The sequence below is a fragment of the Amblyomma mixtum genome, chromosome 10 (assembly GCF_055824585.1).
Source record: "Amblyomma mixtum isolate Tamu chromosome 10, ASM5582458v1, whole genome shotgun sequence".
Classification (NCBI taxonomy): domain Eukaryota; kingdom Metazoa; phylum Arthropoda; class Arachnida; order Ixodida; family Ixodidae; genus Amblyomma; species Amblyomma mixtum.
This window is the reverse complement of record NC_143021.1, coordinates 3,410,774-3,482,862: the sequence shown is the minus strand read 5'-3', so window position 1 is coordinate 3,482,862 and position 72,089 is coordinate 3,410,774. Positions and strand designations below refer to the sequence as shown.

At 46.3% G+C, this 72,089-nt stretch overlaps 1 protein-coding gene and 1 long non-coding RNA gene across 4 annotated transcripts; both read right to left on the bottom strand.

Annotated features, from left to right (window-relative positions):
• Nucleotides 1-32,791: 32,791 nt before the first annotated feature.
• On the bottom strand, nucleotides 32,792-49,609 carry LOC149325000 (uncharacterized). 2 transcript variants are annotated; one of them, XM_089562337.1, is made up of 4 exons: nucleotides 49,426-49,609; nucleotides 46,123-46,216; nucleotides 45,504-45,579; nucleotides 32,792-34,281 (listed from the first exon to the last, which is right to left on the bottom strand). In XM_089562337.1, the coding sequence occupies exons 1-4, from the start codon at nucleotides 49,439-49,441 to the stop codon at nucleotides 33,937-33,939; spliced, it is 531 nt and encodes a 176-aa protein (XP_089418463.1). In that variant the 5' UTR covers nucleotides 49,442-49,609; the 3' UTR covers nucleotides 32,792-33,936. The 2 variants fall into 2 exon arrangements, with proteins under 2 accessions (XP_089418463.1, XP_089418465.1); XM_089562339.1 differs by lacking the exon at nucleotides 32,792-34,281 and adding an exon at nucleotides 34,862-36,446.
• Nucleotides 49,610-53,121: 3,512 nt separating this feature from the next.
• Nucleotides 53,122-57,165, bottom strand: LOC149324999 (uncharacterized). Of its 2 annotated transcripts, XR_016286254.1 has the most exons (4): nucleotides 56,855-57,165; nucleotides 56,461-56,529; nucleotides 55,882-55,946; nucleotides 53,122-53,257 (listed from the first exon to the last, which is right to left on the bottom strand). It is a non-coding gene; the product is annotated as an uncharacterized LOC149324999 (long non-coding RNA). The 2 variants fall into 2 exon arrangements; XR_016286253.1 differs by lacking the exon at nucleotides 56,855-57,165 and having other exon boundaries at nucleotides 56,461-56,557.
• Nucleotides 57,166-72,089: the final 14,924 nt, after the last annotated feature.

The window sequence follows — 72,089 nt, the reverse complement described above, 5'->3', positions numbered from 1 at the left end:
ACCTGTCGTTTAATGCTCTTTCTTTCTCCGTCCTCATGACCGGCATACTTACTGGTTAGTTTTCTAGTTCTTTTCCGCCACTGTGAGTCAACGTTCTTTCTGTATAAATATTTAAATACCTTAGCTGCCCATCTGTTATCGTCCAATTTCCTCAGGCGTTCTTCATATAGTATTTTGCTCTTAGCTTCCCGTGCTTCGAAAGATGCCCAGCCCATATCCTCTTGTACTGCCTTGTTTGTGGTTTTGCCGTGGGCACCTAGTGCTAATCTTCCAACAGCTCTCTGATTTACTTCTAATCTCGACTGAATCTCGACTGACTGAGCAGACGGGCAGCAGAAGAGCCATCACGCAGGAGCTATACTCGCCGCCGGGGCCGCCCTTCTTTTTGCTAGCCCGTGGTGCTCTTGGCCCTTGTATCATGTAAAAGCCTTTGTACATACTGTACATAAAAGTCATTTGACTCACCGTCGCCTCGACCGTTTCCTGGCTCGGACACCCAGTCCCTACAGTGGTGGCAGCGGTGGGACGCCCAGTCCCAACAGTGGATGGCAGCTGCGGGATCGACCGGCGTCAGCTATCTCGGCGCGGTGAGTGCCTGATGTTTTCCCCTCAATTCGCCAGACTGTTCTAGCACACGAGATTGTAGTTTAGAGTAGGGCTGTGTGTTGCACTGGAGAGAGCTTTGCTGTTTCGAGCCAAGTTGGAGCGCTTTGAAACGAAAGCTGGTGCAGAGGGAGTAAACGAGGCGTTGTTGAAAAGAATTATTTGCGCGTGTCATACTAGTAGCGCTATAGTAGTGAACGGAAGGGAATTCTATGAAAAGGGCAAACTGCAAGAGGCTATTGTGCGCGATGGAGAACTTCAAAGTGAAGGAACTCATCGAAATTTGTGAAGAGTTGGGCATTAATTTGGGCCCCGCAAAACGAAAGCATGCGATTCTTAAGATCATGCGGAAGGAGAATGTAACGGCTGAGGAAGCCAATAAGGCCTGGGATGAGATAAAAGAACGGAGGCAGCTTCAGATAAAACGGCGTGCTTGGAAACTGAGGGGCCTGGAGCTTGAAGGGCATGGAGCTTGAAGGGCATGAGATGAGTTTCGAGAGAAATGAAACATTATCTGTTCTTAATGAGACTAATAGTAGGCAGCCGAGAGACAGGCCACGGGCCTTCGTGATCGCCGAGGATATGGCGAAATATCTGGCAGATTTCGAGCGCGTCTGCGAGAGAAAGCGCGTTGAGCGGAATGGGTGGCACAGAAGTTGGTAGCCCTGCTTTCCAGCGAAGCGTATGACGTTGTCAAGCGCCTGTTGGACGACGGCTTGGCGGACTACGATGAGCTGAAAAGCTTTTTACTGATGAGATATAACGTGTCACCGCTGGACCTTCGCCAAAGGTACCTGCGAGAGAATAGCACCCCATCGTTTTACGATTTTCCCTACCAGTTTAAAGCCGACATTTTAGAGTGGCTCGAAAATGCGGAAGGATCGGAAGATCGTGGCACAGAGGTAGAGTGCGTCGCTGTGGAGCAGCACTGCCAGTGCGGCACAGAGGAAGGTAGTCCGTACGTGGCAGATGTAACTGCTGCTGTAACAGTGGGAGGTTCCCCGCATTCGTCAGCTGAGAAAACCTCTCTACCTTCGGATAAGGTATCCACAGCATCGGACGATGCAATTACCGAGGTCTCGCCCATTGAGATTGGAGCGGAAGTGTCGGAAATTGGATCTCCTAGCGAGTCAAAAGCAGGAGAAGTTGCTGAGCAGGGCAGAGATGTGTCCGTCTGGACCTTAATGAAAGCGCCAGTGCCAACGCTAGCGAAGTAAACGAGGATGACACACCGCGTTTTGCATCACATTCAACAGAAATGCAGAAACCTGAGAATTCCGATCAACGGATGCGGGTGCATATAGAGTTTGCGGACGCTGAGTTGTGCGCTAGTGTTTGCAGCGAGCGATGCGAAACGAGTCCCGTGCTTTCGCACTGCTCTGAGCTTTGTGACATTCCAGAAAGCAGATGCAGTAGCGAGAACACCGCGACTGAGTGCAGAGCCGACCCTCATCCGCTATCAGCTGAAACGCGCCAGGAGCACGACGCGAGCTGCGTGTCAACACTAATGTCAGGAGAAAACACTGGTTCGTCCGCGCCTGTAGAAGCTAAGGGGCTGGACGACAGTGGAGTACAGAACCTCCCAGACGACATGGGAGCTGTAGACGTCGTTCCATCCAAGAAAGATGAGCACGAATGTGCACTCGTAGAGGCTGACGAGGAAGAATGCAGTTTGGAGGACGCGAGTAAAGGCGCTATAGACAGGCTTGATGTAGGTAGCGCAGGTGAATCGGTTAACAATCAGAGTGGTATTGTCAGAGAGCAGGAACCTAGGCTACGGAAGCAGCTTGTGCTTTCGAAGAACCAGCTAGCGAAACAGTATTGCCACCGAAAAATGAAAGGGAACCATAAGAGAGAAAGTTGCAACCGGAAGGAAAGGAACCGCCAGTTCAGGAAAGTGAGTTCTCATCACAAGGTGATAGACAAACAGGAGAAACAGTGCTGCCGTCGAAAGGAGAGGAACGGCAAGCACAACAGAGAGCTGTCACCGAAAGACGATGAAAGGCAGGCATAAGAAACAGTGGCGCCGCCGAAAAGAGAGAAAGGGCAAGCGCGCGAGAAGTAGTTGCCGCCGTAGGAAGCATCAGCTTCACCGGCACATTGACAGCAGCAGCGTCAGTAACGTTGTTAGCCCTGAAGCTAGCGTCAGAATCGGAGCTAGAGAAATGTTCCAGGCGTCGCTATCGCGCCAAGGGAAAAACATAAGTGTGCCGAGGCAGATTGGTCTGGGCAGTAGGATAAACTAAAAAAAGAAAGCATAGAAGCATTCACACTAGAAAGAGTATCAAGGGATGAAACCGAGATACAAGAGAGCGCTGCTCAAGAAACTCAGAATAAAGGGCAGGGGTGAATCTTGCCGCGAGCACAGAGAGAGCAAGACGCGCGAAGACACGTGCTCTCATGCGGGCTCTCGCTTTCCGCTGCAGTCACGGGAGAAACCGCGCTCCCACAGAAAGCGGCACGCGCGCGCAAGGAAAACGCGTGTACGGCTCGAAAAGTGCAAGATTTTACAGGGCCGTAGTGGCAGACGCAAGAAGAAGCCGCCTAAGCGCTCGACCAAGCTGAGGTGTCGCGATGGAAAGCCGCGATTCGAGATGACGCCACTTAGTAGGCGTAAAATCAAAATGCCGTGTAGATGGGAACCTTACATTCAGCGGAGAGGCAAAAAGGTGCGCGAGAAAGTCAAGACTCGTGGAAGGCCTGACTTGCCACCACGAACAGAGAGAAAGAAACAACGGTCCAACCGGAAGCGTTGCGCACTCGAAATTGAACACCGCGACTGGCGTGCGAAGCGCAAAGAAAGGGATAAGTCAGTAGGAGAAAGCAAATCGTTCTCGTACTGTACCGCCCGTAGAAACTGGAAAGACAAGTACAGAGAGAAAGAAAAGCGCGTCTACCGCGAAAGAGGCAGAGACATTAGCTACCACGGTAGTAGAGAGAGAGAGAAAAGCGCAGCTATAGCGAAAGATTCAAAGTCATCAGCTTCCGCGGTAGCGGGTGACGTTTAACAGAGTTAAACGCTGGCGTAGACGCACTAAGCCGTGTGTTCTAAGCAAGGCTGCCTTCGCCTCCTCGTGACTTACATTTTGTCGCTTCGCGAACAGCTATTAAGGTCGCTCGTAAATTGGGGCAAAATTGATGTCCTCATTTGTGGCCTCAGCTGATTTTCCTGGCCGAGTGATCTCAAGAGAGCGAATTTATTTTCAATTCATTTCATTCCGAGTGTTTCCTGTGTTTGACACTTTGTTTCAGTTAATTACTTGCAAGTTCTTGTATCCCGCATGTATCTCTTGTTGAAGAGGGAACAAAAAGGGAGACAGAAATGTAGCTAGCAGAGTTTTGTGACTTTGAAGTCTGGTGTATTGACGGGTGACAGAGGGCACTTGCTCGTGCTGGGTGTTGCCTGTTGTCGGTCGGTTGTTGGCAACATGCAGAACGATCAACGACCGATGCTGAGAAGCAAGCTCTTCCAAAGGACCGAGCGAAGCTGATCCAGTTACCTGGGCGACAAAGCTGCGGAGCAGTGATCCTGTCCTGACGAGCGGGACCTGTTCACGGAAAGGAGCCTGGAGCTACCTGCGGCTGAACATCGGACGAGAACTTGGAGGAGCCTGGCGTACGAGCGCGCCCCGCATCCGAGCCACGCGGAAGTAGCTCGTCTTCGTGGCGCATTGTCTGGCGGCGGTGGTGCTGTAGTGCCGGCGCCCACATTTCGCTGGCTGGCCTCTCTGGAAACCAGCGCTGCGCGCCCGCCGTCGCTCAAAGCAGGCCCAGACTCTCTCGGACATGTCGCGGCTTGCAGCGTGCATCATCCGCCTCGCCGGCGCCGACGCGGACCCTTCCTCCTCCCCTCCTCACCGTCGGTGCGAACTCCTACGACGCTTCGCCGGCCGACGCCTCTCGACCATTGGTCTAATTTCAACGGTGGCCAGTGCCATGACCTGATTGGAGGATTTAAACGGCTGGCTGCCGAAACGGACACCGGCGGCTTTAAAAACGGAGCCGCGCTGAGCCCGAGCAGCAGACGGGCAGCAGGAGAGCCATCATGCCGGAGCTACGCTCGCCGCCGGGGCCGCCCTTCTTTGTGCTAGCCTGTGGTGCTCTTGGCCCTTGTATCATGTAAAAGCCCTTGAACATATTGTACATAAAAGTCATTTGACTCACCGTCGCCTCGACCGTTTCCTGGCTCGGACACCCAGTCCCAACAGTGGTGGCAGCGGTGGGATGCCTAGTCCCAACAGCCCTAACGACACGTTGACGTCCTTAGCGCGACGCCATTCCAGTGCACCACAGCACTGGACGAGCCAAATCAATGCCCAGTGTCACGCACTTTTAAGCAAACTTTGCGCGCAAGTGCACGACATTCTAGAATTCTGGAAGGGGGCTCAGAACGCGCTATCATGGCTTTCGTGCCTGGCTAAAAAAATTCTGTGCATTCCGTCCACGAGCACACCGAGCGAACGAGTGTTCTCGGTGGCTGGTCTCGTAGTTCGATCTCGAAGAGCCAATTTGCATCCACTCACCGTAGATAAACTCTTTTTATTCACGATAGCTATAGTCTTTGCAAATCTTGCCTCTAAGTCTAAACTAAATTCTGTCCTATCATTGTTTTGCTCATAGTTTGTTCGTTTGCGATGTGTTTTCATTTCATTTCATTTTATTATCTTAAAGACCCTCGAGGGGTATTACATAAGAGGTGGGCACATATATTTTGGTGAGCAAGTGTTAACACAACGAAACATGACTGGTAACATTATTGGCAAAGTTGGATGAGCACATGATGGATGCGATGTCGTTGAGTAGGTCGTTGCAGTCTGCTGCAGAACGGGAAAAAAATGATGGCCAGATGTTTAGGGGAATCCCCCAAGGTGGAGTAGATTTCTAATAGGGAAGTAATTACTCCTATATTACGAAAAAAAAAATGATGCGGCAAAGGTGGTAGTACGGGCACGAGGTCTGGACTTGAAAAGGATGACGAGTGCGATGAGATATGCGGGCTGGAGGGACGATGTACGGCACGCGGTCTAGTGAACTATGAAGAATTTATGGAAGAAGCAAAGGCTGATAGTGCGGCGACAAAGTGATAACGGCAATAAGTCGGAATCAGCTTTCAACGCTGATACATTGATGTAAGAATATGATGAATGGATGAATCAGGCTGCTCTGTTTTGGACTGATTCGAGTGCATTTATAAAGTAAGCTTGGTGCGGGTCCCAAATGGGTGAGGCATATTCTAATTTTAGTCTGACAAGACATTTGTATGCTAATAACTTTACATGTTTAGGGTCTTGGCAGAGATGTCTTAAAAATCCAAGTGTTTCATTAGCCGATAAAATGATGTTCGTAACGTGTGTGCTCCAGGACAAGTCGCTACACAAGGTAATGCCCAAGTACCTGTATGATAGAACCGGGTGTACAGGGACGTTAGCTATTACGTATGGGAAATGAAGCGGGTTGCGGCGACGCGTGAAGGACAAGATTTTACATTTATGAGGGTTAAGTTCCATTAACCAATTGGCACACCATTCCTGAATGCGGTTAAGGTCGTCTTGAAGAGATTTTTGGTCAGAGGCGTTAATAACTTGGCGATAATTTACACAAATATCGGCGAACATCCGAATGTTACTACATACATCCGTTGGTAAATCATTAATATAAATTAAAAACAGAAGCGGACCGAGGACAGATATTGCGGGACACCTGACGTTACTGGAATAGGATTAGAGTTGTGGATGTTAACGGTGATGCACTGTGAGCGGTTAGTCAAGAATTCTTCTATCCATTTAAAGATATTAGAGGGAGGTTCAAATATGAAACTTTCAGTAGTAAGCGTTTGTGGGGAACCTTCTTAAACGCTTTCGCATAGTCTAGAAAAATAGCATCGGTCTGTATGTTACAGTCAAGATTAGCATGCAAATCATGGACAAAAATGGCCAGCTGTGTTTCGCATGACAAACCTTTCGGAAAACCATGTTGCGCAGGATGAAAAGTTGATATCCGGAAGTAAGACTTATGTATTTGACCGCACCGCTAATCATGTATAGTTGAACACAAACCCTAGCAACCACTTCAACAGAAACACACTGCGAAGCAGACTTACCGTTCCCCATTATCATTCTTATTCACTAACATCCGTAGTGTGATCCCAAAACGCGATGCTTTATGTAACCTTGTTGAATCATGTTCTGCTAACGCAATTCTGTTAACCGAAACTTGGCTTACCTCTGCTGTTTGCGACACTGAGATATTACCCTCCCTTCCCAATTTTGATATATTTCGAGCAGATCGTAGCGAAATGAGGGGTGGGGGGGGGGGGGGGGGTTCTCATCGCCACTGATCTGATCGCTCCTTACGTTGCTCACGTGTGACAATTTCAAGCAAATTGGAAATGGTTTGGCTCTGCTGTAATGCATGTTATCCACGTGTTCTCATTGGTATATGCTATCGCCCCCCAAACCATTATCCTTTATTTAATCCCTTGTTTCATGACGCCCTGAACACGCTAACGACCCTTTATACCAATACTCCAATTTTATTGTTTGGCGACTTCAACTTTCCATCTATCGTCTGGTCTGATCTTGCTTCCACGCTTTCAAAATCTAACCCTGAGTGTGAATTTGTCCACACCTGCCTCACGTTTGGATTAGATCAAATAATCGACCGTCCAACTCGTTTATCAGACCATTCTGCTAATATTCTGGACCTTGTGCTGACATCACAACCTAATAGCTTCTCATCCATCACTTACATTAAAGGGCTCAGCGACCACATGGCCATTCATGCTACATTTTCTTGTGATTTGCGAAACGCGAAAAAGATCAAGAAAACTCTTACCCTCTATAATAAAGGTAACTACGTTGGCTTTAACCGCGATCTTGCTGCTGTCCTTGATAACTTTTCGTCTGGTTTTTCACTACGCTCTCTTGAATCTAACTGGTTACTATTTAAGTCCGAAATGCAACGCCAAATAAATTTACATATCCCGACCATAACCGTAACAGAACGTCCTGGTTCCCCATGGTATAACAAAACACTTAAAAGATTAAATAACAAAAAGAAGCGATTATTTCGTGCAGCTAAAACTACAGGAACGGCTACCGCCTGGGAGAAGTATTACACTGCCGCTGCTAATTACGATACCGAGGTCATCAAAACTAAGAATAACTTCTACTCATCCACCTTGCCTAACATGCTGCATGAAAACCCGAAGCGTTTCTGGAAAACTATTTGCCCCTCCACTTCTAGCATAATTTCTCTGACTGATAATTCTGGTGTTTCCTCTTCCGAATCAGAGGTTCCAAATATTCTAAATGTCGCATTTTGTTCTATATTCACGAACGAACCACTTAATAACCTCCCTAATGCACCCAGTTGTCTTCACACGCCTATGGATAACATTGCATTTGAACCGCGCGGCATCGCCATGGTCATCGATAAACTAAAAAATTCTTCATCCGCCAGTATTGACGGCATCAGTGCCAAAATCCTCAAAAACATCAAAGACCTCTGCAGTATCATATTGTCTCTGATTTTTCAGCAGTCATATTCTTCGTGCTCATTACCACGGGACTGGCGCATTGGGAAGGTCATTCCTGTCTACAAGAAAGGTAACAGATCTTCACCACTTAACTATAGGCCAATCTAATTAACCTGTGTTTGTTGTAAACTTGTGGAACATATAATATATTCTCATACTGCCAAGTTTTTATCATCTCGTAATTTTTTTCAGTCTAACCAACACGGCTTTCCTAAAGACCATTCCTGTGACACGCAACTTGTTCTTTTTCTTCATGATATACACGCATGCCTAGATCGTAACATTCCCACGGATGCAATATTTCTGGATTTCGAAAAAGCATTTGATAAAGTCCCACACGCGCGCCTAATTCTTAAACTTTCACGCCTAAGCCTTCATCCCCTAGTTCTGGTCAAATGTTTAGGGGAATCCCCCAAGGTGGATTGGATTGGAGTTCTGGATTGGATTCGAGCTTTCCTTACTGATCGTTATCAATTTGTTCATGCTAACTCACACTCGTCATCCCTCTCCCCTGTCTTGTCTGGCGTCCCTCAGGGTACCGTTTTAGGCCCTCTTCTCTTCCTTATCTACATAAATGATTTACCCTTTAACATCAGATCTAATGTCCCATTCTTTGCGGATGATTGCGTTATCTACCGCCCAATACATAATTCCTCCGACGCCACCATTCTTCAAGAAGATCTTGCACGCGTCGAAGAATGGTGTAGTACCTGGCTCATGTCCCTAAATAGCAGTAAAACGTCACTTATTTCTTTCAATCGGCGGGGCAACCACCGTGAAAATACTTATACAATTCTCAACAATCCTATTTCGTCCGTTGACTCATACAAGTATCTTGGTATCCATTTAAGTAAAGATTTAACCTGGTCACATCATATTCACCACGTCACCAATTCAGCCAATCAAGTTCTAAGGTATTTGCGCCGTAACCTATCATTAGCTCCCCCTTCCATTAAGCTTCTTGCTTACATAACTTTCATACGTCCTAAACTTGATTACGCATGTGCTGCATATGATCCCCACTATACTAACCTAATCACCACGCTCGAAGCAGTCCAAAACCGCGCCGCCAGATTCATTTGCTCAGACTACTCTCATTATACTAGCGTTACAGCACTAAAATCTAAGCTTAATCTCCCAACACTGGCCTGTCGGCGTAAAATCGCCCGTCTATCGCTGTATCATAAATTTTATCACACTTCCGATCATGAAACTGCCCCGATAACACGCGCTCATCGCTTTTCTCGTAATAGTCACCCGCCGTCTACCCTGAACGGGCCCGCACCGAAACATATAAAAATTACGAGGAACTTTAGCGGCTAAAGTGCTGAAAGGCGAAAGCCTGAGTGCTGCATTCTGCTACGTGATTGTTCACTGCACATTTTGTTGGTGCATTAATTAACTGCCAATTAATGACGCTTAAGCTTCGCCTTTAGAAGTGGAACGCGACAGCGTGTTGTAGCGCTGCCACGGAGTCCAAGGAACGCCACCACCCGTTCGGCGCGATGCGTTGCCCTTTGAACGCAACGCTTTTTGAGGAAAGGAAATGGGGCTGTAATTCTCTGTCATCTCGGTGGACACCTGAGCCGCACCGTACAGGAAGGCAGGAAGTGTCAGTGAAAGAAGAAAGAGGGGCCGTAATGAAGAAAATGAAAATTGTGTTTGAGGAAAGGAAATTACGCATTAACTGTCTCACATATATGAGTAGACACTAGTCGAAAATTGTATTTGAGGAAAGGAAGTTGCGCAGTAACTGTCTCATATTTCGGTGGACACCCGTCAAAATTCGCGCCTGGTGACGTCACGACAATTTGGACCAATCTGAAACGCGGACAAATACGCCTTGCTCGTCGGTAAATTGGTTTTTGAGGAAAGGAAATGTATCTGTCTCTCATATCTCGGTGCACACCTAAACCTCGCCGTAACGGGAAGGGAGGAAGATGGGAGTGAACGAAGACATCGTATTCACTAGACGCACCTTTGTTCATTCCAAACCATCGTGCTGGCATGGCGGAGTGGAAGCGTGCTCGACTCGCACTCCGGAGACCGGGGTTCGATTCCCAAGCTCGGCAAATTTCTTACTTGGTTTTGTTTAAGTAAGCAATTAACTAAACTCCAAATTACTTGGAGCATCACTATACGACCCCTTTAATTGGTTGCATGGTTAGTAGCCACAGTACAATTGGCCCCGATTGAAATTCGCGCACTATTACGTTACGACCGTTTCGACCAACTGAAAAGCGTGACATTCTCTGTCGACAGCTCCTGCTTACAACGATGAGGCATTAAAGGCTTCCGCCTTAAAATGTCATTTTTTGTGTTAAAGTGGAGGCTTGGGCAAATTGGTACATCATATGTAAGTAAAACAGCGCTAGACACGGGACAAAGGAAGAACAACACAGCACAAGGCGCTACTAGCAACTCGATTTTTATTCCGCTGTTATCAAGAAATATAGATCGAAAAGAGCAAGGAAAGTCTTCGAGGCACTAATCATTCATCAGAGAGGACAGAACTGCATCAGCAAGCCGTCCATTAAGCTACTTGACAAAGAAATTCGCTATCTAACTTTGTGACTTGTGCATGCACCTGCAATGACTACACTTTATGTATCTGAGTGTCTGTACTGTTTATCTTTATGTTTTTGTCTTACTTTCCGGATGTGTTTCGCTTACGGCGGAATAAAAATCGAGTTGCTAGTAGCGCCTTGTGCTGTGTTGTTCTTCCTTTGTCCCGTGTCTAGCGCTGTTTTACTTACATGTCATTTTTTCTTCGAACAGCCAATGACTGGAACGACCTTCCATTCAAAGTGGCGACCATCATCAATCCTGTTCCATTCAAAACCGCCATTGAAGACCATCTGTGTTCATATTAACTCTTTTGTTTGCCCACCCCTCATGTAGTGTCCCCTGTGTACCCTTGAGGAAACAATAAATAAATAAATAAAAATAAATAAATAAATAAATAAAAAGTTGTGACAGTCGGGGAAGCTCATGACATTGGAGTAGCTGACGTGTTCCATGAGCTTGCAGGGCAAACTGGTAAGGGAAATGGGCGGTGAATTTTTTTTACCTGATTTGAAGACTGGAACGACCTTACCATTTGTCCTCTCGCGTGGAAGTTGACCTGATAACAGTGACTGTGAAAAAAGTAACCATAAAAATTGCGCACAAATATCCTTGGTATTTTTCAAAAGCTTTGAGTTAATATTGCCACATTCCTGGACATTCTCGTGGCGCCGTCTCCTGGCCGAACTGTCTTAACCGCCATCCTGGCTAGCCTTAGCCATGGTGGCGGGCGGGGCTTCTTCGTCGTCTCTTCTTCGGGTTGCGCTCGGGAGTTCGCTGCTACCTGGCGCTGTTCAGTAAAACGTGACCTGGCTGTCCCGACTGTATAGCCGTGACATATTTGGTGGAGCCGGCTGGGTAACGTCCCATGTACACTGACTCTGAAGACACCTTTGAAGCCAGCCCTCAGTGCGTGGACACAACCCCCGTCCACAAAGCGAGCCGCCGCCTGCGAGGCCTACAGCCAGAGTTCAGCGGCCTGACAAAACCGGCAAGAGATATGACATCAACCACAGCTAGCCAGACCACTCAACATTTTGGAGCTGACACTCCCTTCATACTTCACGCGCCCAGGTCACCGCCGACGTTCCACGGTGACAGGTTCGAGGATGTTGAAGACTGGTTGGCCAGTTTCGACCGTGTGGCAGCCTTCAACCAGTGGGACGGTGAGCGCAAGTTGAGGAACGTTTACTTCGCGCTAGAGGACTCGGCAAAGATCTGGTTCGAGAACCACGAGTCCTCTTTTGCATCTTCGAAAAACGTAGCGCGAAACACAAGACACAGGTAAGGTGAAGACAGGACACGAGCGCCCAAGCGCCCAAGGCTTGTGCAGTTCCTCTTTTGCCACCTGGGAGGTTTTTCGTCGCGAGCTGCTGGCGACATTCGGCACCAGTGAACGAAAAGAGAAGGCGGAAGTCGCTCTGCACTCGAGATCGCAGCAGCCTAATGAGAGCGTCACCATGTTCGTTGAGGACATGATGCGCCTCTTCAGTCGAGCCGACCCTGCTATGGCCGAGGCAAAGAAAGTGCGGCACCTGATGCGGGGCGTTAAGGAGCAGCTGTTTGCTGGACTTGTCCGCGACCCTCCAAGGACAGTGGCCGATTTTACGGAGGAGGCAGTGAGCATGGAACGCTCCTTGCAGGAACGCGGCGCAGAGTACGGCCGGCAGGCTAGTATGGCAGCCGCTCAAACCTGCACGCCTACGACGCTGCCTCCTGAGGATCTTCGAGACCTTGTAAGGAGCATCGTTCGCGAAGAACTCGCGAAACTCCGCTTCGAAGCTCCACAGGCCAGCGTCGCCGCCCTGTCGGACGTGGTACGGGATGAAATCCGTCGAGTGGTGCAGCCAGCACCAGTTGTTCCGGAGCCGCAACCCTACATCATGACCTACAGCGAGGCACTTCGATGGCCTGCGGCAGTGGCACAAGCTTTTTCACCTGTGCCGGCTGTGCAGTACCCACGTCCAACTGTGCCCACCACCGTGCCGCAGGAATTCCGGCCCGCCATGCGTAAAGCGGACATGTGGCGAACGCTGAGGAACCGGCCACTCTGCTACCACTGCGGTGAGCCCGGCCACATCCTGCGCCACTGCCCCTACCGTCGGATGGGTTTAAGGGGTTTCGCTTCAGACGCTCCTCGACCACGCTACGGCGAGTGACCCCAGGAGATTGAACAATACCTGACGTCCAACGTGCAGGCTCAGACCGTGCCGCGACGCCAGTCTCGATCCCCATCGCCCAGGAGACTCTCTTCTCCCAGCCGCCCGTCGACCTCTGGCGAATTCAGAGGCAGGTCCCCACGGCGGGAAAACTGAAGACGGCGTCCTCTGGGGGTAGGGCCGCCGCAGCTAGAAAGAAACAAGAGCCTCCACTCGACGATCTGCAGCGACGACGAGACCAACGACCACCTGACCCGACGAGCCCACCGCCGACGAAGAGCCAGCAGTTGGCTTCTACGGAAATTCCAGTAACCGCCGATAACTGTGAAGTAACCGCACTGGTAGATACCGGCGCTGATTTCTCTGTGATAAGCAGCCGGCTATCCCAACTGAAAAAACGACCTCGGCCCTATGTTGGGCCAAAGTCGGTAGCCAGCCTGGCCGACCTTGGCCCTAGCTTGGCAAACTAGGTTGGGCCGAGGTCGGGATTGGTGATTGGCCTCACACCGGCCGACCTTTGGCTGCCAACATAGGGTCGAGGCCGTATGCCGACCTTGCCGTCGCCAGCCAGTGCCCTGCTAGATTGTGAATCAATGACAAATCGTGGTTACCTTATCTCTATATGACGTTTGAAAACTAAATTTTGGCCATGAGGAATCCGACCTGTATGCACAGGCATCTTGGAGACACAAACAATGAAGACGAACTTGCAGCAATTATTAATGGGTTCCTTTATGCAGACATCAGTATACAAGCAGTTCCACTTGCAGTAAACGCACGCGCACTGTGCAATCTTACAAAATACTGAAAAACACCAAACACATTTCAGCCATATATCTTTTATTAATATTCTATTCACAATCACTTTCAACAGGAATGCTACCGGATGACTGGAAGGTGGGCAGGGTCATTCCGGTCCACAAATAAGGTGTAAATGACACTCCATTGAATTATCGCCCCATCTCCTTAACCAGTGCGCCTTGCAAAATCCCGATACATGTCATATATCTATTCCCATGTCGTAAACCTCCTAGATTCTAACAACTTTCTTCATCCGGCTCAGCACGGGTTTCGTAGGGGACTTTCCTGCGATACCCAATTGGCAATCTTCACTTTCGACCTGCTTGCTAACCTCGACCTTAACATACAGATCGACGCATTATTTTTAGATTTCGCGAGGCTTTTGACAAGGTACCACACCAATGCCTGTCACTGAAACTAGCCTTTTTAAATTTGCACCGTAATATTCTAGACTGAATTAAAGAATTCCTAGCTAACCGTTCTCAGTTTGTTTCTATTAACAATCACAACTCAGGCACTCTCCCCATAACATCCCGTGTTCCGCAAGGATCTGTGCTCGGCCCGCCTTTATTCCCAATATATATTAACGATCTGGCGTCACAAGTATCGTGTAAAACTTGCATATTCGCCGACGACTGTGTAATGTATTGTACCGTTACTAACATTTCTGAACAAGTGGCTCTTCAAAATAAGCTCAACCGCATCCATGAATGGTGTGACCTCTGGCTAATGACACTAATGCAAAAAAAAACAGCGCGAACAAACGGGGACTAGACGAAGAATACACAGGAACAAGCGCTGACTCTCAAATAAAGTTTAATCACAGGAAACACGCTTATAAAAGGAAACAGAAAACAAAAAAAAACACCAAAATCAGAACGCATGTGTTACTGTGTGATGTCCAGATATGCAACATCACAGTCACGCAGGAGCAGGGATGGTTTGCTGACACACAATCTTGCTTTCTTTGCCATGTTGTACGCCTCGATAATTTCCCTGGTCAACTGGTCGGGGTGTTTGTACAAAATGTCAGTGAAATGCAAGGACGGAAAACATGATTGACACTCTCGGCAAAGATCAACTAGATTAGTGGAGCGATTAGATTCTAATGAATTGAGAAGTTCTCCAAGTCGTGTGTTGATACAATGTCCCGTTTGCCCAATGTATATCTGACCACAGGATAGTGGGATAGTGGGAGCAAGGCACAAAACTTTTAGCGTGCTTAACACCACACGACGCTACAGATTTCTTGGGGTTGCGGGACTTATTTTCTACTGCTGAACAAATTTTACTGAGCTTATTCGGGGCCGAAAAAACCACATCAACTTTATACCTATGGGCCACATTTTTAAGACCATGAGAAAGGCGATGAACATAGGGAAGGACTGCGAACTTTTTTCGTTTCTGTTCTTTCTGTGAAGACGGCAGCAATGTTGGCGCTTTTTAATTATTTTATTGCAACCCAAAGTGATAAGCTCAGCTGGATATCCTGCTTCATTAAGTCTCTTAGCCTGATTATCAAAGCTTTCTTGCATAGCATGGTGACAAGATTGTGACAACGCAGATGACAAGGATGAAACAACAATTCCACATTTCACTACCTTAGAATGATGTGACTTATAGTTCAGCAGCGGTTTGTTGGCCCGTGGCGCGTAATTCTAACACATGTGTCCCTTCCCTTCAGTCAAACATAAATCTAAAAATTGTATCTGGTTATCGACCGGTACCTCAGTGGTGAACTGCAAACCCCATGCATTAGCTTTGAATACTTCTAACACTGTAGACATGTGCTTAGCATAGTCCGTTTTTTCAATGAGGATCAAAAAATCATTGAAGTATGTGAAAATTCGGTATGGCATCCCACACAAATCTTTCTGGATAGCTCTATCCACGAATGACAGAAAAATATCACTAAGCACAGGCGCTACTCTAGACCCAATACAAACACCCGCTTTCTGGGAATAGAGAGTGCCTTCCCATTCAACAAAGGTAGATTTAACATAAAAAGACAACAGCTCAAGGAACCCAGACACAGAAATACCACAAGCACTTATGAATTGTTCTTCATCATTGTCCGAAGTGATGCAATCAAAAACAGCAGTCATCATTTCCTTCTGCGGCAGAGAGTAGTATAAATCTACCACATAAATGCTGAAAGCCGAGCATGAACCTGGGTTTTGCGCCTGTAAAAACTTGACGACACACTCAGAGTTTGGTACCTTAAAAGGATCATTACTAGATAAAGCTGTCAAATGTTTCTGTAATAATCCAGAAATTTCGTGTTGCCAGGTGCTCTTTTCCGTCACAATGGCCCTAAATGGTAATCCCGTTTTATGTGTCTTAGCAGAGAAGAAAATCTTTAAACAGCTGCTTTTTGCCTTAACTACACTGCCTTTAAGTCGCTCCAGATTCAATTGTTCAAGCAGTTGCACCGCTCTGCTTTTTACCTTCTGTAACTTCGCCGAGACCGGCTGAAAGTTCTTCTCGATGGCTACTAATGCTTTATCCGAAAACAATGATTCAGGTAGGACTACAAAACACCTTTCTTTATCCGCAGTTACCAGTCGCAATCTCTGCTGCACAAGGAAATGATGACAGCTGTTTTTGATTGCATCACTTCGGACAATGATGAAGAACAATTCATAAGTGCTTGTGGTATTTCTGTGTCTGGGTTCCTTGAGCTGTTGTCTCTTTATGTTAAATCTACATTTGTTGAATGGGAAGGCACACTCTATACCCAGAAAGCGGGTGTTTGTATTGGGTCTAGAGTAGCGCCTGCGCTTAGTGATATTTTTCTGTCATTCGTGGATAGAGCTATCCGGAAAGATTTGTGTGGGATGCCGCACCGAACTTTCAGATACGTCGATGATTTTTTGATCCTCATTGAAAAAACGGACTATGCTAAGCACATGTCTACAGTGTTAGAAGTATTCAAAGCTAATGCATGGGGTTTGCAGTTCACCACTGAGGTACCGGTCGATAACCAGATACAATTTTTAGATTTATGTATGACTGAAGGGAAGGGACACATGTGTTGGAATTACGCGCCACGGGCCAAAAAACCGCTGCTGAACTATAAGTCACATCATTCTAAGGTAGTGAAATGTGGAATTGTTGTTTCATCCTTGTCATCTGCGTTGTCACAATCTTGTCACCATGCTATGCAAGAAAGCTTTGATAATCAAGCTAAGAGACTTAAGGAAGCAGGATATCCAGCTGAGCTTATCACTTTGGGTTGCAATAAAATAATTAAAAAGCTTAAAGCGCCGACATTGCTGCCGTCTTCACAGAAAGAACAGAAACGGAAAAAGTTCGCAGTCCTTCCCAATGTGCATCACCTTTCTCATGGTCTTAAAAATGTGGCCCATAGGTATAAAGTTGATGTGGTTTTTTCGGCCCCGAATAAGCTGAGTAAAATTTGTTCAGCAGTAGAAAATAAGTCCCGCAACCCCAAGAAATCTGTAGCGTCCTGTGGTGTTAAGCACGCTAAAAGTTTTGTGCCGTGCTCCAAAGGGGCAGTTTATAAAATGCCCCTATCCTGTGGTCAGATATATATTGGGCAAACGGGACGTTGTATCAACACACGACTCGGAGAACATCTCAATTCATTAGAATCTAATCGCTCCACTAATCTAGTTGATCATTGCCGAGAGTGTCAATCATGTTTTCCGTCCTTGCATTTTACTGACATTTTGTACAAACACCCCGACCAGTTGACCAGGGAAATTATCGAGGCGTACAACATGGCAAAGAAAGCAAGATTGTGTGTCAGCAAACCATCCCTGCTCCTGCGTGACTGTGAGGTTGCATATCTGGATAGAGCGAAACAAAACTGCGCGAAGAAGACGGGACAAAAGAAAGGCACGAATACACACACACAAAGCGCAGACTTCCAACTGACTTTATTTTGTAAAAGCAGGGTGCTTATAAAGGCAATCACAGCAAACTAGGAGACAAGCAGAAGCAACGTGCGAACGGCAATGACAAAGTCAACAATACCACGTGTGATTACGACGCATGAAAAGTTCGAATGTGACCATCTAAGAAATTGATTTCTTGACATGAAAGAGATAAAGAAGGGGCGCTAACACACTTATCACCCCTTTTAGAAATGAAAAAGGCCTCGATAATTTCTCTTTCGGTTTTAGTTTTGGCTTTCGAAAGGAACTTTGTTTTTTCCAGGTAAGGAGAACAGGTTTTCATGTCGCAGCTCTTACAGTGCAAGGGTTGATTGCTGCCAGTGCCACTGCTAAGGGATCGCCTGTGTTCTAAAGCGCGCTCATTAAAACAACGGCCAGTCTGGCCTATGTAGGAACGACCGCATGACAAAGGTATCTCGTAAACAACTTCGGAAACACATTTTGTAAACTTGTTCCGGTGGTTCTTCTTGCAAGTGGTGGGTTGCTTTCTTGTTCCAGCCAGTAGAGGGCACACTTTTTTCAGCTTGCAAGGAGCCGAAAAAACAACGCGTATCCCATGCCTTTCTGCTACCTTCTTGATGTTATGGGAAAGGCAATGAAAATACGGCATGACAAATGGTGGCTTGGAATCCGAGCATCCTTTATCTTTTTCTTGTGAAGATTTTAGCCTTTGAAGCAGGCTTTCGCAGGTGCCAAGAAGTAGATGACAGGGATAGCCAGCGGAAAGAAGGCGCTCAACTTGACAGTGAAAACTGGATGACATGGTGTGGGTACAGGATTTCTGCAGGGCAGAGAGGCAGGCAGACATGATGATGCCACGTTTGACTAGCTTAGAATGAGCGCTTTTATAGGGTAGTAGACTCTTGTTCGACCTTGGGCTATACGACCAGCAAACGTGGGCATCAGTGAAGTGCAGATTTAAGTCTAAAAACTGTATGCGGTTGTCCCTTGTCAGTTCATGAGTAAAAAGTAAGCCTTGCCCCTCAGAGGAGAAGGCGTTAAGAATGTTAGTGACAGCACTGTCAAGGTCATAGTTAGAAGAATTGTCTAGAATCACTAGAAAGTCATCGACATAACGAAACACACGTGATACAGGGTGGTTTAAAAGCTCTTTTTTCTAAGCGTCTGTCTAAAAAAGCCATAAAAATGTCACACAGCACTGGAGTAACCGAAGACCCAATGCAAATTCCGGACTTTTGAACATAAAATCGTCCGTCGTAAAAAGTGGCTGTGGAACTCAGGTAAAACTGTAAAAGCTCTAAAAAATGCTCGGTACTGATGCCAGCCATATTGCGAAAATCTAATTCACCATGCTCTTGAATGCAATCCCTCACAGCAGTGTACAACCCTTCATGCGGTACTGAATAGAAAAGATCTTGTACATAAACGGAAATAGCTGTGTAAGCGGAGGGCATTCCCTGTTCCAGAGCCAGCACAAGGTCCTTGGAGCTGCGGATGAGGAACAGATCTCGACCCAAAACTTGGTCGAGGTGGCGTTTAAGGAAGGAGCTAACAGAACGTTGCCAGCTGTCTCTCTCGGACACAATCGCACGTAGCGGGCAGTCAAGCTTGTGCGTTTTGCCAGTGAAGAAAATTTCCAGAAAATCTCTGTCTGCTTTTGACACTGAGTTTTTGACAGCGTCCAGATTCATCTTGTTCAGCAGCTTGACAGCTTGTTTCCGCTGGGTAGAAGCACGGAAATCAACAGGTTTGAAATTCTTGAGCACTGCTTCTCGGGCCTTTTCTTCAAACATGGCTTGCGGCATGACGACGAAGCCCCCCTCCTTGTCAGCTTCCACGATATACAGTCCGTGCTCCTTAAGGTATGAGACTGTTTTCTTGATCGGGGCTTTTGTAGAAGAAAGGCGACTTACATTGCGTAGAAGGCAGTCCACGCTGTCATTCACGACGCGTTCCCTCGTCTGATCGGAGGCGTGAGAACCGACGCGTCGCACCGTGGCAAGAAGCTCCGAACGGCCAGACGGAGGTTCGAAGCAGAACTTCGGCCCCTTCTGCAGAGTTTGCTTGACAGACTCCGGGAGTATAACGTTTCCCAGGACAGTGACAGTGTTCTCCATAGATGATGGACGTCGTGGCGCCTGAAGGGAGAGGCGCGTCCTCTGCCAAAGAAACTCAGTCGTTTGCGCAGAGAGTCGCAGATATTCTTGAAGATGCTTGGCCGCAAGCCATTCGTCCGAACCTTCATAGATGACCACCTTTAGCCAGTCCGAGTAATGCCTGACTCTCCTCCAGGCTTCCGATTTCATAATCTTGCAAATCCGGCGAACATGTCCCCAGGAAGGACCCGGGGCGCCGAAGTGCCTCTGGATTTCGGGAGGCACAATCTTGCGCTTCAGGCAGTAGCCCAAGACTCTTGACTGGCACGTTGACAGTGCGATGAGGTTAACATAGGTAGTTGCCGCTTGTCCCTTGTTCATAGGAAGAGTGGTAGAGCCCAGAGTAGAAGAAATGTATCGAAGTAAGACATGATGTTGGGCTAGTCGGTTCATGGTTAGAGCGAAACAAAACTGCGCGAAGAAGACGGGACAAAAGAAAGGCACGAATACACACACACAAAGCGCAGACTTCCAACTGACTTTATTTTGTAAAAGCAGGATGCTTACAAAAGGCAATCACAGCAAACTAGGAGACAAGCAGAAGCAACGTGCGAACGGCAATGACAAAGTCAACAATACCACGTGTGATTACGACGCATGAAAAGTTCGAATGTGACCATCTAAGAAATTGATTTCTTGACATGAAAGAGATAAAGAAGGGGCGCTAACACACTTATCACCCCTTTTAGAAATGAAAAAGGCCTCGATAATTTCTCTTTCGGTTTTAGTTTTGGCTTTCGAAAGGAACTTTGTTTTTTCCAGGTAAGGAGAACAGGTTTTCATGTCGTAGCTCTTACAGTGCAAGGGTAGATTGCTGCCAGTGCCACTGCTAAGGGATCGCCTGTGTTCTAAAGCGCGCTCATTAAAACAACGGCCAGTCTGGCCTATGTAGGAACGACCGCATGACAAAGGTATCTCGTAAACAACTTCGGAAACACATTGGCCAGACTACATAGGCCAGACTGGCCGTTGTTTTAATGAGCGCGCTTTAGAACACAGGCGATCCCTTAGCAGTGGCACTGGCAGCAATCTACCCTTGCACTGTAAGAGCTGCGACATGAAAACCTGTTCTCCTTACCTGGAAAAAACAAAGTTCCTTTCGAAAGCCAAAACTAAAACCGAAAGAGAAATTATCGAGGCCTTTTTCATTTCTAAAAGGGGTGATAAGTGTGTTAGCGCCCCTTCTTTATCTCTTTCATGTCAAGAAATCAATTTCTTAGATGGTCACATTCGAACTTTTCATGCGTCGTAATCACACGTGGTATTGTTGACTTTGTCATTGCCGTTAGCACGTTGCTTCTGCTTGTCTCCTAGTTTGCTGTGATTGCCTTTATAAGCACCCTGCTTTTACAAAATAAAGTCAGTTGGAAGTCTGCGCTTTGTGTGTGTGTATTCGTGCCTTTCTTTTGTCCCGTCTTCTTCGCGCAGTTTTGTTTCGCTCTAACCATGAACCGACTAGCCCAACATCATGTCTTACTTCGATGCATATCTGGACATCACATAGTAACACATGCGTTCTAATTTTGGTGTTTTTTGTTTTCTGTTTACTTTTATAAGCGTGTTTCCTGTGATTAAACTTTAGTTGAGAGTCAGTGCTTGTTCCTGTGTATTCTTCGTCTAGTCCCCGTTTGTTCGCGATGTTTTTTTGCATTATGTATCACCAACTCGCCCGCTTATCTATCCTAATGACACTAAACGCTAAAAAATACAAACTCGTCTCAGTTCAGCGTCAACGCAACCCCCTTGTTTTTTCCTATACAGTTGCCAACTCATCTATAGAAAGCGTCCAATCGTTCAAGTACCTCGGTGTAACACTATGTACCGATCTTTCTTGGCGAATACACATTACCACAATCATATCATCTGCCAATAGATCTCTAGGATTCCTAAACCATTATCTTCGTCATGCACCGCAGCACGTGAAACTTCTAGCTAACAAAACCCTTATTAGACCTAAACTCGAGTACGCCAGTCCCATCTGGAATCCACACCAAATATACCTAACAAATGCACTCCAATCAGTTTAAAACCGCGCCATTCGCTTTGTTCATTCTGCTTATTCATATACAATCAGCTTTTCATTTCTAAAGAATACTTCCGATCTCGAAAGCCTTGAAGCTCGCCGTCGCGTTGCCTGCATGTGTTTGCTCCACAAGTTTTTCCATAGCACTCAGAATCAAACGCCTTACATTTCTCATCCGACCCGCATATCTCGCCGCACCGCACACCCATTTGAGATCGCCCGGCCTCTATCGCGTACTGCTACTTTTTCAGTTCTTCTTTCCCCGCACCATAGTTGACTAGAATGCCCTCCCCGCCGATGTTGCCGCCGTCACGTGCCCACCTTCATTCTTATCCGCTGTAACCATTTGTATCATACTTCCAAGATTGCTCAATATGATTGTTTATGATTGCCGCATGCATATTTATGATTGTTGAATACATTAAGCCACCCCTTATGTAGTACTCCCTGAAGGGGGTCTTTAAAGTGAAGAGAGTGAAGTGAAGTCTTATTCTTTTGTGCCCACTGCCTCCCTTGCTCGAGTCGGCTGGCGCCTCTGGCTGCGGCCACACTCCCGATCCTGCGCGCCATTCAGCCAGCGCTGCTATTCTTCAGGGTTGCTTGTTCAGGGTAGTGTGCTCTCAGGCAGGCTACAATAAAAGAAGAGAGCAAAAACAAATGCCACCACTTCAAAAAGGCTGAAACCAGCTCAGCAGTGATATTCCCACCAAATAATCGAGAGCTTTGTAGTCCAGACTCGGATATAACAGTAGTCAGCACTATATTCTATAATCATTGCAATATTCACTTTGAACCCAAAATAACTTGCGGCAATGAGGGCAAAATGCAATAAAGTAGAATATCTGTCCTTTGTACATAGCATTCATTGTGATATATTTGTGGGCAGTCTTCAATGTCTTCACGTTTTAGCTAAAATCAGGGCATTATATACTGGAAAATTTGGCATTGTGTGTACCATTATAAATAGCACTAAACAATTGCAAGCAGTATTAGAAATTCAATATCTTTACAATTGCATGAAACCTGATGTAGTATACAGTAGCAATTATTTTAACAAGTTGCTTTAATGAGCAATCTAAGTCAACAATAAAACAGCTACAGTACCGCCAACATGCATATTTACTTAAATACAGGCAAATCATTTAAAACCTGCATTTCATTATGTCCCCGTCAAAGCAGTGCGAAAATTAAGAAAGAATACGAATTTTTTTCATTACAAAGTAGACTAAATAGAATAGAATCTCGAAGCACTCAAAATTTTTTTTCCTGGGAAAACATTGCGGGGTTTAATGTCCCAGAAGCAACAGATGGACTATGAGGGACAACTTAGTGGAGGGCTCCAGGAATTTACACCACCTGGGACAAATGTATTGTACTGAAGAATATATGGCTGATAAAATGACCAGCATGTTTAGCACAGCATGACAATTCTTCACCAGTGTGCTGAAGAATTTCCGGCTCCATTACTTGGAGCCGAATGCCACATGTCCAATGCACGCAATAAGCCTCTCTGAAGGCCAAAATGAACGTACTCACCACTGCCGAGTTGTTCAAGTGGCACGCTTCGTCGCGTGGACACTAGAGCGTACTGTGTCTTAGGAAGATCAGTGAAGTGCGGCCTAAGAATGTCAAGCAGTGAATTAACTGCCGCTCTCCTGATATGATACTTCACAGCCCAAGCCCTCAACTGGCTCCTTATCCCCTCTCGACACTCGGCATTGTTAGGACCATCAACCAAGTCATGTTCATAAGGCTCCACGGGACCAGTGTTTTGACCGTGCAAGTCACTTCCAACTGACTCAGCTTGATCTGCACTTGAACACTGTGCCTCAGCTGCCACGACAGAGGATTCAAAAGAGGATGCACTGCTGCATATGCTTGCCCTAAGCTGTCCCCGAACGGTGCAAATCTATCATTTCCAACAATTGATAAACGTGATGGATTGTCGGATAGCAAATGGGGGAATGTCTCAGAGCATGCTGCCGCCTCTGCGTTTTCTGCGACTTGCTGCAAACACCGAACGCTGCCCTCCTTCACCAGATAAAGCTCTCGGCGACGTTTCGCCCTCAAGAACCGCTCCATGATGAGGTCTTACCTTCCAACGTTTAGGTCAGGTGGTGTTGTCATGGTGAAAGGCCAAGACACGACACTGCAGGAACAACCAATGCTTCAAATCCAAACGAAGCACTTCGCCAGCTACGCCGCTACGAGAGCATGTGCAAGGTAGATGTACTATGGTAGCGTAGGCTCCATAGAAGCCCATACGTTCAAAACATGGCGGCTTGTGGTGCGCAGCCAGCGCCGTCTTCGAAATGCGTGGACAACTAAAAACTGACGTCATAATTAAAACAAAAACGCGACGTCGAAGTCACGTGTTTTAGTGACGTCATATATGTGACGTCAGCGTCAGGTGCTGCTTGGCGGGAAAAATAAACTGCTGAACGCCGCGACGCTTCAGCGCGACACCCGACACGAGAACGAAGAAAGAAGACACGAGTGCCGACCACCAACGCTATTTTTAGGTAGTCAGTTCTCGTTGTGCCTTTTTCCTTCGTCCTCACCTCAGGTGTCGCACTGAATGTCGCAGGTGTCGCGCTGAAGCGATGAAATGTGACGCCGCCAGACAGGTTATCGCTCGCACATCGTGCAACCGCACACCTCTTTTTTGCGTACGGGGGCGGCATGGCCACAGACGATGCCCTTTGGGGGCAAAAGCGAGAGAACCGCACCCAACGGAACGAAACTAAACAGAAGCGCTGGCAAAAGGCAAAAGCGGAAACTGTACACGAACGATGCACACCAAGAACTCGAGCAACAAGCAACGAGGAAAAAATAGGGCTAGCAGAATCGAGTTTCAAACAAAAGCAAGCAGAATGGTCAAAAGATATGACCAGGGTATTACATCAGAGCACCGTCAACCTTGGCATCGTCCCGCTGCCATTGACGCTACTCTGAGCGAACGCTGTCATAAATTTTTACTAAGCAAGCGCTATACTTTCTAACAATATGCACACAACTAAAATATTTTAAAAAGGAATCATTGAAATTGTTTTTGAATGCTTTTGAAACACAAAATATGTCCTAATTATTTTCCTCTTCTAGTTGTTTGTCCACTCATTTCATTTTGGCGCTTTAGTTCCACCCATAATTTGATGTCGCTAGCACTTGGTTCTGGACCGCATTCGGGCTCCGGCTTCGCGACCTATTTCAATAGACCTTGGCATGTGTGTGAAAAGCACAGGAAGAGCATCGCGTCGCAGATTGAGTCGTTGTGACTGACACCGCGCTTTCGTAGATGTGCTGTCAAAAATTTGTTCGCAAGGAACAAAAAATAAAATAAATTTGTTGTTTTATTCATTTTTCTCAAATTATGCAAGTGAAAATTTACATTGCTTCACTACGTCTAGATAAAAAAACAATTGCTTGCCAATTTCAATAAAACATCGAAACCGAAACTTTTGAGTTTCGGTTTCGTTTGATGTCAGAATTACGGGACTTTCCTTTTATCTCTCGATAAAACTGCACTCGTCCGAGAATTATTTAAATACTCAGCTTTAAAACGAAATTGATGCCGCAGCATTGCACCTGCATATTGCTTACGCATTACATTTCACCGATTGAAAAATTGGCAATAATGATTGATAATTGATTGATAATGACTACATGCACGTTAGGCTCAACATGCATGCAGTCATGCGCGCAGTGTATTCGTAAAAAAAAATATTGGGATAATATGAAACGTACGTCGATCGAGCGTTTCGACCGCGATTTCCACGCGCCTACTGCGCGTGCGTGTGGCATATACGTCACCGGCCAAGCCAGTGGGTAGCCAACCATGGCCCTACGATGGTCCCCGTGTGGTTGCCGAAGCGTTGGGTGCCGACTAATACCCTATCATTTGCCGGTAGTTGGCTGAACGTTTTTGGCCAACTATTAACCAGCCCAATTGGCAGCCAACCACGGCCCGACTAGCGGCCGCCATTGGTTGGCCGAGGATACCGGCTGCCGAGCACTGTCCAATTGCTTACCGATGGTCGGCCGTCGGCCAATTTCACTTGGGTAGCCACGACCCTTAGAAAGGTTTTGACACCTTGGACTGGGCCCCAGATCCGCACAGCCGGCGGCCATGTTGTGACGCCGACCGGCGTTTGCACCTTACGAATTCAAATCCGCGGCGTCACTTTCCCCGGCTGCTTTGCTGTGCTTCCTGAGTGTTCTAAAGACCTGATTCTCGGTCTGGATTTCCTACAGGAATATGGGGCTGTCATCGACTTTAAGTAGCTGATCGTCTCGTTTGCCGCACACCGTAGTGTTGGCGACGAACCGCAGCAACGCAGGACTAAGTTGCGGGTCTGCGATGATAACGTGGTGATTCCGTCGAGAACCACCATGCTAGTAACTGTGGAGTGCGATGACAGTGCCGGCACTCATGGCATCGCTGAAGCCAACATGTCACTGCTCCTGGGTCGGCAAGTGTGTGTAGCTCGCGGGCTTATAGAACTGAACAATAAGCGAGCCGAACTACTTATAACAAATTTCGGTTGTGAACCCCAACGTTTAGCGGCCAACACAACGATTGCTTATTTTGAAGAACTCGGAGAATGCGCCGGAGAGTACGCGTTGACAGGGACTACGAAGTCCGTGGAATCAACGAATGCTCCGGTTAAACTCTACGTGAACCCGAATCTCCTGCCTAGTCAAAAACGCAACCTGCAGACTGTCATTGACTCTTTCCAGGACTGTTTTGCGTCAACCTTCAGAGTTAGGCAAACGCCGATAACAAAACATCGAATTATAGTTGATGAAAGCCAGAGACCATTACGCCAGTCGCCGTACCGGATATCTTCAAAGGAACGGGATGCAATTCGAAGGCAAGTTCAAGAAATGCTCCGCGACGACGTGATCCAGCCATCGAAGAGCCCGTGGGCGTCGCCTGTGGTCCTAGTTGCAAAGAAAGATGGGACCCTCCGGTTTTGTGTTGATTACCGACGTCTGAACAAAGTCACTAAGAAAGACGTTTATCCTTTGCCGCGCATTGATGACTCCCTAGACCGTCTGCGCCACGCCAGATACTTTTCATCACTCGATTTACGCAGCGGCTACTGGCAGATAGAGGTGGACGAACGTGACCGGGAGAAGACCGCATTTATTACCCCGGACGGTTTGTACGAATTCAGGGTGCTCCCCTTCGGTCTATGCTCAGCTCCGGCAACTTTCCAACGGATGATGGACACTGTGCTTTCTGATCTCAAATGGCAGTCGTGTCTTGTGTACCTGGATGATGTTGTCATCTTCTCCGACACTTTCGAAGAACACCTCAGCCGCTTACGCGCTGTTTTCGAAGCTATCCGTTCAGCTGGTCTCTCCCTTAAGCCCGAAAAATGTCACTTCGCTTTCCAGGAGCTGAAGTTTTTGGGCCACATTGTGAGCGCCAAGGGCGTTAGTCCAGACCCCGACAAGACTGCCGCCGTCGCTTCTTTTCCCATTCCTGCTGACAAGCGAAGTGTGCGCCGTTTTCTGGGTCTCTGCGCCTACTATCGGCGCTTTGTGAAGAACTTCTCCCGAATAGCTGAGCCCCTTACTCGCCTCACCAAAGATAACGAACCGTTCGTCTGGGGTCGGGAGCAACAACATGCCTTTGAAGAGCTCCGCACGCGTCTTCAAAATACACCCATACTTGGGCACTACGATGAGGCAGCTGACACAGAACTGCACACAGACGCGAGTAACGTTGGCCTTGGTGCGGTACTTGTACAGTGGCAGGATGGTGTCGAACGCGTAATCGCTTACGCAAGCCGCACGTTATCACGGTCTGAGGTGAACTATTCCACCACCGAAAAAGAATGTCTAGCTATTGTGTGGGCAGTAACGAAATTTCGACCCTATTTGTATGGCCGCCCTTTCCGAGTGGTGAGCGACCACCACTCGCTGTGTTGGTTGGCAAATCTCAAGGATCCCTCAGGGCGACTCGCACGCTGGAGCCTCCGACTGCAAGAATTTGATGTCACCGTCGTGTATAAATCAGGGCAAAAGCACAGTGATGCAGACTGTTTGTCCCGTGCCCCACTTCCTGCCTGTCCCGTGGACCTCGATGACGATTCCCTTTTCCTTGGGGTCATTTCCGCGTCCACCCTGGCTCACCGCCAACGAGACGACATTGAATTACGGTCCCTGATTGACTATCTCGAAGGAAGCGCTCAGACTCCGCCCCGCATCTTTTCACGTTGCCTGTCATCATTCTGCTTACGGGAGGGTATCCTGTACAAAAAGAACTATAGGTCGACGGAGCCTGCCTATCTGCTCGTTATCCCTAATGCCTTTCGCGATGAAGTCTTGCAGGCGTGCCACGATGATCCTTCCTCTGGTCACCTTGGTTTCTCCCGAACGTTGGCCCGCATACGGCAAAAATATTACTGGCCCAAGCTCGCGGAGGTTGTGAAACGCTACGTCCGAACTTGCCGCGAGTGTCAACGTCGCAAGACGTCGTCGACTAAGCCGGCCGGACTTTTGCAGCCTATTGATCCACCACAAGTTCCTTTCTACCAAGTCCGCATGGATTTACTCGGCCCCTTTCCGGAGTCTTCGCTGGGTAACCGGTACATTGTGGTCGCCACCGACTACCTCAGTCGATACTGTGAGACGAAAGCTCTTCCCCGTGGAACAGCTGCAGAAATTCATGCACAACATCGTGCTTCGTCATGGCGCACCGACGGTCGTTATAACTGACAGAGGAACGGCCTTTACCTCGGCGCTGACACAGGAAGTTATGCGACTCAGCGGCACGAGTCACCGACGAACAACAGCTTATCACCCCCAAACTAATGGACTCACTGAGCGCCTAAATAAGACGATCGCCGACATGATTTCCATGTATGTCGACGACGACCACCGCAACTGGGATGCAGTACTCCCTTACGTTACGTTCGCATATAACACCGCGCTGCAAGAGACTACTCACTTCACACCATTTCGCTTAGTCCATGGTCGCGAGGCCGTGACAATGCTCGTCGCCATGCTGCTTCCTGGTAGTGAAACCTCCACTGTTGTGGGGGCCGACCGCTTTGTTCACGAAGCCGAGGCCGCCCGCCAACTTGCTCGGCAGCATATCCGGCATCAACAAGAAAAAGACGCTCGCCGTTACAACCATCGCCACAGGGATGTCACTTACCAGCCCGGAGCACATGTTTGGGTGTGGAGCCCAGTCCGTCAACGAGGGCGCTCTGAAAAGCTTCTTCGGCGGTACTTTGGCCCCTATAAAGTGTTACGCCATCTCGGCGAGGTAAACTATGAAGTTCTCCCTCAAGGAACTGTTCGTTCCTCTAGGCGACCAACGTCCGCAGTTGTGCATGTCGCCCGAATGAAGCCTTACCACGCCCGCTAGCAGCTCACTCGTCTCTACCTTCTCTCTCTCCACTAGGCTCTTCACCGTGCGCACCCGTCGAGATGGTGATCGGCCAGAACCGCCTCATGGAATTCGGCAACGTCAACATCCATTCCACACTTGCCGTGCTGTTCAACCACAACACGCTGCAGCTTGAATATTTCGTCGGACGGAGTACCCACGCTTCACTGTCGCGAACGCTGAACGACCGCGTGCTGCTCCCACTGGAAGTAGCCTATGTCCAGACGACTAAGAGCGCAAAGATCATGGCATTCTCCATCCTGACCGTCCATATGCTCCAGCTATCCGCATCTATGATGATTGTCTTAATGCCTCCCTCTCCTCGCGTACGAGATCACGACGGCCGAGAAAGTGGATTCCGCGCCCGTCGCCGATACCTACTATATACACCAGGACTACTGCGCCTCTGCAAGGGCACTCTATGATCAGCGGATGTTCGTGCCCCAAAAGCCTGTGCCCGGGGAAGCGGCTGCCGGACCACACGCCCTCCAGCGCCGCGGGCGGCGCTTTCCAGAGGGGGGGAGCAATGCCACATTCCTGGACATTCTCGTGGCGCCGTCTCCTGGCCGAACTGTCTTAACCGCCATCCTGGCTAGCCTTAGCCATGGTGGCGGGCGGGGTTTCTTCGTCGTCTCCTCTTCGGGTTCCGCTCGGGAGTTCGCTGCTACCTGGCGCTGTTCAGTAAAACGTGACCTGGCTGTCCCGACTGTATAGCCGTGACAATATTGTCAATACTGGATGAAGATGAAAGTTTCATGTTTTCAATTAGGGACGAAATGCCAGATGACGTGAAGACAACTTCTGGCATAGCATGATTTATCATCGAAGATGGTGCTGAAAAAGATAACGATATTTCAGTTTCTTTCGTAAATACGGATGAGAAGGCAGAGTTAAACATAGCAGCGCATTCAGCATCAGTGAAAACTGCGCCTGACATGTCAGGCGCAGTTTTGCATGTGCATGATGCGGATTGATAACTTGCCAGAACTTGGTGGGGTTACTTGTGAGCATATTCGGCAAGGCCGAGTGAAGAAAGGTATAAATGAAATGAAATTTAAGCGCACACGAAAAACGCACACAAGAGGAGATACACACAGGACAGGCGCTAACTTCATCTGATTTATTCGCAGGTAAGAGAGCGAAAATATATACATAAAACGAGACATGCGCAGTAAAGAAACAGATCGTCATATCACAATGCGTGCTCAAGGTATCTGTATTCTGCCTGCAAAAGATTAACTGATGTATCACTCACACAGTCATGCCCCCTCTTCCTGATGTGATATGCTACTAATAATTCACGTGCCGTCTTATCACCGCTCCTACCAAGAATCTTTATCTCCTTCAGCCGCGGCTCGCACGCTCTGCAGTTCGCACAATGGTCAGCCAAATGTGTCCCTCCACCCCTTAATGCCCGCAAATGTTCCCCCGCCCGGTCATTGACACACCACCCAGTCTGGCCTATGTAAGCCCTCCCCTCCCTACGCAGAGTAGCATGCCAGCGATCTTTAAACGCCGGCTAAATTCTCTGCTCTTCATTAAAGAGTCTCTCTCTCTCTCTCTCTCTCTCTCTACCGCAGGTCAAAGGTATCTCGTAAACGACACCGGAACAGCAGTCGACATACTTCTTTGAGTGCTTCTTCCTGCAGCCACTCTTCTTTTCTGTGCACGAAATGCGTGAGCAAAGGTGGGCAAGTTTCTTCGGTGCGGAGAACACCACAGAAACGCCGTGTCGGCTTGCCACCTTCTTCACATGATGGGCAACCTTGTGGATATACGGAACCACTACTGGTTTAAACGAGTTCCTTTCTAGTACGTTCGCTTTGGCGAACATGACCTGCTTGGTTTTTCGAAGAAGGGCCTCGGCCACAGAAACAATGACCGCGCAGGGGAACCCAGCCATAAGTAGCCGGCGTACTTGCTTATTAAAGCTACACTGCATAGCATGCGGGCACGACTTCGAGAGAGCAGACCCCAGGCATAGGCCGGCAATAGACCTCTTAACTGTTTTGGAATGAGCGGAATCAAAAGGTAAAAGCTCTTTCTGTGCCCTCGGAGCGTACTCCCAACAAACATGATCAACTCCTATAGTAAAATTGACATCTAAAAACTGCAACGAACCTTGTAAAGGGAGTTCGTGCGTAAATCTCAATCCCCTCCCGTTCTGCTGAAAGCTCTCCAGGATGCTGCCAACTGCTTCGGTGTAAGAAATGTTGTTTAGTTTTTTCAAAACAATAAGAAAATCGTCTACGTACCTAAAAACTTTCAGCACTCCCTTCCCATTAAAGCTTTGCTCAAGGGCGCGGTCAATAAAAGCTAAAAACAGGTTACAAAGCACGGGGGCTACGCAGGACCCAATGCAGATCACTTGTCTCTGACGATAAAATTTATTCTCAAAAGAGATAAAAGTGACACCTAAATAAAACTCAAGAACGCGCATAAAATTGTCCACTGTAAGACCGCATGAGTTCTGGAACTCCACCTCTCCGCTTTCTTCTATCGCGCTCCTAACAACACCGAACAAAACATCGTGGGGCACAGAATAAAACAGATCTTCCACATCTACCGAGAACAGATACCCAACTGCAGAATTACCCTCGAGAAACTGTACAACCTGCAGCGAGTTTTTTACAGTAAAGGGGTCATGGACCTGTAGAGAGCCTAGGTGTTTCTGCAGGTACCTACTGAGGACGTGCTGCCATGTACCGTTTTCGCTTACTATACACCTAAACGGTGCATCTGCCTTATGGGTTTTAGCTGTGAAAAACACAGTGAGGGCATTAAACTTAGAGGGGGCATTAAACTTTGAGGGCATTAAACTTTGAGGGCATTAAACAGTGAGGGCATTAAACTTTGCGGGCATTAAGGGGTGGAGGGACACATTTGGCTGACCATTGTGCGAACTGCAGAGCGTGCGAGCCGCGGCTGAAGGAGATAAAGATTCTTGGCAGGAGCGGTGATAAGACGGCACGTGAATTATTAGAAGCATTTCACATCAGGAAGAGGGGGCATGACTGTGTGAGTGATACATCAGTTAATCTTTTGCAGGCAGAATACAGATACCTTGAGCACGCATTGTGATATGACGATCTGTTTCTTTACTGCGCATGTCTCGTTTTATGTATATATTTTCGCTCTCTTACCTGCGAATAAATCAGATGAAGTTGCGCCTGTCCTGTGTGTATCTCCTCTTGTGTGCGTTTTTCGTGTGCGCTTAAATTTCATTTCATTTATAGCTATGCACCATCTAGCCCAAACAGAAGTTTTGTTAGAAGAAAGGTATGCTTGGCATTAGAAATAACGTTATTAAGCTGACGGGAAAAATCTTGACTACTGTGTGGCGGCCTGTAACAAACGCCGAGTAAAACTGTGTTAGGTGCTGCGTTTAAGATCAGCCACAACATTTCGAGGTCGGAGGAATTTCGTATTAGGGAACATGATAAAACTTGGCTGACAGCAATGAGTACACCCCGTCTTCGTGAATGTTCATGGTCTTTCCGAAAAACCTGAAAGTTTAGTAGATCAAGAAGAGTGCGGTGAGGGGCTAGTTGGTACGACATTATGAGAACAAATAACTGCGCAAAAAGGACGGGACAAGAGAAAGAGAACCACGCGGGACAAACGCATACTAACAACTGATTTATTCCACCAACTCCTCTTTCCTTCAACAGCAAAGCGCATGCGCACCAACCACAAAAACAAAAACAAAAGCCACACTCATCTCGTGGAATCAGGCAACTCCAACTCCTTGCGGTACAGGTGTACTGAAGCATCGCTAACACATTTGTCACGCCGTAATCTCGCGATTTCCAAGGCTTCGATAATTTCCCGTTCTTTCTTATTCCTAGAGCGTCCGATAACCTTAGTCCTGTCGAAAAGCGGATTACAGTCTTTGTCATCATGCTTGCAAGTGTTGCAATGCTTAAGCAGATGCTGCCCCCTTGAATCATCTAAGGAATTGGCATGCTCTAATAATCTAATGTTGACGCAGCGGCCATTTTGCCCGATGTACACCCTACCACAACTGGGGGGAATCTGATAAATTACAATGCATGTGCATTGTACGAACTTATTCCTGCAGTGTGGTTAATGCCACACACACCCTTCTTTTGCTTATCTTTTCTCGCCAAATTGCACAAACGCGACCACTTGCAAGTTGCAGAAAAAATAACCTCAACGCCGAAACTTATGGCCATCCGATAATTTGGCATCTTTAATTTTAGATGAAGTGAACTTCACGATGATTGGGCGAGTGTGGTCAGATTTGTAATGCCCAAGGCGATGGGCGCGATTAATGTTCTCAATGTCAATTGTTATACTCAGGTTCTTAAGGCAATGGTTGACTATTTCCTCAGAGCCTGCAAAATTTTCGGATGCGTTATTTCGGGAATGCCACAGAATATAAGATTATTGCGACGCGAGCGATTTTCTGCATCCTCTATTCGAGCATCTAGAATGTCGATCTGTCGAGCCATCCCAGAACTCTCAGATTTCATTGTTTCAAAATCGGTTTGAAGATCTGAAAGAGCTTGGAAATGGGCCTCCAGATCGGTCATTCACTTAGTCAAGCCGGTTGTGGCAACTTCAGTGGAATTGTTCTGGGTTTTGAGGCCCTGTATTTTGGGAATGAGCGTTGTTTGACCGGCGGATAGATTGTTTAGTTCAGCGAGCACATCCTCGGTAGTGTTAGGGCCTGGGTTAGATTCTACATCACCTGCCAAGACCAGCAAAGCACGCAAAACATTACTGCAGTCAGCTGCAAGAAAAACAAAGCACCGTGGGCTCGGCAGCTGCACTAAGAAATAATTCCTAGTTTTTTTTTGCAAACAGAGAACACTTTTCACCAACCTGCAAGACGAATACCAGAGGATTAGTGACTGGTGCGAGAGCACAGCCACCGGGCCCACAAAGCGGCGAAGAAGGTTGCAGGACTTTTACATTGGCGGGTGATGACAGTGATGATGAGGCTTTCAATTGATCATCAAGGAACAGAAAACCGGGAAGTGGCGCTGTCGGACAGGATGAAGCGGTGATGTCAGGCGGAAGCAGGAATATGATGCCGTTTTCACAGAAGCTTGGTGCTGTAGTCGACACAGTGGTGGGGGAAAGGGCCAGCAGAGCAGCGAAGAGCGCATTGGCAGCGATGGCGAACACCTGCATGACGAAGATCAGAGGATTAGTGACTGGAGCGGGAGCACAGTCACTAATCCTATATATATATATATATATATCCGAAACAGCTTTAATATTTTAATATTTAAGGGTTTTAAAATATTCAAGATGTAAAAATATTTTTGCATCTCTACTGCACGATGCTATTTCTTTGTAGCATCCATACATATTACAAATACGATGCATCTGCCACCGATAGCTGCACTGAACTATGAAAGCTTCTACATGTAGATAAAAATTCACATTTTTTTCGGAATTAATGGTGCCCCCCAGCTATTCCTGCATTATACTAACCCGTACTTTGTTCATTCAACCTGGTGATAAGTTAACGAATTGTGCTAATTTCTATTCTACCTCGTCATAACATACCTCAGCTGAAGATACGTTCACCTACTAGAAAAGTATAATAAAACTTTTTGCTTTGCGAGTTGGTTCATTTTGCTTGAGGGGATGTTTGTAGCGCGACAAAAAACATACAAGAGACAGAAGACGAACGGCACAAGCGCTTCCCGTTCGTCTTCTGTCCCTTGTCTGTTTTTTGTCGCGCTACGAACATCCCCTCAAGTAGAAAAGTATTTTGATTCTTTTTTTTATTTCGGGAAACTGCCATTCTAAGAAAGTTACTTAAGCAAGGAGCGATTAATATTGTGAACATGTGATTTCATGCAGCCGGGAACATTTGTGTTATAACATGTACTGATTGATTCACAGCTTAAGTGCTGAACCAAACAATTAAACGTTAGTTACAGAAAGGGTATGGTTATTTTGTACGTAAAGCGCATTGTATAAATACAATCTCAGTCAGGAGAAATGGAAGCTAGGTTAATGCTTCGAGTGTGTTCCGTGCGTCAGTGCTGTCTTAGTAATGCAACAGGAATTCACTTACTGCGCACTGGAAAATATCATATAAATCTAGGTATGACAAAATAGAGAAAACAGTTGTGACTACGGCAAAACTACGGCAAAGAAAAACAAGCAAGGTTCAGCACATTCCTGGAAAAATAAATGTATAATGATACACTCAGAATACGCGCATTGAGATGTGTGCCAATTTGTTTCAATGTCGGCTGAAAAATAAGATTTACATACCGTTTTCATTTCTTTCGCTCTCAACACGTCTGTATGTGTGCCCCTAACATGAAAAGCATAGAATTTCTACCTGTTTAACAAAGAAGGATGTAGCGAAACGGCTTTCTCAATTTGTGGTTTCAGTGTTTACGCCGCCGACTAAAAACGACCACCGCGCCGCCGCCGGTCGAAACCGGCACTATACCTACACTCTTAGAACTAAAGGAGTGCAGAGGAGTGCCCAGAACACACTTTGAAGGAGTATTCGCTTGTCCCATATTCCACTCCTTTTTCCAGAATAAAATTACTCCCTCTGGACAAAGAGTGATCCAACACCTACTCAAGGAGTACTGTACTACTCCTGCAATAGAGTACAGGCACTCCTCCGAGGGAGTAAAGCTACCACATTGAAACAGCATCCTACTACTCTTTCAGGTAGAGTTCCAGGACTCCGTTTGTTAGAGTGACTATACTCCTTCAAGGAGTATCAGCCCAGATCTTATATTACTCCTTCCAAAGGAGTTTCACGTGTTTTCAATGTATCGTACTAATTTTCTTATTTCACATATTCTTCAGAGCAAGTTGGTCATATGTTTTGCAGGATCCACCTGCGCTACATCTACAAAAGAGTAATGAGCAAAAGGGATTATAATCTTTGAGTAGAATAATTTTTGCTCATACAACTACTTTTGGCTACACTACAGTTTGCACATTAGTATGGTGCTCTGTCTGCGTTGGGAATAACAATGGTTCAAGAAATAATGACACAAATGTACAACACTGATAACTTTTATTTCTCAAGTCATTGCTGTGATTGCTGTGGCTGCCCAAAACACGCTCGGGAGGCGCTCGCTAGGATCAAGCCCCATTAGTGTCTCAAGCAGCAGACAAGCCCGCTTTGTTTTTGGGATGTACTTGACATTAAATGCCAAGAACACTGCCAAAAGCAAAGTAAACCCATCTACCAAATCCACCGCAGTGAGCTGTAAGCGCTCAAAAGAAACTAAGATGCTGGATGATGCCGTAGCTTGCTCGGCTGAGTGAAGGAGCTTTGGCTATGAGTGCATTTCACCGGGTGCCTGCAAATATGAATGAAAATAATGCAAGTAAGAGTCAATTCCAATGCCCTTTTCATACTATCCTGCATATAACCCCATGAAAAAAAAGAAAGAATACAACTAGAATGTACTGATCGTGTGTGTCATGTCGCCACTAGTGTGTACCTATATTGTGACCAAGTGCAGACACCTTTCATTGCAAACCTTCATTCAGAGCTACAATTTTATGAAGCCCAATACAATTATCACTATGCTAGTCCTTTCAAAAGCTGTGTGCATGTAAAACAAGCACATATTTACCAAATGAAAATTTTAACATGAGCAAGCTCTTCTGCAAGTATCATGATCAGCCTGACTACGCCCACTGCAAGGCAAAGGCCTCTCCCATGTTCTCCAATTAACCCTGTCCTTCGCCAGCTATGTCCACCGTGTTCCTGCAAACCTTCGCCCATGGAACATTTTGCTGCTTCCTGCTACGCCTGCCTTCTCTTGGAATCCACTCCGTTACCCTTAAGGACCAGCGATTATCTTGCCTTCGTCTTACATGCCCTGCCCAAGCACCCTTCTTTCTCCTGATTTCGACTAGGATGTCTTCAACCCGCGTTTGTTCCCTCACCCACTCCGCCCGCTTCCGATCTCTTAACGTTACGCCTATCATTTCTATTTCCATAGCTCGTTGCGTTGTCCTTAACTTAAGCTGAACCCTCTTCGTTAGCCTCCACGTTTCTGCCCCATAGGTGAATACCGGTAGGATACAGCTGTTGTATACTTTTCTCTTGAGGGGTATTGAAAAACTGCCATTCATGATCTGAGAGAACCTGCCATATGCACTCCACCCCATTCATATTCCTCTAGTTATTACTCTTCATGATCCGGATCAGCGGTCACTACCTGCTCTAAGTAAATGTATTCCCTTATCACTTCCAGTCATTTCTAAAACCACACCTATTGTGCTTGACGGTTCTTGTCACATAATACATTGTGCAGTTTAAAATATAGGGTAACCTTGAATCGGGAAAACACTTAAACCAATGACAGTTTTCTTGCTGAAGAGAAATGGCTGTTGCAATTCCTGTTTCTCAGATACCATTAACTGAATTTCATGCTCTAAAATAGTAAAGGAAAAATGCAAAATTTTTCATCTCAAAGAGGCAGACAACAAATTTCAGTTTGGTTTGGGTTGGTTTATGCGGTTTAACGTCCCAAAGCGACCCAGGGTATGAGAGACGCCGTAGTGAAGGGCTCCGGAAATTTCGACCACCTGGGGTTCTTTAACGTGCACTGACATCGCACAGTACACGGGCCTCTAGAATTTCTCCTCCAAAGAAATTCCAGCCGCCGCGGCCGGGATCGAACCCGCGTCTTTTGGGTCAGCAGCCGAGCAAATTTCAGTTGCACATTTTTTTTTGTTTTTAATGATGCATAAGGCATTACTATGCACGGATAACCACACAGTATTCGCCTATGACTGCTAAATAATTTGTAATTAAATATCTTCTCTCTCCTGCTTCACTTTTAAAAACTGAGCAATGGCAATGGCATCAAGGTCAGTATAAGCCAGGGGAGGCATGAGGAAAACTGCAATATAATTGCGCCTTCGTCATTCATTGTGATTCCGACTCTTAAGGCAGGCTGGCTTTAGCATTGTAACTAATTAAAACGATGAAGTAGCGATATAGTAGCTTTTTTGTGCCTTCCATAACCTATACTGAACATTGATGTCATAGCAATTGCTATGCTATTGAAACAGGGAAGAAAAGAAATCTGGTTGTAATTCTTGATGGAACAGCGCAAAACATCGGGACAAGAGACAAGTGCTGACTTACAACTGGTTTTTATTTCGAAGAAACATTGCTTCTTATACCTTCTTCACCCTCTCAAAAAACACATGCGTCGCAACCATATCGTTCAAGCGTCCACAAAAAAGCATAAGACAAATAATCACAGATATTTATAATCACATTTTTAACATGTCAAATTCTTTCTTAGTCAAAGCAACAGACGGCGTGCTGACACAATCGTCGCGCAGACTCGCTATCGAAGCTGCCTCGATTATTTCCCGGACTAACTGGTCTTTGTGATTAGCCAAAGCTTTGCATTTTTGGAAAACCGGTGCACAACTAGTTGAAGGGCAATCTCTGCAATGGATTCCCAGGTTCCTGCAAGCTTGCTCGAAATTATTTTTGTGTTCTAGCAGCCTTTCATTCATGCACCTGCCAGTCTGCCCAATGTACTGTTTACCGCAAGTCACTGGCAACGAATAAACAAGGCCTTCGGTGCACTCCACAAAGGGGGTTCGATGCTTTATCGTGCATCCCTGCTTCTTTTTGGTCGGATCGGAGTTGACTCGTCTGCACAGACTTTTGAGTTTATTAGGAGCAGTCATCACTACATTCACGCCAGCTTTTCGACCTATGCCTTTCAGGCGATGGGAAATATTGTGAAGATACGGAATTGCTACTACCGGCCTCCTTTCTTTCTGTTTCTGTGCATCATCTTGCTGCTCGGGCCTAGCCTGCATCAGGTGCTTTTTCATCTGCTTGGCAACAGATACCAACAGGTGCGAGGGGTAACCCGAGTTGCCAAGCCGTTCCGCCTGGCGAAGAAAGCTCACATTCATTTTGTGAACACAGGATTTCCTCAAGGCATTCGTGAAGCACAAGTTCACAATAGCCCTCTTGGTCAGCTTAGAGTGAGCTGATTGGAAAGGCATTGGCGCTTTCTCCGCTCTGGGCTCATAGGCCCAGCAGGCGTGCCCTCTAGTGAACTCAAGTCTCAGGTCTAAAAACCTGAGTGACCCTTGAGCAGGAAGCTCGTGCGTGATAATAAGTGGCTGCAAAGCCTGCGCAAAGCGACCCACCTCCTCCATTACTGCTTCTAGCGTATTCGCCCTTTGGCCATCACAAAGAACTAGGTAGTCATCAACGTACCTAAATACCTTTTTAACACTAGTACCTGCAAGGGTTACGTTCAGGAACCTGTCTTTTCTCGCCAAGTACAAATCACTCAGTAGAGGCGCGATACATGAACCAATGCAAACACCGCGTTTCTGGAGATACACTTTTTCCTCCCAACAGACGTAAGTTGACCTGAGGTACACTGCTAATAGCTCCAGGAACCCTCTAATAGACATTCCGCAGGCATTTTGAAATGCAACAGCACCATGCGTATCTATGCATTCTTCTACAGACACCATCAGCTCGTCATGCGGTATGGAATAATACAAATCTTTTACATCAACTGAGCATGCGGCAAAGGCACTGCTAGAATTGTCAGTTAAAAATCTAGCTATATCGTCCGAAGATTTCACCTGAAATGGGTCGTCAATTGTTAGTAGTTTTAATTTTGCTTGCAAGAAGACACCAAGAATCTTTTGCCACGTCCCTCCCTCAGAAATTATTACCCTCAAGGGCCAGTCTGGTTTGTGAGTTTTTACAGTGAAAAACGCGTCCAAGTTAGACTTCTTGCAAGTTTTTATGCCTCGAAGGAGGTAGTCAAGTTTAAGTTCTTTGCATAGCTTCATAGCAGTTACCTTTGCTTTCCTAACAGCTGATGTCTTGTGCTCGTCAAAAACAGAGCTGATGGTTTCTAACGCCTTAGTTTTGTACAAGTCCTTGGAAATCACAGCAAAGCCCCCCTCTTTGTCAGAGGTCAGCAACGCAAGGGAATTGTCTTTCAAGTACCTTACAGTAGCGGCCAACGAGGTCGGCTCCGTCTGAAATACACCTTGCACTTTCCTTGCACCTTGCTGCGCGCTGACTACAATGAAAGGAGAAGAGGCATGACCGAACAAAGCCAAGAAAACAAGATCCACACGCTTGGTGTGGATGTTCTGCCACAACCGGTCCGCGAGGTGCTTAGCCTTGGGCCTAAGTTTGCCATCCAACCGAAGAAGACAACACCGGAGCTTCTTGCCATGGTGCGGCGCGTTGCCAAGGCAAGCCCTGAGTCGGAAAGTGCAAGGTGTATTTCAGACGGAGCCGACGTCGTTGGCCGCTACCAGCTCTGCGAGAGGAATCTCCCAGTGGGACGTACTGTAAGGTACTTGAAAGACAATTCCCTTGCGTTGCTGACCTCTGACAAAGAGGGGGGCTTTGCTGTGATTTCCAAGGACTTGTACAAAACTAAGGCGTTAGAAACCATCAGCTCTGTTTTTGACGAGCACAAGACATCAGCTGTTAGGAAAGCAAAGGTAACTGCTATGAAGCTATGCAAAGAACTTAAACTTGACTACCTCCTTCGAGGCATAAAAACTTGCAAGAAGTCTAACTTGGACGCGTTTTTCACTGTAAAAACTCACAAACCAGACTGGCCCTTGAGGGTAATAATTTCTGAGGGAGGGACGTGGCAAAAGATTCTTGGTGTCTTCTTGCAAGCAAAATTAAAACTACTAACAATTGACGACCTATTTCAGGTGAAATCTTCGGACGATATAGCTAGATTTTTAACTGACAATTCTAGCAGTGCCTTTGCCGCATGCTCAGTTGATGTAAAAGATTTGTATTATTCCATACCGCATGACGAGCTGATGGTGTCTGTAGAAGAATGCATAGATACGCATGGTGCTGTTGCATTTCAAAATGCCTGCGGAATGTCTATTAGAGGGTTCCTGGAGCTATTAGCAGTGTACCTCAGGTCAACTTACGTCTGTTGGGAGGAAAAAGTGTATCTCCAGAAATGCGGTGTTTGCATTGGTTCATGTATCGCGCCTCTACTCAGTGATTTGTACTTGGCGCGAAAAGACAGGTTCCTGAACGTAACCCTTGCAGGTACTAGTGTTAAAAAGGTATTTAGGTACGTTGATGACTACCTAGTTCTTTGTGATGGCCAAAGGGCGAATACGCTAGAAGCAGTAATGGAGGAGGTGGGTCGCTTTGCGCAGGCTTTGCAGCCACTTATTATCACGCACGAGCTTTCTGCTCAAGGGTCACTCAGGTTTTTAGACCTGAGACTTGAGTTCACTAGAGGGCACGCCTGCTGGGCCTATGAGCCCAGAGCGGAGAAAGCGCCAATGCCCTTCCAATCAGCTCACTCTAAGCTGACCAAGAGGGCTATTGTGAACTTGTGCTTCACGAATGCCTTGAGGAAATCCTGTGTTCACAAAATGAATGTGAGCTTTCTTCGCCAGGCGGAACGGCTTGGCAACTCGGGTTACCCCTCGCACCTGTTGGTATCTGTTGCCAAGCAGATGAAAAAGCACCTGATGCAGGCTAGGCCCGAGCAGCAAGATGATGCACAGAAACAGAAAGAAAGGAGGCCGGTAGTAGCAATTCCGTATCTTCACAATATTTCCCATCGCCTGAAAGGCATAGGTCGAAAAGCTGGCGTGAATGTAGTGATGACTGCTCCTAATAAACTCAAAAGTCTGTGCAGACGAGTCAACTCCGATCCGACCAAAAAGAAGCAGGGATGCACGATAAAGCATCGAACCCCCTTTGTGGAGTGCACCGAAGGCCTTGTTTATTCGTTGCCAGTGACTTGCGGTAAACAGTACATTGGGCAGACTGGCAGGTGCATGAATGAAAGGCTGCTAGAACACAAAAATAATTTCGAGCAAGCTTGCAGGAACCTGGGAATCCATTGCAGAGATTGCCCTTCAACTAGTTGTGCACCGGTTTTCCAAAAATGCAAAGCTTTGGCTAATCACAAAGACCAGTTAGTCCGGGAAATAATCGAGGCAGCTTCGATAGCGAGTCTGCGCGACGATTGTGTCAGCACGCCGTCTGTTGCTTTGACTAAGAAAGAATTTGACATGTTAAAAATGTGATTATAAATATCTGTGATTATTTGTCTTATGCTTTTTTGTGGACGCTTGAACGATATGGTTGCGACGCATGTGTTTTTTGAGAGGGTGAAGAAGGTATAAGAAGCAATGTTTCTTCGAAATAAAAACCAGTTGTAAGTCAGCGCTTGTCTCTTGTCCCGATGTTTTGCGCTGTTCCATCAAGAATGAATAACCAACATGCCCAAGCTGCTGTCCTGGTTGTAATAATTTAGTGATTGGAGACGAATACTATGCAACAATTCTATGTATACGAATGCCCAGCACGTCACTACAAAGAACACACATAACCAAAAATTTGGTGTTTATACTCATTTAAGGTAATACTACTTCCCACGCAAGAACACGACAGCCATGTGTAAACTTTTTGCTTTCATAGTAATAAAATCTATCCAACGACAAGTTAGGCGCAGCATGCCTGCTCTTTATAAATATGCAATACTGACAATGTTTGACACTAGCATTTGGCATGAACGAGATAACTGTGATTACTTCGCACATTACGTGCCAGTCCATACTATTATGCACAATTTAGATTTGCAAATGTAATGTGTAATTCTCTCTGACTGCCACATTAGTGCACTGCAAACCAATGAAGTTGCCTTGCATTTGCAATGTTCTCACTACTTTTATGCAACACTGATCACTTCAGTATATCTGCATCGTTCTGTTAGACGGCCACGGGATAGCTAGAATTAAGGCTATTTTATGTGATGGAAACCATTGACTAGACAACAAAGAAGAAAAGCCTCAACTACTGTCCTGGTGCTGGGACGTCTAATAAGAGCTCAGAAAGACTCGGTTTCAATACGCCAAACCCTCCGCATAATATTACCCTGTGCGAAAATACCCCACCCCACCCTAGCTTAATTTCTGTCCACATGCACCAAGGCTCACTGCACCTGTTATAAATATTGCCCTAAATATTGCAATCAAGCTGCCCGTGTATGCATAGGCTATCTGTGCATCGAGAAAGAAAGAAGTTGTTAGGAATGTTTCACACCAAAAACAGAAAAAAAGGCAGCCTGTTTCTCAGAAACAGCTAAGAGCATGAAATGGTGTGTCCAAAAAGATTAGGCTGCTTTGTACTTATTTATGACAACGAGAACTGTCAGAGCTGCGCTTTCAAAAATTCAGGAGCTTTGTGCACAAACGTAGCTTCCGTATGCACGTCTTGCAGCACCAACGCTTCCGAATTGAAACGACCGATGAATATGCACAGGAAAAAGCAAATAGAGAGCGCTTGAATTTAAAAGAAAAGCTACCTTGCACAATCAGAAATTTCACGACAGAACCTTCCAAACAGTGACGTGTACTGGTTGCGGTATACCGAATATATACCTAGCAAATAAGTGTGCGCTTTGTTAACGAGCGGGATTCTGTGGCAGCAATGCTACAGCTCCAATTCCGAAAACCTAATGCTGCAGAAATTGAGTTTTCAAAATACGTGCGAATGCACGATACACTTTTGCACGCATTTAGAACTTTCAGTTGTGAAACACAGACAACGAATCTTGTGTATGCGTCTTCCTTGGCTGGTAAAAAAATTCTATAAGTCGCCAGTTTGCCTGTGTACTCCACAAATTCTAGGATCCCTGTCCGCTACATGTCAAATTTCACTGAAGCGAAAGTAATACAACTGACAGCTGATGATCTGCTAGGGCAACAGGATTTCAAAAGTTTGAGAAGGGCAGTGGGAGTCCAATCCAGGTGGAGTAATGAAATTTGACTAGTAACAGACAGGGATCCTCCAATCTGTGGAGGACACCGGCAAATTGGAGACTTACGGAGGAATTTTTTTACCCGCCAAGGAACACGGATACACAAGAGAGAACCACAGAGGACTACGGCTTTTACCAGCCCTTGTCCTGTGCGGTTCTGTCTTGTGTATGCGTCTTTTTTGGCTGGTAAAAAAATTCTTCCATAAGTCTCCAATTTGCCTGTGTACTCAACAAACCGCAGGATCCCTGTCCACTACTAGTCAAATATTTCAACTCCACCTGGCTTGGACTCCCACCGCCCTTCTCTGTGGAGAAAGGGTGACAGCAGCTGGCAAAGGACAAGGTTAACTGCAGATCAACTGGGGAAGCATTATCCTGCACTGATTTTGACGGCAGGTTCACAAGACAAACAAAATCAACTCGAGGAGCGGGGTGCACATCATGCGACTGAATGTCAATGGCCAGTGAAAATGGCACCAGCACTGTGGAATGCACATGCAGAAAACGAGACGCATTTTTTTGTCAACTTTGAGTAGCAGTCTACTGCAATTTTAAAGAGCAAAGCTCTCAAGTATGACAACACTGGCACTTTTTGTTTTACTGGGGTGAGGGTCGTCGTGAGGGTTGAAGTCCATATTTCTTTTCCATCCACTGTGTTAATTGCGAGCTATGTTTACCTAATAGGGGCTGGGCATCTAACATCACCGTTATTTCTTTGCAGCAGTTAAAACAATACAGCATACATTTTATAACATGCTTAACGAATTTTTGGGAGCAGCATGCTTTTACCCTTCTACTATTTGTTGCTACTGAATCAGTTTGGCGTTGACAAAAGATCTGTAATAAGGAGTAATTACTCATTGACATCCACTCGAGCACAGCCAAATGGCTACAAAGGAAAGCTATACAGCTTTCACAGAAACTTCGTAGTTAAAGAAAGATTCGTCCTGGTCCGGTGTTCGAACTCAGAACCACCACTTCACAGGAGCAGTCGCTCTATCAATTTGTCCAACCTGGACGGCAAGCTTATGGTAGGGCGAGAGCGAAGTGATCAATAACTCGAGTGGGAACTGTGTTGGTCCAATGTTTTAGGACCCCTAAAACATTGGACAAACTCAGTTCCCGCTTCATGTTACCTCTAAAACATTGGACAAACTGAGTTCCCGCTTCATGTTACAATACTGAGTGACATTTTGGTCTATACACCAGAAATACCGGTAAAGCATCATGATAGAACACAATGTTTTTTAAAGGGATAAAGGAATATGTTCGTCCTTTCAGAGGGCACATATGCATAAGAGGCAACATGTGTGAAATAGTCTCTGCACCTGAAGCAGTGTAAATTCCATTATGTTAACAGCAGCAGTCAAAAGCTTCATGAGTGACTATTTCATACAGATCATGTAATTACATTCATGTAATTCAGGATCAGATTCATGTGATTATACAGGGAGGTACTGCTGCTAAGTGCACGTAGAGCTCTGCATGCATTTTTAAACCCGGCTGTGAGCCTATGTCTACGAAATTTTTCTAAATAGGCAGGTAAGGTATGCATCACTGGAAAACAATACCTACCACAAACAGCTGAGGAGAGATAGCACAGCCAAAAGCTGGAAGCACGAATGGCCCAGTAGATACTGGCAGCTGGCAACTGCAAATAAATATGTCAGAGCAACTGTTGTCAGTGGCCGTAACAATGTCATGAATGACAAGAGAAGAAATTGTCTACTGCTTCATAAATTAGAATAAGGTAGTAACATAGGAACACAAAAAGCAATGAGAGGGCCCATGACAAAAGAAATGAACAGATTGTATGTGATGCACCGATATACATTTTTTCAGTAGATTTACATGACTGTCACACCCGCATAGAAAGATGAGCAGGCTGGAATACCACTATTTTTATGCATGATGAAAAGAGCGTAACTATTCGAATATAGCATGCACAGGATTTTATTACTACTAGGGTGCTTTGCAGCAGCACCGAAGGTATTTTTAAATTGAACGTAGCGACCAGCAGACCCGTCTGCTTTGCACAAATGATGAGAGGATGGAAAAGGCATGCATTCATTAGCAAGAAGCACGATATCTCACATCACAGCATGAAACGAAAATTGGTATTGCATTTAACAAATCTGCACAGAAATAAAAACTGCCTAGTGGCAATGCAAGTAAGAGCAAGGGAAAAAAATACCGAAGAAAACTGGTGAGTGTGGTGCAGGGAGGTCTGTGGGTAGGGTCTCGTGCCTGGGAATAGTTCCGAGCGCGGAGAATCGCCGGCAGCACAGCTGGTGGCAGTCAACCAAGAATAAATAAGAGAAAGTGAAAATCAATAACAAACCATCACCGATATAGCGAACGACTTGAAAGCGGGCCGCACAAACGAGGGATATAGCAAAAAGCTTGAAATCCTAAATAAGTGCGCAGTTGCATCCCAAACAGTTCTCAAAATCTGAAGGCGAGGAAGCATCGACACCTACACCTCAGGGCAGACGCAAGAACGATCTAACTTTGACATAATACTGTGTCAAATTCTGTTCCATGGGGAAGCACAGATAAAAATTTACAAATGACTAGGCAAGGGATATGCCCCAGCCTTTTACACGGGATCATTGTCCCCGAAAAAATTGTATGACAAATATTAAGGCGTAAGCACTAATCCCACGAGTACACACACTGAGCACTGTCTGTTGGCAGCTGGCCTAGCGCGAGTGCTCTGTCGCGCGGCACTGCCGCTCATCGTCATCTTCTAAGCACGACCCCCTCTATAAACTTCCGACCTGCTCACTGACGCCACCCCTACGGCGGCGCGCGGACCTAAAAACTGTTGTGTAGGGACCGAAGTTACCGCCAGGTGTCGCCTGGACTAACCCCCACAGCAGACGATGCGATGTCGTGCGCGACGGTCCTGGCTGGTCCTGACGCACTACAGTGTGCGCTCTTCTGTTTGTTTTTCGTGTTCCTAGCGCGTGGATTGACTGATTCATGGGGTTCAACGTCTCAAAGCAGCACTCGGGCCATGAGAAGCACCGTAGCGGAGGGTTCCGAAATACGATTGACTACCTGATCCAGCGCACGAGCGATTTTGCCGTCGGAACGCATAGGTATGAAAAACAAACAACAGTATTATACAGCGCATGGCCTGGAAAATGCAAGTCTTATATTCCTTTTCTTGCTTCATTTTATGCAGCAACGCTTCGCTGTCTGGTCAAAAGTAATTCGTGCATGGGTAGTCAATACATTGATCTTGAAAACCATGCAAGTTCCTGCAGCGCGAAAAAAAATACAATTAGCGTACACTGTCACCCGTATAAGTCGGTTACCTTTACGACCTGCTCATTCCAGGTTCCGTAAACTTTACCTTTATCATCCTGTCCAGAAGGGAGGATAATAGAGAACGGTAGGGGCGCCCGCGTTTTATGCGTTGGGGTCTAGTAATAGCGACCTTCTAACAACGAAAGCAACACAAGTCGGCGTGCCGCTACGTGCTACAGCGACTATTCGCGCCTACAGTATCTTGAAAATTACCCCTAACAGCGTTAATTCTCGCGGTTATGGCCACTGTTTGAGCGTCGGTGGAGCTTCGCTGGCATTACTGCCGCGTATCTCGATCGCATCGGAGGTGCCCCGAGCTTTCATTACTGCGGCTACATAAAGCGTTAGGAGGCAAACTGGACTTCATTCAGCAACTCTTGTGAGCGCTTCTCATCCATAGGAATGTTCCAAGCTTTATGTAGTATAACCAACTTTAATAATCTATGAAAATCTTGTTCTGAAAAACTTTATTTCCGTAGGATTTTCAACTTGAAAAAGGACATGTGTTCTGGTTGAACACTTTTAGACATCCTGTTGTTTGCAATACTAGATGAACCTGGGTGGTTAATCTTGATAACCACCTATTAACATTAGATCCACCTTAAAAGCCTCTGCAGAATGAAACTCAGGAACGATATTCTGCTGCAGCGAATGCATTACTTCTCAAAGTGAAATGCTTAGCGGTTAAATCTCGTTATGACTGCGACAAATTTTCACGATTTTCATGCTCAGTACTAATAGACAAAAATTTGGAATTCCATGCAAGTTCCATGCTGCAAACCTTTTGCACGCGGCTGTATGTAGTAGTTTTGCACTGCACGAAATAGAGGTAAAAAGCAAGCTCACAGTTCAAGCAAAGTTTTATTCCCTGAACATATGGTACATTCTAGCACCAGTAATTGTAGTGACCATTTCTGTTCACATTTGCAGACATTGCTTTTGAAGCATCACAAATGCAGGAAAATCAGTAATCCGAAATTGAAATGTTCCGACCAGCAGAACATATTTTAATAATGTACCATCATTAACACTGCCAAGTACAACCAGTATGCTACCAGTTAAAATTAGGCTGTATGACTAAGGACCTAATCGAATATATACAAGCTCCAACTACCTAGTCCCCAGCAATTTACCGACAGCCCACCAACATAACATCGGAAGCAAGTATACAGGCATCAGTTCCCCACTTCCTCTGGCAGAATAAAATCAACCCTGCTCTAGCGGCTACAACATACTGACCTAGGACGACAAATTCGCAAATGAGACCACACAGAATAATAATAGCTCCTTTAATTTTCATCATGAAGGTGAGGGAGGCACGGAGAAAAAGCTGAGAAGCATCCTGACCAGCTCCGGCTTCCCAGAAATACACACGATCATCTCTGAATGTCACAAAAGCAAACACCTGCGGCACGCAACAACAAGCGGAGCACGCGGAGACAGCCGTGCGGAGAGCGGAGAGCAAAGCCGGCAAGGGGGTAAGTTGCAGCGCCACTGCTTGCGGCGGCAGTTTGGCGAACTAAAAAAAACTAGACAAGCAAAAGCAAATCTGGCGACAGGGGGAGCGTCAGCATGAACAGGTCGGAAGTTTATAGAGGAGGTCGTGCTTCTAAGTAGCACAAATCAATCCGACGGGCACCAGCCGCGAGGCAACTCGACCGTTGTCAGTTCCCTTGTCTGTCCGCAGCTGGCCTAGCAAGAGCGCTCTCTAACGTGGCACTGCACGCTCATCATCCTCTCCTACGTAGCACAAATCTATGCTATTGGAATGTAGTAAACTTTGTCTGTTGTTTTTCGCAGCGCTAGCAAGCGACCGCATAACTCTGTTGTGATAACTGGTGGCATTTTTATTTACCGCGGCACCCGAGTACTAAACGCAGATAGAGACTATGGAGCAACAGTTGCCATGCGGCCTATACGCCCGTTCTTTTCTGGTAAAGGCCGATTCACACGATTTTCCGTTCGCCCGCTGCCGCGGCCGACAGCGCGCCTCTCAATGTGGTGACGCATGAATACGTAGTGCGCGGGCCGCGGGCGAACGGACCGTCGTGTGAATCGGCGTTAACGCATTATAGCTGAGGCAACCGCACGCAGACTGCCTGCACTGCCATCCCTATATAGGCGCACACTAATAACGCGTGCGAATAGAGATCATAAGTAAAGAAACGTACACGGGACTCACCGTTCAGACGGCTCATCAAGGCTTAGCAAAACCGCACATTCTTCTTCGTTGCCTCTCCAGATGACAAGAAGTCGTAGCGCTACCTTTCTTCAGGGCTTTACCCGTTCAAAATCACCAGTGTTGATAGGGCGTAATTCTCGTCGTTGGTTTCCAAAACACACTTGTGTTCTTCATACACGTCCACCGCACGACCACTCAAACAATGCTACGAAAACCCAAATAACACAAAACGTGACGACGGCTGCAGTTTTGCTTCGTTGAAAAAACCTACAAATGCCCTTTTTTTATTACTAATATTTGAATTGTGTTCGCAACAAAAACAAATTATATTTTTTCATTTTATTTCTTTATTAAATGCGAATACCAAAGCGCTTTTAGATACTTTTGCTGACATGTCGTTTGTAGAAGCTGCGATCCTGTGATCCCATCCCCGGGTGTCCTAGCAGACGACGGCGCAGACGACGCTGTTGACGGAATGCAATTTCGATTGACGGCAGCGAAAATCCCTTAAATGCGACAAAAAAGGCAAAGAAACGCACCGTATCGCAAACTGGTCCATATCAAGGATATGTTCGACGCGAGCGGTAGGACAAAGAGCAGCTGCGATGCATTACTCTACGCGACACTGGCATGGTCGACGGAGATCTACATGAAACAGAGCTTAAATGTGACCCGTACAAGCGGATTACTGTGATATCAACTGCGTTACGGAACTACGACGATACTTGCTTCACACTTAAGCTTGTATGCAACAGCGGCCCGCACTCGCCGCATCCTGTTCGAGTGTACTTTCACTAGCAAGAGCCCACATGCATGGAAGCCGACAGAAGCAACTGTCTTTTCGAGTTCAGATTGTTCCGAATAATACGAGCAGCTTACTTTAGCACGTACTCGAATTCAAGTTCTCAGCCTGTGTGTCACGTATGGTGACGATGGCGTCGAGGACGAGCTTAAGAATCGCCTTAACGTGGCCGCAACGCAGCCGGTATCCCAAGCATTCGTGCGCTAATTGTTGTTCACCTGTACTGCGAACGTGCGCTCAGTCGCAGGCCAGCCGCTAGCTGCTCGATTTGCCAGCCTTGCGAGTACAATTCGCAAGTTTCTGAGCCAATCTTTGAGCGAGCCGAGCTTTCAGCTATGACGCTGCTCGCGAGCGCGCCGCGCGACGAGCTTCGGCCTGCTCCCTGGCTGCCGTATTCGTAGCTAAGCCTAGGAGGTTTCACTTCGATGCCAGAGCTGAGAGCGCTTTGAAACTGGCTAGCGCTGAGGTGCTACTCTTTGCATTGTAAGTACGTTTTATTGTGAACTATGTCTTGTAGTGAAATAAAGATATGTTCGGGTCCACCCGAACGGTGATGATGGCGTCGAGGACGAGCTTAAGAATCGCCGCAACGCCGCCGATATTCCATGCATACATGTGTGCTAAATTTGTTCACCTGTGCTGCAAACGTGGGCATAAAGGCTCGCTCAATCGCAGGACAGTCGCTGCTCGATTTTCCAGCCTTGCGTGCGCGATTCGCAAGCTACGGAGCGAATCATTGAGCGAGCCGAGCTTTCGGCAACGACGGCGCCCGCGATCGCGCCGGGCGACGAACTGTGCGCTGCTCGCTGGCTGCCCTTGTCGTCGCTAAACCTAGCCGATTTCACATAGATGCTGTAGCTGAATGCGCTTCGAAACTGGCCAGCACTTAGGTGCTACCCTCGGCACCGTTTTACTCTGAACCCCGCGTCATAGGGAAATAAATATATGCTCGGTTTCCGCGACCCCTTCAGGAGCGGAGCTATAGCAGAGGCCAGGCGAACTCCAGAGCAGCAGCAAAGCGGCTATGGGAGGAAATTTGTATGGCTGTTATCGCTTCTACCAACAACTCGACATTGGCTAATGATACTCTATCCCAGAGCTTTGGTCGTGAACAAACAATACCAGTGCATTTTTCTGACGCCGGCATCCAGGCTGGCAGGCCGGCCCCGAGAAGCTAGCGCGCCCTTACGATTGTATGGCCGTAAGGGCGGAGGAGTAAAACAAGCACTGAACTCCCTTGGGGTATGCAGGAGTGGAAATGCCATTTTACTCTTTTGTCAAGAGGAGTGAACAGGACCTTTCACTCTTTCTCGTTTGTAGAGAGAGTAGATTGAGACCTGCAGGAGTAGCGAGGCTCTTTTACTCTTAATGCAGGAGTAGCAGTTCTTAGAGTGTAGAATATATTCTAGGCACCATACCGGCACGGCGCACACCTGTAGTTGTAAGACGGCGTCCAAGATGGCGACTTACACGCGTGGACCGCTTTGATAGCTCAGCTTTACCCCCCTGAGGTAATATGGTTCCAGAAATTTCTTGGACCCCCTTTATTTGCATCGCAAACTTCAGCCAGCCAGTGATCAGGACTGCTTTATTTTAGCGTGGACCTGGAAAGCTTGCTGTTTCTTTTGCAGAGAAGATTCCCATTTTTCGCCTAATTCCTCTTCAGATAAGTGCGCCCTCTTTGCTTCTCAGTGTTCCCTTGAAGCCACCCGTAGTTGTTCGATGGCCTCCTTAATTTCCTTTTTCCGCCAGCTTCGCGGCTTCGTCTTTCCTCTCTGGTGGTTTACTCCCTTTATTTGTTTCCGTTTTGTACTCATGAGTAGTTATAAATGATTATAATCCCACTTTTCCATCAGGCGTTCCACTGTTGGTTCCTCTATGCCGGCTGCTGTTAGCGCTAATTTATTCAGCGTTTAATTTTGCGTTCTCTTTTCGACTTTTGTGAAGGGTAGTGGTGGCGCCATCTGACATCGCTGAAGGAAAGCGCCACGACCGAAAAGTGCCGAGGCGAGCGTTGCAATACGAGCGGCTAGCTTCGAAGGCACCGCTCGGGCCATGTCGTCTGCTTTAGCGCGTCGAATATATTGTTCGGCCAACGCATTTTGAAAGGTATCGTAAAGAATTAAGTGACTTGACGGTGATTTACCAATAAAAGATATCTTGTCCGCTTCCTCACCAAGTGTTGTCTGCTTTCACAGCTCTCTCTACACGAACACAAGACGGCGAAGTATCGTGTTGTGTTTCTCAGTTTGCATCCTGGCTTGTGGCGGTGAATTTTATTATTCTTTTCTGCTGTCGCTGACGTCCTTGCTTCATTGTGATGTGATGTGTAGAGCGGCTGTATGGCTATTTGCACCGGAAAGGAGAAAGTGTGGTTGATACAGTCGGGCTCCATGCACCACGTCCGCAAGGAGTTCAAGTTGAAGTTTCGCCGCCGACCACCGTCTCGTTGCGCAGTTTCGAAACGGTGCCGCAAATATGAAGAAACCTGGTCGGTCATGAGGCAGCTAAGAAGCCATGAGGAACCCAATCAACCAGTGTACATTCAATGGACGTCCGAGGTATGTCCTTTACTGGATATACGGATATCCGTGGGAGATCCACCGACGTCCAACGTCTCTCGCACGGACCTCCGACGGAGGTACAAATATAATTATTTAGACTGCCGACAGATATCCATCTCGGATATCCGCCGGTGGATCTTTTGAGGATATTTGCAGGTAATGCATTCTTCACCATTATGAGGCAAGCCAGAACTACAACCACCAATCAGTGCACCTCCCAGGGTCACTGGGCTTATTAAAAGCCCGCAGAGTGTCTGAAATCGGACATACACCTTGCTATATGTAATATGCATGAATCTGTAAAGCAATCGACCAAAATGGCAAAGCATATCAGTCGGGATGATTTTATTATGACATAAATGCCGTCTTCAGTCTTCATGAGGAATTCATCAAGCCGGCCATACACAGCAGCAGGAAGGATACTGTACAGACCATGATGAATTTGTAGACAAGCCGGGGACGTCTTCTGCAGAAAACAGTAAACATTAAGTTCTGAATATGTCATTAAAGCAAGCGAATTTGACAGGCACCATTCAGTTCTATGCAGTAACTCCACCGTGCCATGTAAATTAGTCATCTGCAGCTCCGAAAGCATGTTTACATCTTGAACAACTAGTAAGTCGTAAGCAACAGAGGTGACAATATTTCTTGCTATACAAAATATTTTGCTTTTCCAAAAAAACTGCAAAAACAAATGCCCCACAGCAGAGCTTTGTACCAGTTCATGAAAAAGGCGTTTACATTGCAAGCTTGAAGGAATTGGTGAGCGCTATAAAAACACGGAAAAGGGATGAACACACAGGATGAAGCGCTTTCTAACAACTGTTTAATCTCAGAAGAAACATGACCATATACACACATTTGGCGTCATATCATACACAGAAGAGGGAGGAACACGCGCTGACAAGAATGAAGGAAAAACAGGTAAAAACTATGCGCGCTTAAAACAGCCGAAGATTACTATTCTTGAGGTAGAGAGAGACTCTTTAATGAAATTCAGAGAATTTAGCCGGCGTTTAAAAATTGCTGGCATGCTACTCTGCGTAGGAAAGGGAATTTGGGAGAAAAAGACAGAAGGAGAGCAGCGTGGATGAGGTAAAAGAAAAAAACGAAGATAAAATGCGGTATGCTAATTCTGTTCCCCCTAACATCACTGAAGGGGAGCTGACGCATTGCTTATCTGGAGCAACGTGCATTGCAAAAGCTTCGATAATTTCTCGTTCCCGTCAGTTTCTAGCCCTACCTATTACCTTGGTGTTTTTTAGCAAGGGTATGCATTTAGTGTGCGAAATGAGGTGCCAGATTCCCGGATTTCACAAGTTGTTCACATGATCTTTTGTGTTCCCGGAGCCTCTTAAGGCATCTTCCTGTTTGCCCTACGTAAGTTAGTTGGCAGCTGAGCGGAATGCTGTAAATGACGTTTTCGTCACACTTTACATAGGTGTTTTCGTGTTTGATGTTGCACCCAGGTTTCTTTTTTGTGGTCTTCATTCTCGTTGACCTTTTTGCACATTCCAATGAGCTTATTGGGAGCTGAAAAAACCACCTGGACTCCGTACTTGTTAGCTGTCCTCCTTATTCTGTGGGAGATATTGTGAACATACGGCATCACGGCAGGGCGTCCCTCGTAGCTCGTTTTCTTAGTTTTGTGGGACCCAGTAACTTCTCTTAGTAAGCTTTCAGCAGTACAGCAAAGTAACTGCTCCAGCTAACCGCTCTCCTTCAATCGGGAGACCTGTTGGTCTACGCTGTGAATTATCAGTCATTCTAGAATTGTAAAGCGAGCTGTAGCTACGTCTTGCCTGAAACCAGCTATAAAAAAATCTTGCCCCACCTCGATATTTCACAGCGTAGACCAACAAGTCTCCCAATTGAAGGAGAGCGCTTATCCGGAGCAGTTACTTTGCGGCATTGCTGAAAGCTTACTAAGAGAAGTTACTGGGTCCCACAAAACTAAGAAAATGAGCTACGAGGGACGCCCTGCCGTGATGCCGTATGTTCACAATATCTCCCACAGAATAAGGAGGACCGCTAACAAGTATGGAGTCCAGGTGGTTTTTTCAGCTCCCAATAAGCTCATTGGAATGTGTAAAAAGGTCAACGAGAATGAAGACCACAAAAAGAAACATGAGTGCAACATCAAACACGAAAACACCTATGTAAAGTGTGACGAAAACGTCATTTACAGCATTCCGCTCAGCTGCCAACTAACTTACGCAGGGCAAACGGGAAGATGCCTTAACAAGAGGCTCTGGGAACACAAAAGATCATGTGAACAACTTGCAAAGTCCGGGAATCTGGCACCTCATTTCGCACACTGTAAATGCATACCCTTGCTAAAAAACACCAAGGTAATAGGTAGGGCTAGAAACTGACGGGAACGAGAAATTATCGAAGCTTTTGCAATGCGTCAGCTCCCCTTCAGTGGTGTTAGAGGGAACAGAATTAACCTCCCTCAAGAACAGTAATCTTCGGCTGTTGTAAGCGCGCGTAGTTTTTACCTGTTTTTCCTTCATTGTTGCCGTCAAATGTGTGTATATAGTCATGTTTCTTCTGAGATTAAACAGTAGTTAGAAAGCGCTTTGTCCTGTGCGTTCGTCCCTTTTCAGTGTTTTTATAGCGCTCACCAATTCCTTCAAGTATGTATTTCCAACTCGCCCCAGTAGTAGCTCTTTTGTCTTTTGCATTGCAATACACCACAGCTACTCCCACAGGCAGTCACTTCCATACTGATGGTCAAAAATATTCAAGTGCAACAGTAGGTATCCTTACCACATCGTTGCAAGCTAGCTAATGATGTCGATTTTCCGAAAATATTTATTTTTGCATTGCCTGGCCAGGCAGTCAGCTGAAATTTGTTCAATAAGATCGAGTATCCATGTCCCCTCCTGATTCTAGGCTTTTGATTAAATTGCTCTGGCTAACAGCACAGGGAACATATTTCACAAAGAACTCTCATCCCACAAATTTTTATCCATTATTGTACAAGTACACTGCAGTATAGCTAGATACCCTCCGCTGCACAGAGCAAACACAAGGAAAGTATCCATTATGTGACAGGGTCAAACTTGCACTGTAGTTCAAACTTACCTGAAGGTTGCTGCTGTAAGCTGCAGGTACTATATAGCTGCTAGCTTAGGTCCGTCACATCCACACTGTATGGACAAGAAAATAAATTACGAGAGAGCACCTTATACTGCACGTTGTCAACGATGCAGCAAAACACAATCTCTGTCGAAACTACAATGCCCACAGGGTTCACTGATGAATCACGCATCAGGGCACTGACAGCATATTTGATGATCCACAGCTGCACAGGAGTAAGGAAGAGAGGTCTGGTCACAATCCAGGAACATGTGGCTGTAGGGGTGTCATATATGGTCCTGCTATCTGGGTCAGCATTGAGCCCTGTGGGCATAACATGTTTGGCAAAGTTATACCACAGCACTGCAAGAGCTCATTGCACTCAGTGATTGGGAAGTAAGTGAAAAATGTGACTGAAGCTCGCAAATTTAACACAACAGTCAAGCTGTCCTAAACAATGCTACTGCACAGTGCAAAGTACTGTGTAGTGAGTGGATGGTTGGAGACTTCCATTTGGCAAGCCTAATAAATAAATTGATAAGCAGTGGAAGTATGCACAACTTTTATATGACATTTTCAACCTACCTGTGCTTTCCACGGCTTGGCATAATTAATGTAGGCACCAATACACTCGGTAGCCGGGCCACATCCACACTGCAAAGGCAACAGAAAAGTAAGAAAAACTAAGTCGTGAAGCACTGAAAAACTAACAACGTCCTGGCACTATGCTTTCCTTGCATTCTGTTTTATCGTAATTATGAACCTACGCGCAATTGCCTTAAGATTCACACCATGCAACTACACACCGTCTCAACTTTTTTTCACAAACACGAGAAACACGTTTGCGGCAGCTAATGCAGTGTGTTTGCAACTTCCACTCCGTGGCAAACAAGTAGCGCAACAGAGTACAATTGCGTTAATGCGCTTTAGTCATCCCACAGCAACACCCTGAAAGTAATTTTCAAGCACAGTTACTTACCTCACAAGTGTTAACACCATGGCCGCTTCTTTCATCCAAAGCAACAAAGCATGTCTCGGCAAGGGGTCAGGCGACACCGGAGCTTTTTCGCAAGAGCTTCAGAATCAAACGAACGTCTTTTCGAGCGCGTAGATGACACATCACATTTGTAGCACAGCCAAGCAACCACAGAGCGAACAAACCGCACATTGCAGCAAAAGAAAACGTCGAAAGGAGCACCACGCGACGAAAACCAACGAGACCATCGCGCCACAAATATTGGCTTGGCTGATAGATTGGATTGGGTTGACTTTTAGGCTTACCGCTCTGCCGCGGCCCCTGGTAGGAGTTTATTCGGGTTTGTTTTCATGGAAGGCAGCATGCATGGCTACATATGCCTCGGTTACCTCGAAGGAGTGCTGCAGGGCGTTAATTATGAGCACTGGCGCCAGAAAGCCAAGCGATTCGTTTAATTCTGGTTCTTTTACATCAACACCATAGTTGAGTGATCTTAATCAATCTGAATATTAAACTAGTTGGTGGTAGAAATGTGATTGTGTGAATTTTGGCATTGGCAAAATAGAATTTGTTTTAAAATGTTCGTCTGAGGGAAAACAAATTATATATGCCATGTAAGCTCACATCCCAAGAGGGATGTTTACGGATACTCCTCGGACATCCGCCGGCGGATGTCCGCCAGCCATCCAAAAACGAACTTCCCTCGTACATACACAGAATCTCCGATGCGTATATCCGAATATGGACATATGTAGGCATGCCCTATGGACATCCCAGCCTGGCACTGGAGATTCGGACCTTACTCGGACCTACCACGGATATCCGTGGTTGACTGGGAAGCTAAGACGGGATCAGCGGCACTCGACGGAGCATCTGAAAGCGATCCCCCTGCTGGGCTGATGTTTGGAGTACGCTCGTCCGCCCCGCGCCGGCCCCTAACAGAGAGGGGATGGCGGCCTTATAGGGAACACAAGCTCAAGTTTGGCAGCGCGACGCCAGCGCCGCAGCGGCGAGCAGCGGAAACTCGGGGCGCCGCCGGAGCAGACGCCTGGTAGCTTTGTGTGCATGTGCGACGGGAGAGTCGCGCGAGGCGCAATCTTCGCGCTGACAGACGCGGTCTGGGCGAAGCAAAAAGGAGGTAGTACGAAGGCCGTAAAGTAAAAACCAAAGCGTATCTTTCGGCAACGACGTCGCCCGCGGCCGCGCCGGGCGGCGAAATGCGCAGCTCCCTCGCTGCCGTAGTCGTCGCTAGGCCTAACCATTTCGCATTGATGCTGCAGCTGAGGGCATTTCGGAACTGGCCAGCGCGGTAATAATTGTGCTACTCGCGTCACCGTTTCACTATGTTCCTCGTCACATAATAAACAAAGACGTGATCGATTTCCGTGATGCCTTTCCCTGGTGAAAATCTTTCCCAGCCTACTGGTTTATGGAACAATTTCCAGCTGGTACCAGTTGGAACCAAGTGGAACCCAGATGGTTCCAACTGGAACCCACTGGAAATTGTTCCATAAACCAGTTGGGCTGGAAAAAATTTTCGCCAGGGTTAACAGCGGAGCCAGGTGACAACAGGCGAGCAGGACTGGGCATCAGCAAAGCGGCTTTGGAAAAGAAATATGCTTGTATCGCAGTTATCACTTCTACCAGCAGCTCGGTATTAGCCAACGATCCTCAAAAATGATTCATTTTTGACGTTGCTCTACTCCAGGGCATGAATGAACGCGAACAAACAATATTAGCGTATTTTTCTGACGGCGGCGGCAGGCAAACAGGCCAGCAGGCCAGCCCTGAGAAGCGCGCCGCTGCCGCTGTCATCATGACGCTTGTACGACTGCGGTGCACATCAATACCTCATGACATCCTCCTCCATCTCCCAAGGTGGAGTAGAATGTTGATGAACTGTTGACTGGTCGCATATGTCCTTTCGACTCGCACGTAAGTGGATCGCCCTGCGCATCGCATGCAACAACTGACAACTGCGATCAACAAGTGTCTCGCTTTATTTCGCAGAGCTGATAGTACTTCGCATATTTCGAGCATATAATTACGCAGTGGACTTATCTCTAGTTACATGTCATACAGTAGGACGTAATTACTCACTCGAGAAACACATTTTACAGCCTCGTCGTCGATCGTCTGCTCCACACAGTAGACGCGACTAATCAGTTTCCCCCCTTTAATTTAGTTTGCATTGCGGAACTGCGCGTCAGTCTGAACGATCTTATTGCGGCTCATGCAGGCAATACATCGCGACAGCGCGGGCGCGTGCTCGTGCAAGAAAGCGCGCGTGCAAAGAAGCGTGGTGAAAGCAACGCCAGCAGCGAGCAGCGTCCCAGTTTTTACTTTTCTCCCATAGATGGCGCTGCACATCAGGCGCAGCAGCGCCACCAGGCGATACTTTGGGAGCCTATAGGGTGGAGATGCGCCAAGATCTAAGCCCGGCAGACGAAACCAGTAGAGTTGCATTCTGCCAGTCCGAGCAGCAGCAGATCGCAGACGACTGTGGACACGTTGACTTCTTGGTATTCAGTGACGATGCGCTTTTTAATAGTAATGGCCACGTAAACAAGCGAAACACTGTATTTTGGGGCAAAGAGCAACCCTCGTTTTGTTTGCACAAAGGCCGTGAGCTCCCCACGCATCGTTGTGTGGTGTGGAATTTGGCCTGAAGGAGTGATCGGCCCCATTTTTCTTTGAAGAAACGGTCACTGCTGAGTCGTATCTACGCCTCATGGAAGAAGCATTCCTGCCGGGGCGGGTGGAGGGCCACATGCCGCAAGGTGGCGCCCCCTACAGCAGCCAAGGGGCCAAGAAATTTCAGGTCGGTGGACGGGCGAGGGTGGCCACCACGCTCGCCAGGCTTGCCTCCTTGCGATTTTCTCCTGTGGGGCTAAATCAAATCAGCGCTGGAAGCCCATTCAAGAAATGAAAGACCGCACCAAAGCACAGTTCACCACAACCAGTGACGAGCTTCAGTGTGCGATGAGTACGCCCAGAGGCTGCAGCCTATCGACGCTGCCGGTGGTGGTGAAAAACTTTATTAATACCCAGAGAGAGTGTCGAGGTCAGAAGACCCCGCTACATGGTCGGTATCCTTAGTCCGGGACACCGCGCGACGAGTCCCCGTCTCGCGCCCGCTTCACTAGAGCCCTTTGGGACTCCAGTGCAGAGCAGTTGAGGAGGGCAGCCTCCCATGCCTCTCGGGTGGGGATGGGGGAAGGGGAAGGTGAGGATTTTGAGCACATGACCACACCATGTGAAAGATATCGCAGATCTCTTCACAGTGCGGGCAGCGTCCATCTGTGTTCGGATCAAAGTGTTTTGCTATGGCAGGACAGAGAAGAGTTCCTGTCTGCAGGCGCCGCAGAGTTCGCTCCTCCACCTTAAGGCCGTTGTACGATCGTTTTATGGGCGGATCCGCCAGCGAGCGGTCCGCTCGCTTTCAGCCACCGCCCGGGCGTGGGGCGGAAAGGTGTTGTACGATCACTTTGCTGCTGGCGGACGAGACGGATGGTTCGAGCGTTCCGATTGGCGCTCCCGGCAGTGCCGCCCGTCTAATCATGTGCGGCGGTACAGGCCGTACAGGCCTGTAGCGACACAAGCAGATATTTGCGGTAGAAATTAACCGTATCCCATGCACAGTCATCGTCAGTGTCTGTAACTTCAGGTGTGCCCCAAGGATCGGTGCTTGGGCCTCTACTCTTCATAATTTTTATTAATGATGTTGCTAATGCTACTAATGACACCGCAGTGAAGTTACGCCTATATGCCTATGGCTGTGTGCTTTACCGCAACGTTGCTAACGCCGATGAGCAACAGGAACTAAACAAAGTGTTTTCACTGTTCTGTGAATGAGGTAATGCATGGCAAATTAAAATTAATTTCACTAAAACAGTTGCAATGACCTTTGGTAACAAAAAGAATCCGCTGCATTTCCCTTACAGTAATAACGGGAACTGCTTGACCCATGTCAGCGAGTTCAGATACCTGGGAGTTATATTTTCGCATAACTTAAAATGGAATGCTCATATAAATAACATATCTGGCAAAGCACTTCGCAAACTTGGCTATCTCAAACGAACCTTAAAAAATGCCACGAAGGAATGTAAATTAACTGCTTACAAATCACTAGTTCGACCCATCCTGGAGTACGCCTCAATTTTCTGGTCCCCTCATTACGCGCGCGACATTGACCGCTTAGAATGAGTTCAAAAGAAAGCAATACGATTCATCTTCGGCCGCTACGATCGCAAGTTCTCACCTTCTTCCTATATGCACAGCTTATCTTTACAAACTTTAGAACATAGGCGCACACGTGAACGAATCATTATGCTGCACAAGATCGTTCACACGTCATCTGGCATTCAGGCACCCTTCACATTTGTGTCCTCAAGCGCACGTGCAACCCGATGGAACCACCCATTAAACATTGTTCCCTTCAAACCACATATAGATTGTTTTTAAATTTTCTTTTTTTCCTCTAACTGTTGAAATTTGGAATGGATTGGACGGCTCAATTCGTTTATTGCCAATTGAAGAGTTTGTTGTTCAGTTGCCTGACAATTTGACCGGTTGATCTGTTTTTAATACTTCTGTATTATCTATCTCTATGCTACCCATGTTATTTGTTTTTACTAATGTATTTACCCACTCCTGCTATGTCTCTCCTCAGAGACAGCAGTATTTGTAAATAAAAACAATAAAGTATTATTTGCGGCGTATTCGAGACATATCCGTTGCGTCAACGCATCTTTTGCTGCGGAATTTTCGTCGAAGGTAAAATCGTGGTCTCTGTGATGGCACGGATCTCGGTTCAGCTTACCCTGACAGCCGCGAACCAATTCGCGACAAAACTTTGCAACATCGAAGTCGAGTCTGATCATCATGAAGCAGGCTTCTTTGACCAAAGCTGTTGCGGCAGCTAAGCGACATTACTTTCAAAACATTTTGCCGAATTTCATTCGTAACGCTCCTCAGAAATTTTGGAATTTTTTAAGCAAAGAAAAAAAAATCCCTGCCTGCGATGATGCATGAGGGCACGTTGCTCACCAACAAAAAAGATATTGCTGACAAGTTCAATTCATATTTTCAGTGTGTTTTCCCAACCTGCAAATAATTTCCCAACTCGTGATTCTTGTTCCCAGCCTGGGCACGATCTCGTATCTCAACCTGGTATTTTTGCAATGCTTTTAAATCTTAAAACAAAAGCAACTCCTGGGCCTGACGAAATACCTAATTCATTTTTACATCATTATGCTGAGATGGTTTCGCACTTTCTTGCTATCATCTTTCGTGCTTCTCTTTTGTCTTCAAGTCTACCACCCGATTGGAGGGTGGCCCGTGTCGTTCCCATACACAAAACAGGTGATGCCGCATTGTTTAATAATTACCGTCCCATATCGTTGACCCCTTCATGCTGCAAACTTCTTGAGCATATCGTAGCCAATTACATTAAAACATTTCTCGATGACAACAACAAATTATCGGCTTTCCAGCATGGTTTTCGCAAAGGCTTTTCTACGGTCATTCAACTTACATCCGTAATTCACAATTTAGCTCAAGTTCTGGACAATTCCGGCCAAATAGATGTCATATTTCTAGATTTTAAGAAAGCTTTTGATCTAGTTCCGCACAATAAACTTATCCATAAACTTGAAACTGTAGGTCTTCCTTCTTTTATTGTTAATTGGGTTGTGGCTTATTTATCTAACCGATTTCAATATGTTAGTATCGATGGTCATTGTTCTAACAAACTTCCAGTCACTTCTGGTGTCCCGCAGGGCAGTGTCCTTGGGCCATTACTGTTTCTTATCTATATTAATGACATTACTGACATCATCTCTCATCCTGTTCAAATTAGGTTGTTTGCCGATGATTGTGTTTTGTTTAATGAAGTTAAAGTTCCAGGCGACCAGATTTTACTTAATTATAATCTACAGAATGTTAGTGAATGGTGCGTTAAATGGGGGATGGAGCTAAACGCTGACAAGACAGTATTTATGCGGATCACTAATAAAAGAAACAGTCATTCCTTTTCATATAATCTTCCCACTCGGCACCTTTCAGAAGTCAAAGAATACATGTACCTAGGAGTAACACTAACGAATAATCTTAGTTGGAATAAACATATTGAAACCGTATTCCCTTCTTCGTTTCGCAATCTCTGTTTTCTTAGGCACAAGTTAAACAAGCTCCCCCTAACGTTAAGCAATTGGCATATTACACCATGATTAGACCAAAACTTGAGTATGCATGCACTGTTTGGGATCCTCACACAAAGACTAACATTAATGCCCTTGAAAGAATTCAGCGCAAAGCAGTTCGGTTTATATTTTCTAAATATCGCACCACTGACTCACCATCTGCTCTGTTGCTTCAACATAATATACAGTCCCTTGAAACTCGGCGTAGAATACTAAGGTTAAGATTTCTCTTTCTATTGAAAACTAACAAACTGTCAATGGCCCCCGATTTGTATCTCCAACCGATAACGTCCAGGTCAACCAGAAACAGGCACACTGAATCGTTAAAACCTTACTTTGCCAGAACTAACATATTCAAATTCTCTTTTTTTCGCCGCACCATTAACGAGTGGAATCAGTTACCACCATCATCAACAGTTGACATTGATGGCATTGAACAGGCCGTTCATTGATTTTTTTTTTACTTGCCTTGTACTTTTTGTTTTGTGCTTTTTTTTGTATGGTGTTTATTGTGCCCCTCCTGCCAGGGCCCTTCACTGGGCCTGCAGTATGTCCAAAATAAAATAAATAAATAATAATCTGAAGCGATGTCGTCGGTAACGATTCGTGTTTGGACCATTTCTACCCAAGAGACTGAAAAACGCGTCACATCGAAATCGAGTACTCCTCCTCGTTCGATGGTACGTTCTCACTACGGCCCGTGATTTCTTCCCCAAAATAACAGAACGCTGCCTGCTCTGAAAGTTACGCTGCCCCGACGATTTCACAGAGACGACGCGATTCTTACTGCGAATTCTCGATCGGGCCAGGCTGCAGGCTGCTAACAACCGTCCGTAATTGCAATCGGTATATGCACATTTTTTTAAATAGTTAAGATTACGTACTTGAAATTTTGAATCAGTTATTCAAAATAGCACACTGCAGTGTTTTTGCATTGCTGACAGAGAAAAAAAAAATAATTGCACTTGCAGCCTTTGCCAAGCATTTTGCGCAATCACTGTAATATGTTAACGGTCTTCTCCTTGGCTCCCTATACTGTTAGTGCAAAAGATATGCTTACCTATTCAATATATAAGGTGTGTGTGTGTGTGTGTATGCATTTAACATTCACAATTTAGTACAACACTGCTGTCAAATACAAAAGCTAATGGACATGAGAAATTATGTTTCCAGCTAATCTGAACAGGTAAACTCAATTGTAATTAAAGCAGCTCTGCATTTCACAGAGCAGTGACAATGCAAGAGTAGTGATTTATTTTTGTCATGTTTTTCAGGCCATTATTAAAGCAAAAATAGAAGTAGCACTTTGCGGCTGCAAAGGGGCTTAGACGTGCATCCCTGGGCTAAAGTGCATGACTTTGTTGTGTACAGTGACGACGGGCCATCGAGTTGTGCTTTAGCATTCCTTCCTGAGGTCATATTTCAGTTGCACAAGCCAGGATGCAGCGTTGAAAACAAGTATGGGAGGTTCTGCTGAAGGCCACGCCATTGTTGCCATGTATAAAACAAGCTGGCATATACTCTGTGCAACTCCAAAGTATATTTAAATGTCGCTGTAAATGCAAACCAAAGTGGGTGCTTCTATTGCATAGAAGTCTGTACATGCTATTCTCATTAATATAAATATAATGAGATGACGGAGCCAGTAAACTGGATTACAGGTAGAGTAAATGCAAGAACCAATTTGGACGATTTACAAGGCAACGGCTCTTGGCCTAGGCTGAGAAAGAATACTTGTATGGTCAGGGAAACAGGGTACAATGGGCATATTATCTGGTTATCTCGAGCAAACACTGACATCTCAAGCAGAATTTGCGAAATTGGATTTCCAGTTTGGGAGCTATGATGTCGTGCAATAAAATGAAATTAAAAATAAGCCGTTTAAGTAGGCATATATGCATATGTTTTCTGATAGAGCCTTAAATCAATGTTTAAAGTTATTTTCACTGATCAGTACAATGTAGAATGGCTGAGTGTAACGGTGACCAGTTCCCAAAGGTAGCAAGCAAAAGTGAGAATTCCTAACTTTTAACTGATGTTCATACCACTTAACATATGCTGAATTTTAGAGTGCTATTACTTGCCGACTATCAGCATGTCAGCAAAATATACCTATATCATTGCCACTCTGCATTCAAAGAAAAAAATTAACTGGCGCATCGACAGAATGCCAAAGAAAAACAGAAAAGCAGTGATGGGTTTAGTCGCTTCTTCTGGCATCTATTTACGGCAACTTGAAATTGACGGCTTTTGTGTTCAAGAGGAACGAACAGCCCTGTTAACACTATCCTGAATGTATAAAAGTCACATGCATAAGTATGCATCTGCAGCATTCTCACTGAGCCATGTTATGAAGTCGTCTTGCTTAGCTGAAGAGACGATAAGAGAGAACAACCAAGGAAAGCCTGACACATATAGGCACAGTAATGTATGCTTAGCTTTTCAGTGCACGAGTTTAGCTGGCTAAACCTAGCATGTTCAGCGTGCAAGTTAGCTTAAATGCCGCTGTATACCGTCCGACAAAATTATTGTGTAAATCTGCCCCGATATTATTTGAAATAGATGGTAAGGAAAGTTATTACGCATAAGATAGCATTGTATTGGTTTTCTGAGCTGAGGAAGCAAGTAAGCACTTCATTAGAACCATTTATTTTAACATTTATTATACCTAAACAGTACTAAGTAACAATACTTGAGTGGTCGCCTAACATGATATGCGAAGTAAGAACTTGATGAGTTTGTAATTTTACTTAGAAGTAATTAACCATTAGCATCCAAATACAGGCATACCGCTGCAAAGGAAAGCTTTGTAGGTTTTCTTTGTAGCCTTATGGCTTCACTTGGGTTGATGCTAATGAGTAATTGCTCCCTTATCCCAAATCTTCACCTTGGGGGATTTGCCCAATTCATTGGATGAAGATCATCATTTACTGCATGGATTTCTGCAGTGACTAGCTCAAAGGACAAGAGGTTAGTAAGCCCTGTGAGTGTGAAGGCCATTCCAGCCTTCTGTGGCAAAAATAAAAATGAATCTTGAAATGAGGTGGCACGAGCTCACTGACGCAAAACAGTGCTTGTGCGACTAGTGCAAAAAGAACCATGAGTCAGAACAGATTAACTTGGTTATGCGACGATAAACAGTAAAAAAAACCTGCAGTTTCTGCACGACATGCAGAAATTTGAAGATTCACCTTTACGGCTGTTACACTGGAGTTTCAAAAATAGTCTGAGAGAATAAAACAAGCGACTCAGGTCTGAACTCATTCCAGGATTCTAGTTAAGTTAGATTTGTGCCATGTACCATTAAAATACCCAAGCTGATGCTACGCAGGGGATCTGAGCGCAAGTAAATTGGAAGATGGTGATACTAAGGACACGTCGTAGTGTAAATACCCTAGGTTGTGGGTGGGTGTATGAGGATTATTAGGTGAGTATTTAAACCAGTATGCAGTGAATAAACGTTTATCGAAAGGCCTTATAAGTTGGCAAAATGTAATGCTGACAATAAAAAAAAAATTAGTGCATTGTTAGTAACATTAGCAAACAGGCCATATAGAGCATGCAAAATGTTTTTTTTGGAGAACTGAAATGCTGGTATTGATTGCAAGATGGCAGACCGCATATAGCTGTCAGTGAAGGCATGTGACAGAACACTGGAGAGAAGGTAATAATGAGGCTAATAAAAAGCTGAGGCCCAAGGCTGTCCGAGATTGCAGGAAAAGGCAGGATGCATAAGAATTGGCAAGGGAAATCTGCTGACGGCTGGGTGTTTGAGCTTGGATCCAGTTTAGAGCTATTGGATGCAAGTTAAAGTGCGAGAAAACCAGCCTTACATAAATAAAGGAATCGCATGCTTTTTCAAAGCAAACAAAAAAAGCATCATAGGGGGATGTTGTAGTCAAGGTGTATGTCGTGAGGAACAAGAGAAAGTTGGCTACTGCAGAAATGTTTTCTAAGAGCTTGCCGATTCGGATGAAACAACTTAATTGCCCAAAACAATCTTGCAGAGGCAAGAGTATGAAATGTGTTTGGTGATTTGCAGCACATGCCAACGCCACAAATAGGGCCATAGGTGCCGGGTGATGAAGGGTAAACAACACAGAGGGGTCAAGCTATGATAATGGAGGAAGCTATTTGCACAGCATGCACTAGAGATGCCTACACAACCTGCTTCCTCTCCTGTTGTTGCTTTCTGTAAATTTCACAGAACTTGATCATAGCGTACTGTGGGGTGAACCGGTGGCAAGTTGGCATGTCGAAACAGTGCTAAGGGACGACGACAGAGCAAGAATTGCTACCCTGTGCAGTGGTGTTGCTATCTGTAACAAGTGAAGGCGTGCTAGTTGGTGGTTGACAATGGAGTGCATATTGCAACCGCGCAAAACGACTAGGGAAGAGAGGAGAGCGCAGGAGAAGACGCGGAACTTCAACTACGGTCTAGATACTACGGTCCGAACTATGGAGGCAAGTCCGACATCTTCAAGGTTGCCTACGGGTCCTCGCAGCGTCCTAAGTCGGAGGAGCGGAGAACTGTGATGCCGTGTATAGACGGTACTCTCGTGAATGTAGCTTTATAACTGAATATCTGTGCTCCCTATGCCTTCCCGGGCTCCTCGATTGGGCTAAAAGTCGGAAAAAAATAAATCCGCAGCCAGGTTTCATACATTGGTGACTGTGTTGTACCTACATATGTTGACTCGGTGTTGTCCAAAGGTCCTAAGTTCGGCACAAAACCCGAGGATTCCCCGGTAGAGCGTTTGTCGCTTGTCAAAAATATCGCTAGACGTGCCCCAGAGGAGGAAAAAGGCTGGTGTATTTCGGAAGGTGTAAGTTCCCTTGTTACGAAGCGCTCGCAACAGAAACAAAAACTTCACTGGTCACTGACCATGGTCAAACAAAAACAAAAATGACGTTTCGGGAGCGCTACGGCTCCCTTGTTCACAATGAGCAACCGGCTCGTCGTCCCGGGCCTTTTGTAGCGGTTAGTATCGTTTTCAGACATTTAGCGTAGATAGGGTGCAATGTGCCATCATTCTTATTTATTGTGTTAGGCGTAGTCTGGATTATTAGTGACTCGAGATTTTGGCGGGCTGATACATTCTTTTCTGTTGTCGCTATATCTGCTTCGTCCCAGCTAATTTCATGGCCAGTCTCTTGCGCATGCTCCGCGATTGCGTTCGTTGTCGCTTTTACTCTTCGTACGTCGTACTGATGTTCTTTCAGGCGTCTCGTGAGGCGTTCTGCCTTATTCAGTGTTCAGTTCAGGCGTTCTGCCTTATTCAGTATATCGTCTAAAAGCGAAAGAAGCTGTTACAAAAACTCCCCCCCCCCTCCCCCTCGAAGTTTAGCGCCGCGAAGTTGAAGAAACTAGCGATTCGTTTGTGTGAAAGTTGTATTCTGGAGAGGCTTTGTTCGACCGTGAAAGGTGCGTCCAGCGGAGCACTTAGCATTTTCTTTTCCGCGAAGATCCACAAACAAGATGTTTCTTTTAGAGCCATTGTATCCGAACGTGATAAGGGGCAGGGCGCAATCTCGAAGTTTCTTCAGAAACACCTACGCATGCTCAGCTTTGAGGACCCGTTATTGATTAAGAATTCTGAAGAGGTTATCCTATTTCTTAGTGACCATGCAAAGCACAGGTGAATCGTTGTTTCTTTTTTCAATTGACGTTGTTGACCTTTTTTATTCTATACCACAAGACAAACTGCTTTGTGCTCTTAAGGATACCATAGATGACTACGGCTCAGTGGCCTTTCAGAACGCATGTGGCATGAGTGTGGATGACTGTAGAAATGCTCTGTTTTTATCTTTCTTCGACCGTAGTTAATTTTGAGGGAAAGAATTTCATTCAGAAGCATGGTGTGTGCATCGGTGCATGTATTACCCCATTGTTAAGTGACATCTTTTTATCATATTGTGACAAGCGAACCGCTGCAATTCTCGACACAGCCCACTCGGCTAAGATTTTTATATATGTTGACGATTATGCCATTTTTTTGAAACGAGTATCTCCAGAAGGGGCCATTACAGTAGTGAATCGAATCCTTAAGCTCTTCAGTGAGTGTGCCTTTGGGTTGAACTTCACTCATGAGTAGCCATCGCAGGGATGCTTGCAGTTTTTGGACATATGTATTGTCACGAGCACTAGTGAAACCCAGGTGTGTTGGAGGTACCAGCCTCGCTCAAAAAAAAAGTATTTTGACCCACCAGTCAGCTCATTCAAAGCTTATTAAAAAGGGAATAGCAAAAAACTGCCTGCGCGCTGCTCTTGATAAGTCTTGCCCACATGAAATGCAGGATAGCGTGCGATGTCAGTTACAACGTCTGAATAGTGCTGGTTTTCCTCGAGAGATGGTCACCTCGGTGGTAGAAGCCCTTGCCAAGGAAGCTCGTTGCCCACCGAAGCACAGCCCAAGTGAAGAACCGCAACGCCGCAGACCCGTGGTAATGCCATACTTCCACCAGATCTCCCATCGCCTCAAAAAAGTGGCCATGAAGTGTGATATCACAGTGGTATTCACAGCGCCCAAAAAGCTTTCGGGCATGTGCAATATGGTGCAGGGAAGTAGAAAAAAGAATGAGTGCCGCACTAAGCACGTATACAGGTTTGTTCCCTGCAAAACTGGGGTGGTGTACCCAATACCCCTCACATGTGGGAATGACTACATAGGGCAAACTGGACGTTTCCTGAATGTTAGACTTCAGGAGCATCGCGCAGCCGTTGAATCATTGGCGGGGGGCGGGGAACTGGCAAAACATTGTCGCCATTGTCGTAACTGCACGCCCAGGTTCTTGAAAAAATTGTCTTGAAAATTGTCTTGAAAAAATTGACGACCCAGCTTAGCAGGGAAATTTTCGAAGCCTACTGCAGAAAAAAAGAAAATGACCTTTGCATCAGCTCCACTTCAGTATCGTTATCCAAGAAAGAATTTAACTATCTAGATGCTAACTTGGGCCATGCGCGCCCAAGTGCCTGTATAATGTGATGGTGTCGACTGTTTATCAGGTGTGATTATGAATCCTGTATAAATGTGGTGTTCCTGTAGTAAACCTTAGTTGAAGTTCCGCGTCTTGTCCTGTGCTTTCCTCTCTTCGTCCCTCGTCGTTTTGCGCGGTTGCAATATGCACTCCAGTGTTGCTACCGTCGTCTTTGTTCCTAGCGTAGCTTTACTAGCTCCACAGGGCTTATTTTGCAGTCTGCAAGTAATAATGTCTGTAGCAAGCGGTCACAGGCAAATGAAGGTAGCAGGTAGACATCTTCTCAAGGCTTCGAGAATGTCTTGTGAAACAAACTACTGTGGCTGACCCAGGAAGCGCTTCTGAACAACCGCTTAACACCAATAAAGACCATTCCACGAGCAACTCTGCAACAATAGCCTTGTGAACACATCCAGTTTCGTACCGCTGATCTCCCGATCGATAGGGACCGTGAGCAAAATCAACAACAAGCACTGTCATTGCCCATGAGGCGCTTCAAGACCACTGCATTTTTCTGACTGCAGTGGAAACCAACACCCCGCTTCAACTTAATATTGCCAAGCATTTGTCAATATTGACTTGACACTGCTAAGCAAAAAGAGAAAAAAGCCATGACACAGGTTTTCTGAATATTTTTTTTTGTTTTTCATCAAGACTAGTTATGCCCAACTTGCTCTGTGGACAGTTTTGATCGCATAAGCTACTGCTACACTTTCTTTTTTCAGCGCTACATCGATTGAAATGCTCATGAAAAACAGACTTATCAGTTGGCACATACTAGAGATTTGTACAGTGTCAATCAGCAGCGATTTAAATGCGGCAATGATTCTTGTTTGTAATCGCGTTATACCATGTTGTTACAACCTAGAGGAAATGGCTAGAGGAAATGTTCAGTCACCCATTCATCACTCAGATATTTATTGCAGACAAATGTGCGCACAGCCGGCAAGAAAAAAAAAGAAAGTACGCTCCCGAAGATACATCTGCACTGCACCGACGTTTTCACGCAGGTTACACAGTTCCTCCGGCGAGTCGTAACCCGAGCACCCATCACCACAAAATGTATTGAATGGAGCACCAAGGCGCTGAAGGATGGAGACATCGCTGTTGGCGCCGCAGAAAACAGTCCGACGGCCGTGCAGCCAAGCTCGCGTCACGTCGCACACACGGCAATTCTCAAGCACAGTGCCCGCACGAATCGCGATGAAAATGGTAATGTATGTGCAACAGAAACAACGTCGTGTGAACGCTTCGGTCGCGATCACTGCAACCATCGCAACAAATGCGATTAGCTGCACAACGCCACGTTCATTTCAGCATTCGGAGAGCACGGCGTGCGTAGTGAGCTCTCGCAGGTGGACGTTTCGCTGCCTAGACGTAAAAGCACTCGCGCCGAACACAATCATTTTCACTACGGGGACACTAGTCGCAGTGCTAGGCAGATCATGCACGCAAAAGAAGTTCACCGTGAGCAGCATGTTACTCGCCGCTGTGCGTGATGATCCTCGCAGGAATTACGAACGCTTGCAACAACCACAAACAGCTACATATAAACACTTCGTGACACCGCAAAACGTGTAGGTATTGCGTCGGTTTGAAGAGGCACTCTGTCAACTCCATCAGCGTCGATGATTACAGAATTCAACTCGGGAAACTGTCGCTCGCCACAGCTGCACGCGGAGAAGTTCAAAGTCGCTTTGAACACTCGTAATATCAACATGTGGCCAATATAATATGCTTCGCAGCATAGCTGCCACCACCTATGCCTCGCTCCCCATTTCAGTCGACGGACGGCCACCTTGCCCCGGCCGATGCGGAGGCGGAGTCGACCCTGAGACGTCACGTAAAAAGCCGCCGATCGCTGCAATCCGGTCGCCGGCCAGATGCCCTCATCCGCTCGAAAGTTAAAGTTGACCAACTTTCCCTCCTCTCGGCGGACTGGGCGGATGCCTATTGTCTGGCCGGGCGGTCCGCCATACGCCTGCCGGGCGGATCCGCCCAAAAAACGATCGTACAACGGCCCTTACTCGGCCCATTGGCATGTGCCGGGTAGAGGC

Coding starts and splice junctions, on each gene's coding strand:
- LOC149325000 (XM_089562337.1), bottom strand. Junction 45,580..46,122: donor ACACTCACCAGTTTTCTTCG/GTATTTTTTTCC, acceptor ATTTATTTGCAG/TTGCCAGCTGCCAGTATCTA. Junction 34,282..45,503: donor TCTCTCCTCAGCTGTTTGTG/GTAGGTATTGTT, acceptor TTCGTCATGCAG/GTGTTCGCCATCGCTGCCAA.